This window comes from Artemia sp. Qi Xiang Cuo, chromosome 16 (genome assembly GCF_049724085.1).
Source record: "Artemia sp. Qi Xiang Cuo chromosome 16, ASM4972408v1, whole genome shotgun sequence".
In the NCBI taxonomy this organism is placed as follows: domain Eukaryota; kingdom Metazoa; phylum Arthropoda; class Branchiopoda; order Anostraca; family Artemiidae; genus Artemia; species Artemia sp. Qi Xiang Cuo.
The window spans coordinates 12,216,228-12,288,025 of NC_142809.1; the positions used below are offsets into that span (position 1 = coordinate 12,216,228).

The window sequence follows — 71,798 nt, forward strand, 5'->3', positions numbered from 1 at the left end:
AAAAATTTAATCAAATAGCTCACACACATTATATAATAGTTTAAGAAATCTAGCCATGTATAGAGGTATTGCAGATGAGTATGCCAATATTCAAAAGAAGTTCCCTGTACCAGCAAAGTCTATTGCACCTACTTTCCCCCAATCCCCTTCATGGAATTGGTCATTTCCCATAATAAATACTGAATTTTCAAAATGGAATAAAGATTTAACCCCCATTGCTTTTGTCCAGAAAAAATTTGCAGAACTTAATACAATTACCTATAAAAATCACTTCCAAATATTTGTTGATAGGTCAAAAATGAATTAGAAGGTTGCAAGTGCTGTTTTCCTTCCTCACCTGAAAATGGCAATGGGCGAGAGATTATTTAATAATTTATCTATAATGTCTGCTGAGTTAAATGCCATAATCATGGCATTAGAACACCTTAAGCAAAACCAACCTTTGATTGAAAATTCGAATAATATTATCATCTATTCCGACTCTTTATCAAGCCTTGAGTTACTGGCCTCAGCTCCTCAATATAAGTTGGACATTGACACTTATCATTGTCACAGTATTATTGATAATCTTGCTTCAAGTGGCATAAAAACTTACTTTCAGTACATTCCTAGCCACTCTGGCATAAGTGGTAATCATCAGGTTGATGAAATAGCAAAAAATGCTATAAATATTGACCAGCCAAGTGAGAGACCAATCCCAATTAGAGATATTTACCGATGGAGGCTATCATATATTAATTTTAATAAGATTAATCCTATCCTTTCCCCCTTTCCCAATAAGTATCTTTCTAAAATTTATCATAGAATTCGTTCTGGAACAAATGAACTAAATTTTCTTGCATTCTCATATAAGCTTTCTAATTCATGTGGTTCAATTCCCCTGTCCCCTCTTTGCAGGCATTGTAATATGAATAATGAAACAATTGACCATTGCCTATTTGAATGTAATATGCTGATGTCTGCACAACATACCTTGCTTTGTAAACTGTTAAAATGCTTTAAACACCACAAAATCCCACTATCAGCCAAGAGCCTAGCCAACTATATCTGCACACAGAGCATAGAAATCGACATCTATCATCTTATATTTGAACTCCTAGAGTCGAAAGATCTGCTGAATGATATCTGAATATATCTAATAAATATGAGGCAATCAAGCCAGTAGCTCTGTAGCCCACAGAGTGGAGCAAAACGAAAAGGGCTAAATAGTTTTACTGAAAAGCCCGCCTGCTGTTAAATAGAAGAAGAAGAAGGCAGGGCAATAGCGCTGTCTAAGTAAAGATACAGGATATGTCAAAGTTGTACCACAGATTGTATATTATATTGTGACATATTCCCCACATTTAAATAGCGACCATGTTTCAAATTTGAAAGTATTCGAAAAATAAAGTTAGAATTATTAACTTATCCGTTGGCTATTGTTTGACAAAGAATTTCCTGAAAATATTACAATTCTTGGCTTTATCGCGGGAGAAACTTCAAATAGAATAAAATGGCCAGGGATGCCGATTGAAAGTGAAAGTTGACTCCCAGAGTGTAGAGTTTGAAAATTATCTTCCCTCTTGCATCTCTGTTAAATAAAAACGAATTCTATAGAAATTACACGAAAGTTTTTCTTGCGTAAATATGGTAAGAATACATTTTCGGAGGGGGGTCACACCGAATATAGTTTTTATGTCTATAATTCCCTTCACAAGCAAGACTTGGTTGCCTAGAGCTGCATGATAAAACTGATAATAATAGAAAAAGAAAATGGGTTGGTACAGCTTGTATGTGCACAAAAAATTTATAAATTGTAAGAAAAATATTCACATTTTGTTTAAATTCACTTAATTCTATTCTCAGTAGAGATTTCGTACATCATGCTGATGCAGAGATAAATGTCCCACAAGTAGCACTGACGTTCTGTGAAATGCGAATAATTTCAGTCATAATTCCTAGCACATTTATGTCGATTCTTTTTGGAGCTGGTAAAAAGAAATATTTAGAAAAGTGAAAATAGCAAGAAGTCAGCATGGTACTATACATAGAGACAGTTCTACATTCATGGGTTAGTATATAAATCTGGAACGTGAGAAATAGGACGTTGTTAGCGCTTATTAGGCATTTTAATGACAAATAAGAGAATCGGAATTTCAATTAAATACTGGAATTAAAAATTAAAATAATTAAATCATTTTCTTAAATATGGTGGCTCTACGGTTAGAAATAAGTTACTGAAGATTATGAATATGATTTTTGAAAAAGGGGAAGTATCTATCGATTTTTGGAAAACCTTAATTAAATCACTGTATAAGAAAGGTGATAAGAGAGAGTGTGGTAATTATTTAGGCATTAGTCTGGTCTCTGTAGATAGCAAATTACTTAGTAATATGATACGTTTTGAACTTAGAGATGCTTTAGACGACGTTTTAAGAGAAAAACAGTGTAGTTTTAGAAAAGATAGAGGATATGTCGATTAAATTTTCACTCGTAGGTTAATAATTGAGAAGTGCCTGAGTTGTCAAACACCTTTGGTCCTCACTTTTATAGATTATGAGCAAGCGTTCGATTCTGTTTATAGAAAAGCCTTAGCAAAGGTCTGATCCTTGTATGGTAGACCAGACAAATACATTAAAGTGATTAGTGCTATGTACGAGAATAACATTGCTGCGGTTAAGGTAGGAAATGAGATTAGCAGCTGGCTTTATATTAAATGAGGATTCAAGCAGGGTTGTGTTCTATCCCCCTTTATATGGATCATTTTGATGGACTTTGTCTTAAGGAGCACAGGATAGGCAATGGAAATTTTGTATTTATTTTTGCCAGACAAAGATTACAGATGCTTGTTTATTTGTTTGGTTTTTCCAAGGAGTAGTCGTATCGAACCAATGGTCCTAGAAAATTTTGAGAGGGCTCATTCGAACGGATATAAAAAGTTATAGTGCCCTTTTCAGCAATCAAAAAGAAATGACAGCAACTAGCCTCCCTCACACGCCCTTTTTCCCAAAGCTATCCGATCAAAGTTTTGAGATAGCCACTTTACAGCATTGTTGAAACACCAAATAACTATGCCTCTGGAGGTGACATGATTCTTCCCCTTACATATAGTATGTAGTTATTGGGAGTTATTGGGTGTAAATATAGTATTTGTTATTGGGATGCACACAGACGATTTTTGGGAGGGTGGGGTATTTTCTGCATGGGGGATTTTCCACGAGGAAAATTTTCTGTGGGCAGGGTAGTTTACGGGGCTGAACTATCAAGGGGAAATTTTAAACGGAGGGAATTTGCCAGAATTTTCATAGGAAATTCTTTTTATTATTTTTTAATTTCTCTTTGGTGACACAATTTTACATGTGAAAATATTACGGGGGAATTATCTGAGGGAAATTTTCTATGTGATTGGAATTGTGTGTTTTTTCCGTGGGAGGAGGGAACTTCCACGGGAGAACATTTCCATCGGTGAAGGAGAGGCAGAGGGTGATTTCTAGGGGAAATATCTACGGGGGAGGGGGTTCAAGTACAATTTCAAAAACGATCAAAAATTAAAAACAACACTTTTTTTTAGATGAAAGTAGGCCAGGGGGAATTTTCCAGGTAGAATTGTCCGAGAAAATTTTCTGGGTGTAATTTTCAGAGAGGAAGGAATTGTCCGAAGGAATGCCCTAGAGGTATTTTACACGCGATAGAACTATCCATGGAGAAATTATTCGAATGAGAATTTTCCACGGATGGGAGAGGCGGATTAACCGGCAATACTTGAAAAACGATCAGAATTAAAAAACAAATTCAACTGAAAGTAAGAAGCAACATTAAAACTTGCAACGAAAAGAAATTATTCCATATACAGGGGGTTTGAGGGTGGCTGCCTTCTTCTCCTCCTCAATACCTTGTTCTTTACGCTAAGTTTTGACTTTTTGTCCCAATTCTTTAAGAATGACTTCTGAAACGCAACGGCCATTTAATTAGAATAAGAAGCTTTTTTGAAGTACTAAACAATTTTAGCGTCAAGATCGATGGATTGAGGAGGGGGCAGCGCCCTCTCGTACCGTACGATTTCTGTCCGTTTTAAGCTATAATATAGTTACCTGCTTTTAGTTGAAAAAAATTAGTTTTCTCATTGATTCGATTTTAAGATCTGTCTCGAGTCACTAGTCGTAACTTGTCATTCCCTTGGCTATTCCATCCCTGTGATGTAGTTTCTAGTGTATTTAATAACACAATTTTCTTTTTCTTGAAATTTTATTCTTGGATTAAGGACTCTCAGCTTCAATTTTTCAAGTGACTCAGTATGCCACAGAGCGGCAAAAATTTTGTTCGGATGGAAATCAGTTACGGAGATCTGGAAGGTCAGGTGGCATTGTCGGTGAATTCTGTTTTTCACGTCACCCCTGGAAACCGAAATCCAACGGGGACAAGAAAGTGAATTCCTAGGCTCACTTTGTTCTATACAGGGTTCTTGAAATACTTTACCTGAGCTATTAACAAATCCAATACTTAAGAAGAAAGTACGATGGTATTTTTACTCCAAACAGCCGTGCTTCACACAGCTTATGATTAAAAATTTTCTGTCCTTAGTTGTTTGGCATAAGAAAAAAAATTGTTCTTTCAAATAATTCAAAAAACCTACTAACCCGTGCCTTCTAAGATCTCTTAATCTGAAAGTGTTTCGAAGTGCATTTTAATCTTCGTTTAATTTGTATATTTTTCTATTTTGACGACTCCCTCCTTGCCCTCCGGAATAAATTATTACACATGCCAAAGCAGGGGACCATTAATCCTAATTTAAAAATATTTCAATACACCAGAAGAAATTATTGAATGATGCCATTGAGCCGTGTTATGTCTTCTTATGGAGATTTTGCCTTTAAAGCAAGGTTTTGATGGCCAGTCTGTCCTCCGGGTCTTCCTCGTCACAAAATACAAATACATAACACAAGGATTAGTTTTTCTAATCCAACGAATTCAAACGAATTTTTTACACCTATGGATTTTTGATTTAAGACCCATTCTCACATTCACTTTGACACTGGAGTCTAATTAAAAGAAATGCTTCGTAATTATAAGAATAGATCTATTATTGGAAAAATTCGAAAGAGCAGACAACATGGATATATATATATATATATAAATATATAAATATATATATATATATATATATATATATATATATATATATATATATATATATATATATATATATATATATATATATATATATATATATATATATATATATATATATATATATATATATATATATATATATATATATATATATATATATATATATATATATATATATATATATATATATCATACAAAAGTGACCTTTGTCCGCGTCTCCGGAGACGATTCCATACCGATGCGAACCTGGCGACTAAATAACAAGTTCCGTAGGTGATTATACTTGTTCCGTAGGTGATTATACTTTGATCACGCTCTAGTATAATTTATTGGCCGGAGCAAAGTACTTTGACTCGGAGCGACTAAGTAGTACAACATATTGCGTCTAGAGGTGCTGAGGTACGCGGGGTCACTTTTGGAGAGTTTTTCAGTACTTGTTCCGTAGGTGATTATAATTTGATATATATATATATATATATATATATATATATATATATATATATATATATATATATATATATATATATATATATATATATATATATATATATATATATATATATATATATATATATATATATATATATATATATATATATATATATATATATATCAAATTATAATCACCTACGGAACAAGTACTGAAAAACTCTCCAAAAGTGACCCCGCGTACCTCAGCACCTCTAGACGCAATATGTTGTACTACTTAGTCGCTCCGAGTCAAAGTACTTTGCTCCGGCCAATAAATTATACTAGAGCGTGATCAAAGTATAATCACCTACGGAACAAGTATAATCACCTACGGAACTTGTTATTTAGTCGCCAGGTTCGCATCGGTATGGAATCGTCTCCGGAGACGCGGACAAAAGGTCACTTTTTTGTGTGGATATATATATATATATATATATATATATATATATATATATATATATATATATATATATATATATATATATATATATATATATATATATATATATATATATATATATATATATATATATATATATATATATATATATATATATATATATATATATATTTATATATTTATATATATATATATATATCCATGTTGTCTGCTCTTTCGAATTTTTCCAATAATAGATCTATTCTTATAATTACGAAGCATTTCTTTTAATTAGACTCCAGTGTCAAAGTGAATGTGAGAATGGGTCTTAAATCAAAAATCCATAGGTGTAAAAAATTCGTTTGAATTCGTTGGATTAGAAAAACTAATCCTTGTGTTATGTATTTGTATTTTGTGACGAGGAAGACCCGGAGGACAGACTGGCCATCAAAACCTTGCTTTAAAGGCAAAATCTCCATAAGAAGACATAAAACGGCTCAATGGCATCATTCAATAATTTCTTCTGGTGTATTGAAATATTTTTAAATTAGGATTAATGGTCCCCTGCTTTGGCATGTGTAATAATTTATTCCGGAGGGCAAGGAGGGAGTCGTCAAAACAGAAAAATATACAAATTAAACGAAGATTAAAATGCACTTCGAAACACTTTCAGATTAAGAGATCTTAGAAGGCACGGGTTAGTAGGTTTTTTGAATTATTTGAAAGAACAATTTTTTTTTCTTATGCCAAACAACTAAGGACAGAAAATTTTTAATCATAAGCTGTGTGAAGCACGGCTGTTTGGAGTAAAAATACCATCGTACTTTCTTCTTAAGTATTGGATTTGTTAATAGCTCAGGTAAAGTATTTCAAGAACCCTGTATAGAACAAAGTGAGCCTAGGAATTCACTTTCTCGTCCCCGTTGGATTTCGGTTTCCAGGGGTGACGTGAAAAACAGAATTCACCGACAATGCCACCTGACCTTCCAGATCTCCGTAACTGATTTCCATCCGAACAAAATTTTTGCCGCTCTGTGGCATACTGAGTCACTTGAAAAATTGAAGCTGAGAGTCCTTAATCCAAGAATAAAATTTCAAGAAAAAGAAAATTGTGTTATTAAATACACTAGAAACTACATCACAGGGATGGAATAGCCAAGGGAATGACAAGTTACGACTAGTGACTCGAGACAGATCTTAAAATCGAATCAATGAGAAAACTAATTTTTTTCAACTAAAAGCAGGTAACTATATTATAGCTTAAAACGGACAGAAATCGTACGGTACGGGAGGGCGCTGCCCCCTCCTCAATCCATCGATCTTGACGCTAAAATTGTTTAGTACTTCAAAAAAGCTTCTTATTCTAATTAAATGGCCCTTGTGTTTCAGGAGTCATTCTTAATGAATTGGGACAAAAAGTCAAAACTTAGCGTAAAGAACAAGGCATTGAGGAGGAGAAGAAGGCAGCCACCCTCAAACCCCCTATATATGGAATAATTTCTTTTCGTTGCAAGTTTTAATGTTGCTTCTTACTTTCAGTTGAATTTGTTTTTTAATTCTGATCGTTTTTCAAGTATTGCCGGTTAATCCGCCTCTCCCATCCGTGGAAAATTCACATTCGAAAAATTTCTCAATGGATTGTTTCTCCCGTGTAAAATTCCCCTAGGGCATTCCTTTGGACAATTCCTTCGTCGCTGGAAATTACACCCAGGAAATTTTCTCGGACAATTCCACCAGGAATATTCTCCCTAGCCTACTTTCATCTAAAAAAAAGTGTTGTTTTTAATTTTTGATCGTTTTTGAAATTGTACTTGAACCCCTCCCCCGTAGATATTTCCCCTAGAAATCACCCTCTGCCTCTCCTTCACCGATGGAAATGTTCTCCCGTGGAAGTTCCCTCCTCCCACGGAAAAAACACACAATTCCAATCACATAGAAAATTTCCCTCAGATAATTCCCCCGTAATATTTTCACATGTAAAATTGTGTCACCAAAGAGAAATTAAAAAATAATAAAAAGAATTTCCTATGAAAATTCTGGCAAATTCCCTCCGTTTAAAATTTCCCCTTGATAGTTCAGCCCCGTAAACTACCCTGCCCACAGAAAATTCTCCCCGTGGAAAATCACCTACGCAAAAAATACCCCACCCTCCCGAAAATCATCTGTATACATCTCAATATCAAATACTATATTTACACCCAATAACTCCCAATAACTACATACTATATGTAAGGGGAAGAATCATGTCACCTCCAGAGGCATAGTTATTTGGTGTTTCAACAATGCTGTAAAGTGGCTATCTCAAAACTTTGATCGGATAGCTTTGGGAAAAAGGGCGTGTGAGGGAGGCTAGTTGCTGTCATTTCTTTTTGATTGCTGAAAAGGGCACTATAACTTTTTATATCCGTTCGAATGAGCCCTCTCAAAATTTTCTAGGACCATTGGTTCGATACGACTACTCCTTGGAAAAACCAAACAAATAAACAAGCATCTGTAATCTTTGTCTGGCAAAAATAAATACAAAATTTCCATTGCCTATCCTGTGCTCCTTAAGACAAAGTCCATCAAAATGATCCATATAAAGGGGGATAGAACACAACCCTGCTTGAATCCTCATTTAATATAAAGCCAGCTGCTAATCTCATTTCCTACCTTAACCGCAGCAATGTTATTCTCGTACATAGCACTAATCACTTTAATGTATTTGTCTGGTCTACCATACAAGGATCAGACCTTTGCTAAGGCTTTTCTATAAACAGAATCGAACGCTTGCTCATAATCTATAAAAGTGAGGACCAAAGGTGTTTGACAACTCAGGCACTTCTCAATTATTAACCTACGAGTGAAAATTTAATCGACATATCCTCTATCTTTTCTAAAACTACACTGTTTTTCTCTTAAAACGTCGTCTAAAGCATCTCTAAGTTCAAAACGTATCATATTACTAAGTAATTTGCTATCTACAGAGACCAGACTAATGCCTAAATAATTACCACACTCTCTCTTATCACCTTTCTTATACAGTGATTTAATTAAGGTTTTCCAAAAATCGATAGATACTTCCCCTTTTTCAAAAATCATATTCATAATCTTCAGTAACTTATTTCTAACCGTAGAGCCACCATATTTAAGAAAATGATTTAATTATTTTAATTTTTATTTCCAGTATTTAATTGAAATTCCGATTCTCTTATTTGTCATTAAAATGCCTAATAAGCGCTAACAACGTCCTATTTCTCACGTTCCAGATTTATATACTAACGCCAATGATGCAGTAGGTTTTAGACTTTTACAGTGAGAGAAGGAGGTGATACCATAACTCTTGTTTGTAGTAATTTTTGTTTGTTTCAAGCTTAATTTGCATATTCAATTTAAGTTTCATTCGTTTTAAGATTTATTTATTAATTTACATTAATATCTATTGTATGTTGTTTCCATTGATTGTTTATTTAGTTTCTGTTCGTTTTAAGTTTCATTTATGCTTCCATAGGAAAATATAAATATTTTTTTTAAGCTTGATTTTCATATTCAATCTAAGCATTACTTGCTTTAAGATCTATTTATTCATTTATATTATTACTTGTTGTATATTTTTTCTATGATTCTTTATTTAATTTCTGTCCGATTTGGGTTTCATTTATTCTTTAATAGTAATTTCTGGTCGTTTTGAGTTTGAATTTTAAGAGGTATATGTATCTGCTGAGCTTGAGTTTAAAATGGCCTTTACTTTTCTTTGAAAAACTTATTTTTCAAAAAGTTTTTTAAAATGAATTTTTGTTCGTTTTTGATTGTAAAAAGTCCCAAGTTCTAAAAACTTCCTTATTTAAAAATCAAACTTTTTTTTAAATTCAAATGTTCATCAAAGCATCAGAATTGGTATCAAAGTTACAATATCAAAGTGAAAAAATGAGCTTGTGTCTACATCAGAGTTTCTATAATCTAATATTCGGACTATTTTTCACGAAATGACTATATCAAAATTTTTATCGCATGGGTTTGGGGGAAAATGGCGTGGGGGTGAATAATTAACCTTCGATCTCTTTTGTCTTTTTTAAAAGTGAACTAAAACTTTCTATTTTCAATCAAATGAGCCCTCTCTGAAGTATATACGAGCATTCCTTCTGTAAGAAACATTTATATCCCCAGAGTATAGCTTACAAGGCCTATCCCTGGGCCCTGGGGGGTTGTGTCGACCCCGGAGTTTTAATATCTGATGGTTGAACTATTTTTAACAAAATAGTCACCTCAAATTTTTATCGGATGGGTTTATCCATCCTATAAACCAAAGGGTGGGGAGGGCGGGAGGGGCTAGTTGCCCTCCGATCTTTTTCCCTCTGAGAAAATGAACTACATCACATAATTTCCATCCGATTAAACCCTCTCTGAAGTTTATACGAGCATCCTGTCCATAAGAACCACAGACGGCCCCAGGACACAGCTTACAATGCCTGCCCCCGGGCCCTGGAGGGTTGTGTCGACACCGGAGTTTTTGTTATCTGACCTTTGAACTATTTTGAAAAAATGGCTCTCTCGAAGTTATTATCGGATGGGTTTGAGGAAATTAGGGCGTGTAGGGGGGGGGGGCTAGTTGTCCTCCGATCTTTTTTGAGTCTTAAAAAGTGAACGAGAACTTTCAATTTCCAATCATATGAGCCCTCTCCGATGTTTATACGAGCATACCTTCCATAAGAACCATATATGCCCCTAGATCAATACTTACAACAACTGTCCTTAACTGACCTTTGAACTATTTTTTAACAAAATTGTCATACGTAAAGGAATATTTGTTATATGATCTTTGAAATATTTTTAACAAAATAGCTACCTCAAATTTTTTATCAGATATATTTGAGGAAAAAAGGGCTTGGGGGGGCTATTTGCCCTCAGATCACTTTTGACTCTTAAAAAGGGCACTAGAAATCTCGATTTTCAATTGAATGAGCCCCTTTTGAAGTTTATACGACGACCCCTTCTATACGAAGTGCCTTTGGGGAAAAAATAAATGGAGTGTGGGGGAGGCTAGCTGCCCTCCAATCACTTTTGACTCTTAAACAGTGAAATACAACTTTCAGTTTCCAATTATATGAACCCGCTATAAAGTTTATACGAGCATCCCTTCCATAACAACCATATATGCCCCCAGGGCATAACTTACAGCGCCTACCCCCGGGCCCTGGGGGGGGCTGTGTCGACACCGGAGTTTTTTGTTATCTGAACTTTGAACTATTTTAACAAAATTTCTATCCCAAAATTTTTATCTAATGCATTTAGAATGTTAGGACGTAGAGGGGGGGGGCAGTTGCCCTCCGATCTCTTTTGACTCTTAAAAGTGAACAAGAACTTAAAATTTCCAATCAAATGAGCCCTCTCCAAAGTTTACACGAACATTATTTCCATAAGAACTATACATGCCCCTAGAGCTTTACTCATAACGCCTGCCTCTGGGCCCTGGGGGGTTGCGTCGACCCAGAAATTTTTCTTATATGACCTTTGAACTATTTTTAATGAAATGCTTAATTTATTATAAAAATATCATTGGATTGGCTTGGGGAAAAAAGGGAGTGTGGAGGAGGGCTAGTTGCCCTCGGACATCTTTTGACTCTTAAAAATTGCAGTAGAACTTTGATATTCAAATCGAATGAGCCCTCTCTTAAGTTTATATGAGCATTCCTTTCATAAGATCCATATACGCCCCCAGAAAAACACTGACAACGCTTATCCCCCGGGCCCTGGGGGGAGTTTTTGTTATCTAATTTTTGAAAAATTTCCAAAAAACTAGCTATCTAAAAACTTGTAGCAGATGGGTTTGGGGGAAAAAGGGCGTGGGGGTGGGGGCTAGTTGCCCTTAACTCTCTTGACTCTTAAAAAGTGAACTAGAACTTTCAATTTCCAAACAAATGAGCCATCTATGAAGTTTATACGAGCATCTCTTTCATAATAACCATACATGCCATTAGGGCATAACTTAGAACGCCTTTCCCTGTGCCCTGGGGGTTGTATTGACACCGGAGTTTTTCTTATCCGACCTTTGAACTATTTGTGACCGAATTTCAAAATTTTCATCAGATGGGTTTGGAAAAAGAAAGCGTGGGGGGGGGGGGGGTTGCTAGCGACAGTCGGATCTCTTTTGACGATTAAAAAGTGAATTAGAAATTTCAATTTCCAATCAAAAGAACCCTCTCTCAATCTTATACGAGTATCCCTTTTATAAGAACCATATATGCCCCAGGGCATAACTTACAACGCCTGCCCCGGGCCCTGGGGGGCTGTGAGGACACCTGAGTTTTTGTTATCAGACTTTTGAGCAATTATTAACTTATTGGCTATCTCAAAATTTGTATTGGACGCATTTGACGAAAAAGGGACGTGGGGGGGGGGACTTGTTACCCTCCAATCTCTTTTGCCTCTTAAAAAGTGAACCGGAACTTTCAATTTCCAAACAAATGGGTCCTCTTTGAAGTTAATATGAGCTTCCCTTCCATAAGAACCATTTATGCCCCCAGGGCATAATTTAGAACGCCTGCCCCCGGGCCCTGGGGTTTTTTTCGACACCAGAATTTTTGTTATACGATCTTTGAACTATTTTAACAAAATAGCAATCTCAAAATTTTAATCAGATGTATTTGGGAAAAAAGGGTTTGGGGGGACGCTGGTTGCCCTCCGATATCTTTTGACGCTTAAAAAGTGGAATAGAACTTTCAATTTCCAATCAAATGTGCCCTCTCTAACGTTCATACGAGCATTCCTTCCATAAGAACCATATATGCCCCCAGGGCGTAACGTATAACCCTTGCCCTAAAGACTGTGGGGGGAGTGACCTGCTCAAACATATAATTTCCAGAACTTTCAACTATGTTGAACAAAATGGCTATATCAAAATTTGGATTGGATGTGTTTCGGGAAATGGTGGGCGTGGAATGGGTGTTATTTGCCTTCCAATCACTTTTGACTATTAAAAAGGGAACCAGCCATATAAATTTCCAGTCGAATGAGCCCTTTTTGAAGTTTTTACGACAACGCTTTCTATAAAAACCTTATGTGCCCCCAGGGCATAACTTACAACCCTGGCCCTGAGGGCTGCGGGGGGTTGTTGTTGTTATTCTCAAAGACTTATTTTCCTGAATTTTCAACTTCGTTGAACAAAATGGCTATCTCAAAATTTTGATTTGATGTGTTTGGGGAAAGGGTCGGCGTGAGAGGGGGGTTAGTTGCCCTCCAATCACTTTCTACTATTAAAAAGGGCACTAGCCCTTTGAATTTCCAATCGAATGAGTCCTTTTTGAAGTTTCTACGACAAAGCTTTTAATACAAACCTTGTATGCCCCCAGGGCATAACTTACAACCCTTGCCCTGAGGGCTGTGGGGGAGTATCCTCCTCAAAAACATAAGTTTTATCTGGAAATCAATTACGCTGAGCAAAATGGCTTTCTTAAAATTTTGATTGGATGTGTTTGGGGAACTGGTGGGCGTGGAAGGGGTGTTAGTTGCCTTCCAATCACTTTTGACCCTTAAAAGCGGCACTAGAACTCTCAATTTCCAATCGAATGAGTCCCCTATGAAGTTTCTACGACGACCCCTTCCATATGAAGTGCCTCTGGGAAAAAAAATAATAAATCAGAGGTAACGCTGTAGCGTTCCCTATAATAAATGCCATGCGGCTCTCATGTTTTATTATTATTATTTTTTTTCCTCAGAGGCACTTCATATGGAAGAGGTTGTCGTAGAAACTTCCAATGGGGCTCATTCGATTGGAAATCAAGAGTTCTAGTGCCCTTTTTAATAGTCGAAAATGATTGGGGGACAACTACCCCCCCCTCCACGCCCATCATTCCCCCAAACACATCCAATCAAAATTTTGAGATAGCCATTTTATTCAGCGTTGTTGATTTCCAGATAGAAAGTATGTTTTTGAGGAGGACACTCCCCCACAACCCTCATGGCAAGGGTTTTAAGTTATGCCCTGGGGGCATATAAGGTTTTTATAGAAGGCGTTGTCATAGGAACTTCACAACAGGCTCAATCGATTGGAAATTAAAGGGCTAGTGCCCTTTTTAATAGTAAAAAGTGATTGGGGTGTAACTAGCCCCTCTCCCCCCCCCCCTCCACGCCCATCATTTCCTTAAACACATCCAATCAAAATTTTGAGATAGCCATTATGTTCAGCCTAGTTTATTTCCAGATAAAAAATATATTTTTGAGGAGGACACTCCCCCACAACCCTCGGGGCAAGGGTTTTAAGTTACACCCTGGGGGCATATAAGGTTTTTATAGAAGGCGTTGTCGTAGAAAGTTCAAAAAAGGCTCATTCGATTGGAAATTCAAAAAGCTAGTGCCCTTTTTAAAGTGATGGGAGGGCAACTATCCCCCCCCACGCCCATTATACCCCAAACACATCCAATCAAAATTTTGAGATAGCCATTTTGTTCAGCGTAGTTGATTTCCAGATAGAAAATATTTTTTTGAGGAGGAAACTCCCCCACAACCCTCAGGGCAAGGGTTTTAAGTTATGCCCTGGGGGCATATAAGGTTTTTTATAGAAGGCGTTGTTGTAAAAACTTCAAAATAGGCTCATTCGATTGGAAATTAAAGGGCTAGTGCCCTTTAAATAGTCGAAAGTGATTGGAGTGCAACTAGCCCCCCCCCTCCCCCACGCCCATCATTTCCCCAAACACATCCAATCAAAATTTTGAGATAGCCATTTTGTTCAGCGTAGTTGATTTCCAGATAAAAAATATATTTTTGAGGAGGACACTCCCCCACAACCCTCAGGGCAAGGGTGTTAAGTTATACCCTGGGGGCATATAAAGTTTTTATAGAAGGCGTTGTCGTAGAAACTTCAAAAAAGGCTCATTCTATTGGAAATTCGAAAACCTAGTGCCCTTTTTAATAGTCAAAAGTGATTGGAGGGCAACTCCCCCCCCCCCCCACGCCCATTATTCCCCCAAACACATCCAATCAAAATTTTGAGATAGCCATTTTGTTCAGCGTAGTTGATTTCCAGATAGAAAATATGTTTTTGAGGAGGATACTCCCCCACAACCCTCAGGGCAAGGGTTTTAAGTTATGCCCTGGGGGCATATACGGTTTTGAAAGAAGGCGTTGTTGTAGACACTTCAAAAAAGGGTCATTTGATTGAAAATTAGAGGGCTAGTTCCCTTTTTAATAGTCAAAAGTGATTGGATCTTACAAACATAAAGATAACCGGTACAAACATAAATAAATGAATAAATCTTATATAGCTTCAATATTTTGTATTACTTTCCCCCCAGAGCAGCTTTATATGCAAGGGTTAAAAATACCATTTTGTTAAAAATAGTTGAAAGGTTAAGTAACAAAACTCCGGCGTCGACAAAGCCCTCCAGGGCCCGGGGGCAGGAAGGGACTCTCGTATAAACTTCAGAGAGGGCTCATTTGATTGGAAATTGGAAGTTCTAGTCCAGCTCTTAAGAGTCAAAATTGATCGAAGGGCAAACAACAACCCCCCCCACGCCCTTTTTCCCCACCTCTTCCTTTGGACTAATTCTGTTTATACCTGAAAATGCAATGAGAGTTAAAATGTTTTGGTATTAACACACACCTATTAGGCATCTGCTCTCCTCCCTAACAAGGAAAGCAACAGAGAGTGTAAGGCAGTGGCGGATCCAGGGAAGGGGACACTCCCCCACAACCCTCAAGGCAAGGGTTTTAAGTTATACCCTGGGGGCATATAAGGTTTTTATAGGAGGCGGTGTCGCAGAAGCTTCAAAAAAGGCTCATTCCATTGGAAATTCAAAGGGCTAGTGCCCTTTTTAGTAGTCGAAAGTGATTTGAGGGAAATTAACCCCGCTCTCTCGCCCAACTTTTTCCCCAAACACATCCAATCAAAATTTTGAGACAGCAATTTAATTAAACGTAGTTTTAAGTTCTGGAAATTAGATCTTTGACGATGACAACTCCCCCACAGCCCTGAGGGCAAGGGTTGTAACTTAAGGATTCTCAGAATCCTTCCCTTTATTTCTTATGGAAGGGATGCTCGTATAAACTTTAGAGAGGGCTCATTTGACTGAAAATTGAAAGTTCTTGTTCACTTTTTAAGAGTCAAAAGAGATCGGAGGGTAACTAGCCCCCTCCTCCAAGCTCTAAATGCATCAGATAAAAATTTTGAGATAGACATTTTGTTAAGATAGATCAAAGTTCTGATAACAAAAAACTCCGGTGTAGACACATCCCATCAGTATCTATGGGTAGGCGTTTCAAGTTATGCCCTTGGAAATAGCTTATTCAGAGGGAGTTATAACTTATGGGAAGGTGTTTTATACGGGAAGAACACATAGGAAATCTATTATAATTATCCAATTATAAGGTTAAAATACATACTCTGTGATAGATGCAAAATTACTTTGGCACACAAATCCTATTAAGGTCAATTACAAACAGTCATGATCCCTTTGTGTCAGCAAGTGAAATGGTCTAAACTCCATTATTGGAGCTATTTTTTCAATCCATTCATTGTTGTCAATCGCTGTCCACAAGTTTTGCAAGCTTTCTATTGTTCAAATATAAGGTTTTTATCAAAGAGGTAATCGTATAGACTTTGAAAAAAGCCTCATTTGATTTAAATTGAAAGTTATAGATCTGTTTTTTAAAGTCAAGAATAATCGGACAGTAAGTACCCCCCCCCCCATGCCATAAAAACTTGGAAAAACGAACAAAACTAATTAAAAAAAAACTTTCCGAAAAATAAGTTTTTCAAAGAAAAGTAAAGGCCATCTTAAACTTAAGCTCAGGAGATACACATACCTGTAAAAATCGAAACTCAAAACGACCAGAAATTACTATTAAAGAATAAATAAAACCTAAAACGAACAGAAATTAAAAAAAAACAATCATAGCAAATAACACACATCAAGTAATAGCACAAATGAATAAATAGATCTTAAAGCGAGTAATGCTTAGCTTGAATATGAAAATCAAGCTTAAAACGAAAAAAAATATTTTGCTATTAAAGTATAAATGAAACTTAAAACGAACAGAAATTAAATAAACAATCATTGCGAACAAAAATACAATGTATATTAATGTAAATGAATAAATAAATCTTAAAACGATTGAAACTTAAAAAGAATATGCAAATCAAGTTTGAATCGAATAAAAATAACTACAAACAAGAGTTTGGGTATCGCCTCACTGCAGAAGCCTAAAACCTACTGCGTCATTGGCTCTTTACTGAAAACGAATTATATTACAAATGTTTTCTTTTGTACTTGATATTGAAAATAAATATTAAAATTACAGTAAAATTTTGAAATGATGAGCTTTTAGCAATTAATATCATTATGCATCAAATATTCAGTTTAATTTATTAGTTCTTTTCAAGATTGGTCAAGACAAATATAGTTTCACTACAAGCAAAATTTGGATACTACCCCCTTCTTTAACTGTAAAAACCTAAAGCCTTCTGCGTCATTGGTGCTTCACTGAAAACGAATTACTCGTATATTACAAATTTATTATTTTCCAGTTCTTACAGCATTGAAAAAGAAAATAAAATTACAGTGAAAAAAAATCTTGAACTGATGGATCTGTCAACAATTAATATCATTATATATGTAATATTCAATTTGATTTTATTTATACTTTCCAAGACTGTTCAAGACTCATATGGTTTTGCCATTTTTTCTAACTCTGCCATTTTTTCTAACTAATCGTGTTAGTTTGTTATGAATACATTCTATGGCCTGTAGGCATTTCTATTTGAGCGGAAAACTGCACCCCAAACTTTGTGGAACATGCATTATCTTGCATGAAACTCCAAAATATAATAAAATGTCAAGTTTAGGAGCGTTCCACCACTCGTAAGCTAGGGTCATTTGTATTTTTGCATCTGCCGGGTCAATCTAGGGGGTGGAAGGTAGGCTAATTCTCGTAGCAGCCCCATTCCGTCGTGGTATGATTCACATTTTCAACACCTGGCGTCCGGACTATTATATAATCTACCAAGCATACAACTACCCAAAATCAGTATCAATAAATACATGAAACCCAAAACGAACAAAAATTAAATAAATATTAGAGTCAAACTCAAAACGAGCATAAATTAATATGAGTAGGGTTCAAAACCCCTATGCTTTCTAAAAGCCAGAATATAATTTGTACTTTACTGAAAAAAAATTCAAATGAGTTTACTGAAAAAAAATGTGCATTGTCAATTTAATATACAAATGCTGATATTTATTCCCTGAAATCTTAATTAATTTTTGATTTCTTAAAGTTACAAAAGTGAAAACATTTCAAAGAATTGTTTTCAGTAAAGCGCCAATGACGCAGTAGGTTTTACGAAAACAATAAAAATTCCAAATAGGGATAGGTCCTTTTATTAGACAGTGAAACGAAAATATAAAACAAAGACTCTAAATATTTCGATGACACAGTCGGTCATCATCATCAGTAAAGTTACTAACTTATCAATATTAAAACAAACTGCTTTTATACTAAACAAAATAATCACTTCCGGGTCAAAGCAAGTGACCGGTTCATTGACTTAAAAAGTTCACTAACTGTTCTTGAATTTTTGAATACTGTGTTGAGACTCTAAAACAAAGACTCTAAATATTTTGTTTTATATTTTCGTTTCACTGTCTAATAAAAGGACCTATCCCTATTTGGAATTCTTATTGTTTTCGTCATAGAAAAGGCAGTGTGGTCATAGAGAATAATAGTAACGTCGTATATATGGGGATGACAGACCAACTTCAGAATCAGCAACATTTCATTTGATATTAGAAGAATAAAATGATAAATTTAGCACCTGTAAATTCAGCATTATTTCATTTTTAATTAGAAGAATATTCAACGCAGTATACAGTTAGTGAACTTTCTAAGTCAATCGCCCGGTAACCTGCTTTGAGCTGCAATTTCGAAGAAACTTGTACCACCTTTACTCAACAGGAGAGGCGGATTAACCGGCAATACTTGAAAAACGATCAGAATTAAAAAACAAATTCAACTGAAAGTAAGAAGCAACATTAAAACTTGCAACGAAAAGAAATTATTCCATATACAGGGGGTTTGAGGGTGGCTGCCTTCTTCTCCTCCTCAATACCTTGTTCTTTACGCTAAGTTTCGACTTTTTGTCCCAGTTCTTTAAAAAATGACTCCTGAAACACAAGGGCCGTTTAATTAGAATAAGAAGCTTTTTTGAAGTACTAAACAATTTTAGCGTCAAGATCGATGGATTGAGGAGGGGGCAGCGCCCTCCCGTACCGTACGATTTCTGTCCGTTTTAAGCTATAATATAGTTACCTGCTTTTAGTTGAAAAAAAATTAGTTTTCTCATTGATTCGATTTTAAGATCTGTCTCGAGTCACTAGTCGTAACTTGTCATTCCCTTGGCTATTCCATCCCTGTGATGTAGTTTCTAGTGTATTTAATAACACAATTTTCTTTTCTTGAAATTTTATTCTTGGATTAAGGACTCGCAGCTTCAATTTTTCAAGTGATCTCAGTATGCCACAGAGCGGCAAAAATTTTGTTCGGATGGAAATCAGTTACGGAGATCTGGAAGGTCAGGTGGCATTGTCGGTGAATTCTGTTTTTCACGTCACCCCTGGAAACCGAAATCCAACGGGGACGAGAAAGTGAATTCCTAGGCTCACTTTGTTCTATACAGGGTTCTTGAAATACTTTACCTGAGCTATTAACAAATCCAATACTTAAGAAGAAAGTACGATGGTATTTTTACTCCAAACAGCCGTGCTTCACACAGCTTATGATTAAAAATTTTCTGTCCTTAGTTGTTTGGCATAAGAAAAAAAAATTGTTCTTTCAAATAATTCAAAAAACCTACTAACCCGTGCCTTCTAAGATCTCTTAATCTGAAAGTGTTTCGAAGTGCATTTTAATCTTCGTTTAATTTGTATATTTTTCTGTTTTGACGACTCCCTCCTTGCCCTCCGGAATAAATTATTACACATGCCAAAGCAGGGGACCATTAATCCTAATTTAAAAATATTTCAATACACCAGAAGAAATTATTGAATGATGCCATTGAGCCGTTTTATGTCTTCTTATGGAGATTTTGCCTTTAAAGCAAGGTTTTGATGGCCAGTCTGTCCTCCGGGTCTTCCTCGTCACAAAATACAAATACATAACACAAGGATTAGTTTTTCTAATCCAACGAATTCAAACGAATTTTTTACACCTATGGATTTTTGATTTAAGACCCATTCTCGCATTCACTTTGACACTGGAGTCTAATTAAAAGAAATGCTTCGTAATTATAAGAATAGATCTATTATTGGAAAAATTGAAAGAGCAGACAACATGGATATATATATATATATATATATAAATATATATATATATATATATATATATATATATATATATATATATATATATATATATATATATATATATATATATATATATATATATATATATATATATATATATATATATATATATATATATATATATATATATATATATATATATATATATATATATATATATATATATATATATATATATTATACCACACAAAAAAGTGACCTTTTGTCCGCGTCTCCGGAGACGATTCCATACCGATGCGAACCTGGCGACTAAATAACAAGTTCCGTAGGTGATTATACTTGTTCCGTAGGTGATTATACTTTGATCACGCTCTAGTATAATTTATTGGCCGGAGCAAAGTACTTTGACTCGGAGCGACTAAGTAGTACAACATATTGCGTCTAGAGGTGCTGAGGTACGCGGGGTCACTTTTGGAGAGTTTTTTCAGTACTTGTTCCGTAGGTGATTATAATTTGATATATATATATATATATATATATATATATATATATATATATATATATATATATATATATATATATATATATATATATATATATATATATATATATATATATATATTGTTTGTGTGTGTGTGTGTGTGTATATATATATATATATATATATATATATATATATATATATATATATATATATATTTGTTTTTGCAGTTAAGTGTTTTTTTGTTTTTTTTTTTCTTCTTCTTTATACTCCATTCGTGCCATTTGTGGTTTTGTATCGAGTGGGTGAATAAAATTATCTATCTATCTATATATATATATATATATATATATATATATATATATATATATATATATATATATATATATATATATATATATATATATATATTTGAATTTGAGTCTAAGATATAAAATTTGATTGGAGCAAGGTGGCATTTTTTTAACATCCACTAAATAAAGTTTGCTGGCGTGATGTCGGGGTCTAGCGAGAATGGACAACCATCATAGAAGCAGTTGAAAACTTAAAGGCCGACAATTATGCCATTTAAGCGCTAATATTTGAATAAGGAAAATATGCCTGGAATTGGTACCAGAGGTCTTCCGAATATTCTTGTCACAGGTAAAACTTCTCTGCAGATAAGTTTGAGTAGCTTGAAAATTATTTTTATTTTGAATTAGAATCCCCTCTTGAACCATAATCCCCAAATCATTCAATACAGGCTAGTTCTATCTAATGGTTTTCTTCTTTGGACTAAGAAAAAGTTGGTCTACAAAAGTTGTAAGAGCTGAAGACAACATTCTAATCTGTGGTATTATGTAAGGCAGCAATATAATAGCAAAAAATTTGTATAGTACCATTTGGCTGCTCAATCAACACTTTCTATAATGACTGGTACTGTAAAAGTGTGTAGGCTATATCCCCATAACTGGGCAAGATAGGGTAAGACACCCAGTAGTCGGCCACCTGCCTATTCTCGGACAGAATCTTTGATAGGCATGAATCATCATCCTATTCACAGACAAAAGTCTCTAATTTGGGTCACCTGTGATGCATTAATCATTTTAAAAACTTTTTGACATTTAAACTACTCTAATTACTGTATTATACCACCTAGAAACTTAATTTTTTTACAGTTAAAATCCTGTTTCTTTTGTGAACAAGTAGGTTACTAATTCAAATAGTTTCGATTGTACAGCGCTTCCTATTTTTAAATTTACTAAGAAGTGTCAAATCTTCCTATAGATGGACATATAGGAATCGCTCATGTATATAGTTATTACGCAATATTGCTTTGTTCTGTTCATTGATTTCCTGTTATCAGCTTTTGTCAACCTTCATGAGACAGGTTTTCGTCCCCTTGTTGCTAGGCCTATATGCAGAACCTGCTAATTCATGTTTTGACAAATTCATGATTCATGATGTCAAACAAAATATTAAATTATAAAAGGTTTATCAATATAAGAAATTTTTTATGTAAATTTGATTTTCAGATAATATAATAATTAAGATTGTAGTTATTGAGAAAAGTGTTTATCCTTATTATCCAATGACGGCAGGTGTAGATCAAGAATTTTTTTTGGGGGGGGGGGGCAAAAAAGGTGGAGTATGTAAAAAAAAATTACAGGGTGCAACGTAGGTTGATCTGATAATTTGCATCAGGAGTAAAGCTTGATTAACGCAAACTTGAGTTAATTAAGTAAATTATGCTCTTTTTATGCTCTTTAAGAATATAGTAATCATTTTTGTTGGAAATGAATTTTAGCCCCCACCCCTATATATACCAATTCAGGGTATATATTTGCACATTAGGGGGGTGGGGGGAAGTTGAAACTTACCTCTCATTTACATCAGAAGTAAAATTACCCCCACCCCCCTAATGTGCAAATATATACCCTGAATTGGTATATCTAGGGGTGGGGGCTAAAATTCATTTCCAACAAAAATGATTGCTATATTCTTAAAGAGCATAAAAAAGAGCGTAATTTACTTAATTAACTCAAGTTTGCATGAATTAAACTTACTCCTAATGCAAATTTATCAGATCAACCTATTTTGCGCCCCTTAATTTTTTTTTTATTGGATCCACCTATTTCGCCCCCCCCACTCTCCCCCCCCCAAAAAAAAAATCCTTGATCGGTACATGCTCACATTGAATAACAAGGATAATCACTTTTCTCAATAATTCCAATCTGAATTATTATCCTCTCTGAAAATCAAATTTGTTATACAAATTTGTAATAAACCTTTAAAAATTAATTTTTCATTTGCGAAATGGTGATTTACAATCTGCAGCTATTTTGAAATTATCCTGGCCGAGATTACAGCGTATAGAAAACAAGACTGGGAAAACCAGTTTCGTTACTGGTGGCCATGAATAGGGAGATTGCTGGTTGGAAATAGGCAATATTGCATCATAACTATTTACAATGAGCCATTTGTATGTCCGACTTTAGGCAGAATTGTCACTTGTTAGTAATTCAATAATAGGAGGCGCTGTACTAGGCAAAACTATTTGAATTAGTAACCTACTTGTTCACAAAAGAAAGAGGATTTTAACTGTAAAAAAATTAAGTTTCTAGGTGGTATAATACAGTAATTAGAGTAGTTTAAATGTCAAAAAGTTTTCAGAGTGATTAAAGTGTCCAACTACTGGGTGTCTTACCCTATAGCCTTAGGATGGACAAAACATTATTATAATAAAATTTTACTATAATATGAGAAGCAGATTTTTACAAAAGTCTTACAAAAGAAAAGGGTCAAGTATCATTCAGTTCTAAAATGTTGTCTCCAAGACTGACCATCAGAAAAGAGCAAAGTTATATGAGGAGTTGCAGGTCAGGTGTGCACAGGGCAAAGATGATTTGGTTATGTGTGGGAACTCTATAGTTCCAAAAAATGGTCAGATTTGTGCAGACCTTCCAGCTGCAATGGAACATTAGCCTAAATGTTATACCCTGCAATGTAACCAATATAAATAGACAGTTAGAAGATAATGTTTTTCAAAGTAATATTAGGGACAAGCAGCCCCCTCCAGGCATGAAATGGAAGAATAATCTTTCTATGTTGTATACAAATGCTGATGTACTTTCAAATTAAGTTGATGAACTGTATTCTTTACAGTTCAGGTAAATTTACAGTAGCCTGATATAGTTATTACCTTAAATCGCACTTGCTAGCAATAGGACAAATCCTGTGTCTGCCAGCTTCAGTGATGATAGTTAATCATCATCTGTGGCGTCCCAAATGGTGCACCACGGTTTGTTGAGCCACTCCCTATCCACTGATGACTTGAACGCATACATGCTGGTAGAGGTTACTGTTTTTTCACTAAGGGAGTTCCACAAGCTGACAACTCTATTTGAGAAGAACTTGTTCCTTAGTCTGGTGTTGGCTTGTTTCCAGAAAAGCTTTTGAGAATGACCACAAGTTCTGTTTGAATTGTCCAGTTGGAAAAGGCCAGGAATGGTATCCTCAGCATTTAGGAGCTTGTATGCTGTTATCACATCGCCTCGTTTGCGATGATATGTTAGAGATGGTATTCTAAGCTTACGGAGACGGGATGGATAAGGGACATCATAGACGTCTCTAATACATTTCATTGCCCTCCTCTGGACTGATTCTAGAGCTGCTTGGTTTGTCTTATTGATTGGGCATGTGATCCACATTCCAAACTCTAGCCTTGGTTGAACTAGACTCTTGTATAGTTTTGTCATAACAATTGAAGATCTGCTAGTGAACATTCTTTTGATTAGGCCAATATCTGATTAGCCTTTGCAATAGTCGCTTGTGCATGAATATGAAAATTCACTTCGTCGTCTACCAGGACACCAAGATCTCTCTCGGCATGGCTGCTGGAAATGGCATTTTGGGACCCATCCCTACAATCCATATGGTACTGAGTGTGTGGGTTTTTCTTCCCAAGGTGGAGAGTCTTGCATTTTGATGTGTTGAATTCAAGCCTCCAAATATTAGTCCAGTGAGTGAATGTATTGTGGTCCAGTTGGATCAACTTAATATTCTCCACTGTGTCTGCACGACTGATAAGTTTTGAGTCATCAGTGTAGAGGCTTACTTTGTTGTTTAGGATTTTTGGTATGTCATTTATATATATATTAAATAAAGTTGGACCCAAAACTGTGCCCTGGGGGACACCACTTCCAACAGTGGCCACCTTGGAGAAAAACGTCCTTCCATCCTTGCCAAATACTTTAACCATCTGTTTCCTATCTGTTAAGAACTGCATCACCCACTCAACCACACCACCACTCACCCCAATAGCTTAGACCTTGATTTGAAGCCTTTTATGGCAGACTTTGTCAAACGCCTTTGCCAAATCAAGTAGTATGATGTCGACTAGGAACCCCTGGTCTAGAAGATTGGTGATATAATTATAAGAATCAATCAAATTTGTTTCAACCGACCGACCGAACAAAAAGCCATGTTGACCTGATGAAAAGACTTACTTGGGTTTCAAGTGTTAGAGCATTGCAGTGCTAACAGTTACATTTAGCAGAGTCCCGACTGAAGTAGTGACACTGATTGTTTAATACTTGTTTGCATCAACTTTCTTGGTACTCACCTGCGTGGGGGTTACCTTGGTTAGGCGCAAATCCTGCAAAATACACTTTTCATCAAGGGATTTCTGAAAAAGGTGAGTGAGCAGGCCTGATAGTTCAACATGCAATGCTTTAAGAAGCCTTGGGTGCACACCATCAGATCCCACCGACTTATTTGGATTCAACTTTTTTAGGCGTGCCACTACATCTACCCTATTGACTGTAATTGGGGGCATAGGGGTTATGATGGTATAGGGGGGGGGGGTCTGGAAGAGGGGCATTATCAGGTGGAGTTAATACAGATGTAAACTGCCTATTTACAGCATTGGCAATTTCTATTGGGTCATCTATTATACGGTCATTATCTTTAAGTCGCGTAACAGAGTGTCTACCAGGTTTACGGGCTGAAGCATAATTCCAAAAGCGTTTTGGATTTAACTTGCTTGCTGCTGCTACAGCCTCCTCATGCTGTTCAAATAACTTTCTGGATAGATTTCTGACTTGATTTTGTGTCTTGGTATATCTTGTGTAGTGGTTCTTATTGTGGATATTCTGCTTATAGAATAACCAAGACCTTTTCTTTTTATTTCTTGATTTCCTTTTTTTTTTGGTTACAAATGGTCTAATTTTGTGTTTACAAGCCAAACCTACTACAGTCATTTTACATGAGTACACTTGAAATATTTTATCAATAGTATTCAACAATTTATAAAAATCATTCTCAGTGATAAAGGACCAATCCTGCCCCGCCAACTCTTGCTTCATCAGTTATGGTGACATAGATGCTTCCAAAGCACTGCCTCAATCCCAAAACACATTTCTGTCAACTGAGTAGTTGTAATATTGCATACAACAAGCATTTGAAAAGAAAAGTTTGTATTTATGTTTTGTCATCATCAAAACTAAAATATTCAGAAGCTGATATTTCTTTTACTTGGGAATTAAGTGAAGTAATTAGTATGGAAGTTAAGTTGCCAGGGGTATCCCAAAATGTGAGGACTGTAGGCATATATCAAAGCCCACCCAGAAATGAATTTAGTATGTTAAATGATGATTGCCTGCTGAGTTATCTGTCATACCTTTTGTCTGTTTCCTCAAAATTCTTGTTCTTGGTGACTTCAATGTGCCTGATATTGACTGGTTATCCCAAGCTATGTCAGGGATGGACCAGAGTTTTGCTTTTAAACTTGTGCAAACCTTACAGGATATTTTTCTGTACGAGCATGTTATTGAACCCACAAGACTCAGAAGTAATTCCACTCCACATGTACTAGATTTGGTAAACATGAAATTTCCAGATGACATACTAGACCTTAAGATGCTGCCACCTCTGGGTAAAAGCAACCATGTAGTTATGTCTCTATCAATGAATGTAAGTGCAGCAGTGAACTCTAGTTCTAAATTTTAACATGATTACAGCATGGGTCATTACAATGAAATTTAAGACTTTATCCATTTCATTTCTATTGTTGAGGAGCTTCAGTCTAAAAATGCAGATGTGGATGTTGCTTTTGAGTTCATCCAAGAGGTTATAAAAGAAGCATGTGAAAGGTTTCTTCCACATTATTACATAAAAGAAGGTTCAAGGAAAAGAAGACAACTGCCAAAATTTGTACTTGATGTTATAAGTGATAAAAATAAACAATGGAGACAGTATATATTGGAAAAAATGAAGACTTGTGGTGTGCATATAAAAGAGCTTGGAATTGCAAATGTAGAAAAAGTAGTTGTAAAGCCACTCCATAAAGGAGGATCTATGTCCCAATTTCGAAATTATTGTCCAATTTCAAACACCTCAGTTTTTTCAAGAGTTTTTGAAAAGATTATTGTATATTAGATACAGGATTACTTAAAGCAAAATAAATTATAGCATCTGTCACAGCATGGTTTCCGATAAAACAGGCCATGCAATATGCAGTTGCTAGAAGTTGTAAAAGATTTCAAAAATATGGCTGATTTTGGTTTGAAGTTTGATTGCTTGTACATTGACTTCAGTAAAGCGTTTGACAAAGTTTCAGTTAGTTTGTTGCTTGAAAAATGTGAAAAGTAAAAGCTAGGCAGTAGAACTTTAGTGTGGATTACAGATTACTAATCAGACCATTCCCAGGCAGCTATAGTCAGCAGTCAACTTTCAAGTAAGAGTTGGTTTTCAGTGGTGTGCCACAAGGCAGTTGTTTGGGCCCAGTGTTATTTTGTGTGTTTGTCAATGATTTGCCTGAAGTATTTCATCACTCCACTGTCAAACTGTTTGCAGACAATATAAAAGTGTTACCTCCCTGGTAGGCCTTGCCCTTATTCAAGAGGATCTGAATGCCCTAAATGATTGGTGTAAATAGAAATCCATGTTTGTAAACCATCAAAAATGTTTTGTACTTCATTACTTAGAATAAGTTCCTCTGTGTGGTATCCAACATGGAAATGTGACTTGCATAAAACTGAAAAGGTTCAACATTGGGTGTCAAAGTTTGTGCCATATTTGAGTCATTTACCATATCAGTGTTGACTGCAATGTTTGGGACTTCCTTCTCTGGAGTTTTAATGATATAGGATTGACCTGATCAATACACTCCATTTATGAAGGGTGTTGATAATGTGGACTGGGCTGATTTCTTCAAACTTAGTCATTACTCAGCCACTTGACAAAACTCATATAAACTGTTTCAGCTGAGTTGAGGCCTACCTGATACTGTAGTTTCAGTGCAAACATTTAAGAGTGCTCTCATTGAAGCTGAGTTCTATGGAAAACAGTTTGTGTAATATAGTTGTTTTTTACTGATGAATATTTTTTTTGTTTTTGTTTTATTTTTGTTTTGTGTTTTGCAGTGTTGCTGTTTTAGCTGCCATTTCTTGTGTTTGTATTGTGACAAGTAATTGGCTTTTTCCTTTATTGAATAAAATAAACAAATAAAGCAAGGGTAAAATTCTAGTTTAACTGCTTTTTGTTCTCCTGGAAAGGGGTTAGGTTAGGAAAAATGAAACTTAGGGATGGGTCAACATACTAAAGTATGTCCTGGGAAGGTATTTTGAAGTAAGTACCTCAACTCCTTCTTGCTCTAGAGGGCAGTGACCTTTGGTGACCTTTAAAAATATTTATGTTATGAAAGTGAAACCTTATAAAACAGATCTTCTGCTTAAATGAAGTAAAAAAAAATTTTTTCAGCTTCACAACTTTACTCAATCCCAATTTATGAGGTTTCAAAGATCTTTCCTAAATTTAGAAAAAACAATTGATATGGCTATAAATTCTACTCAAATGACAGGAATTACATTTTAAGAACTAAAACCAGAGAAAAGAAACTGATAACTGGAAATTAAGGTAAAATGTTGTTTTGTCAAAATTTCAATAAATAGACCTGTCAATTAGACAAATTTCTAAGACAGAAATATCAGAAGAGGGTTAACATGGGAGCTTGGCACTACCTCCCCAGAGTATGTTTTTGTCCCTGGATTCATTACTGAAAGTTTCATTTTCCTAAACTACCTGCTTTCCAAGATAACAAAAAGTAGCTAGAATTTTACCAAAACAGATCTATAGAAAGTCTTAATTAAACAGGTCTTCATGTTTTGTTCATATTTTTCCATGTATTTAATTTTCTGAATCCTCAATGCTTATTTTGCAGCCTTTAGATGGCTTTCAGTTATTTTTTCCTTATCTTCCTCTTTGAGTATCAATTTAAAGGAAGTCATAACAATGTATGAACATGTAGAAAAAATAGGCATGAGAAGAAAGATTTTTGGGTAACACTATAGGAGAGGAGCTCTTCTAAAGGAACAGAAAGGTAAAGGTAAAGAATACAGCATTGCACTTTACAGTCCCTACCAGCAGTGCTGATCTCTCTTTCTTGGCCCTTCAGCCAGGAAGTGCAATGGGGGGGGGGGGAAACCATCATGTGCTTTTGCACACCCTTTCTGTTCAGGAAGGGTGTGCCCTTCCTGACACCACATCCTTCCTGTTCAGGGAATTTCTCCAGGTACCCATTTAAAGCTGTGTCAACTCTGGCTAAGCTTACAGAGTCACACCAATGACCCCCATCCCAAACCAAATAATTGGGTACACTAGGATTCAAACCCTTGTACTCTCAGACAAAGTATCCTAAATCCACTTTTAATAAAAGGCACTGTTCTGTTTTTCTGAACAAATTAAAAAAAAGAAAAAAAGATGGGGCTTGAATGAAACAGAAGACCCTTTTCTATTCTGTTTTTGGCAAAAACCAAAAACAGCTGTTTTTGTTCACTTTTCAAACTCAAAATGAGGCAAATTATGTTCTGGCCTTGGGAAGGCATGGGGGTTTTGAGCCCTACTCATGTTAATTTCTCTCATTTTGAGTTTGTCTCAATTATTTATTGTAATTTCTGTTTTTGTTGATTATTCTGTTGGTAGATTATTTGATTCTATTTTTGTTCGTTTTTTGTTTAATAGAGTTCTTAACTTTTCTTTGAAAAATTTATTTTATGGGAAATTTTTTTTCAATTGATATTAATAAGGCCTGCATTGCTACTACAAATGCAAATGTTTTGACAATTGCCTGGTATTATATCCCCCAGTACCTGATCTATGGTAATGAAAAATTGCTAATACCATTCTCTGTTTGAGAACTGGACATACAATGACTATATCATCTTTCAGAAAAGGGTACATGCTAATTTCATACGTGCTTAAATATTGAAGAAACAATTGGTCTTATTCTATTAGAATGGTCTCATTTCTCAATTGAGGGAAATTCTGGAATTAGGAAACTAGAATTGTCATATTTGAAGGTTTTACACTGCTACTTTTTGGTTTCATTTTTCTTTGTAATGACTTAATAATTTTAGATGTATTTGGGTAATTTTTGTCTTCAAGAAATTGCTCAATTGGTTGTAATTTTTCTCTTGATTAAATAGGGTTTTCCACCAGTCAAAAAAAAAAAACTTCAGTTCTAATCTTAGCATATTTTTTTTCCATAGCATGGCAATGTTTTTGTTAAGTTTAAATGAAATTGGGTTTGCATGGTGAGGCAGAGGGTGAAAGCCCAGAATATATATTATGAACTTATTTTTATTGGATGCAATTAAAGAGGAAAATTGAAACTTAAAGCAAATAAAAATTAATGCTTCCAGTTTTTTAAATTGGGGGGGTGGGGGATTTGACACCCACTAGGTTATAAAATACCATTTTTTTGTATTTCTTTTGCAAAATACTCTTTTTATATTTTTGAATATTTTTGTTGCAAGGATTAAAAAAGAAATTGCCCGCTCCCCCTGAGAGTTTGCAAGGTGTATTTTGACCCCCTCTTACATCTCTGTCAATTTACATCACTGATCACTTCGAAGTCTATGCCATATTTATCTATAGTATTCTTGCAAATAACTGACTTTTGATATGTCCATATATAGCTGAATTATACAAAACAAGCACTATTTTGGAAACACAAAACTGTATTCGATTAATGTGCAGTAGAATCAAAAAATGATTTGGTATATTTTAAAAGTAGATAAATAAAGTATTTTAGGATGTTTGTATGGTTTGTATTTGCTTAATTTAATGCCACTTTTCCAAAATGATTATCTTTGAAAATGAACATAATTTTCATTCAGTAATTTTTTGTGTTGACAAATCTAACTGAAGCTGTCTTGGTAATGCCAAGACTATAGAATAGCTTCAGAAATTTTGCCAATAAAGGAAGTTATAATCAAAAGGGTCTCTGCAATTTTACCACAGTTTTAGTTCTCCAGTCACTCTTTTCTTTCCAATACTCCTGATTTGTATGGAGAAATCATATCTAAAACCCTAAATGTGACACATACCAGGTACTGGTACTGTAATTTTTGCTTTGTTTACCAATTGGTACACAAACAGTAGGCTAATTATTATTATTATTATTATTATTCATTTATTGCCCGTCAAAAAAAGGTACAGTAGACGGAGTAATTTTGTGGTTAAATCTTACCTTATTGATATCTCTAAAATAAATGGCCTTAATAAAACTCTCTACAAAACTTTGAATTTTATTCTAATTTTTATTCCCTATTTCATATTCCTGTCTCTCATATTTATATTCTCTCTTTCATATGCAGTTATTTTTGTCGTTATTCCTCTTTATTTCATCATCATTTGTTCTCCATCGTGTTGGTTTTTAATTAATTTGACAAATAAATAAACTTTCATTTTGCTTGCTTTTTTAAGAATATGTAAATTCTGTACTAAAAGCCATCAATATTGTGGCTGGTTAAAGAGTTGCGAGCCTTATAAAATAATGCGGTATTTTTGCAGGCTACTTAATGACTTTTCAGATCCTGAAACAACATTCTGAATTTTTTGTGCAGGTTTTGTGTTTTCAGTAAAGCACTACTTTTGCATAGTCCTATAAATATAGGGAAATATTAGTTGTTATTTGCACCAATTTTGTAGATATGTGCTCCATAGGGTTAGATATGATAGTTTATGTTCATTTTAATTTTCAGTTAACTTTCATTAGAGTTTCTTTTATATATATATTATTGACCAATCAGTAATATTTATTAATGGAATCAAGAGGCCTTTCAGTGAAAGATATATTCAAATAAAACTGAACATTTGAATACATGAAATAAACCATAAAAAAGTTTCACCATATTAAGAATATGTAAATTCTGTACTAAAAACCATCAATATTGTGGCTGGTGAAAGACTATTTTGAACCTTATAAAATAATCTGGTATTTTTTCCAGGCTATTTAATGAGTTTTCAGATCCTGAAACAACATTCTGAATTTTTTGTGCAGGTTTTGTGTTTTCAGTAAAGCACTACTTTTGCATAGTCCTATAAATATAGGGAAATATTAGTTGTTATTTGCACTAATTTTGTAGATATGTGCTCCATAGGGTTAGATATGATAGTTTATGTTCATTTTAATTTTCAGTTAACTTTCATTAGAGTTTCTTTTATATATATATTATTGACCAATCAGCAATATTTATTTATGAAATCAAGAGGCCTTTCAGTGCAAGATATATTCAAATAAAACTAAAAATTTGAATACATGAAATAAACCATAAAAAAGTTTCACCATATTAAGAATATATAAATTCTGTACTAAAAGCCATCAATATTGTGGTTGGTTAAAGAGTTGTGAGCCTTATAAAATAATCCGGTATTTTTTGCAGGCTACTTAATGACTTTTCAGATTCTGAAACAACATTCTGAATTTTTTGTGCAGGTTTTGTGTTTTCAGTAAAGCACTACTTTTGCATAGTCCTATAAATATAGGGAAATATTAGTTGTTATTTGCACTAATTTTGTAGATATGTGCTCCATAGGGTTAGATATGATAGTTTATGTTCATTTTAATTTTCAGTTAACTTTCATTAGAGTTTCTTTTATATATATATATATTATTGACAAATCAGCAATATTTATTTAGGAAATCAAGAGGTCTTTCAGTGCAAGACATATTCAAATAAAACTAAAAATTTGAATACATGAAATAAACCATAAAAAAGTTTCACCATATTAAGAATATATAAATTCTGTACTAAAAGCCATCAATATTGTGGTTGGTTAAAGACTTGTGAGCCTTATAAGATAATCTGGTATTTTTTGCAGGCTACTTAATGACTTTTCAGATCCTGAAACAACATTCTGAATTTTTTGTGCAGGTTTTGTGTTTTCAGTAAAGCACTACTTTTGCATAGTCCTATAAATATAGGGAAATATTAGTTGTTATTTGTACTAATTTCTTAGATATGTGCTCCATAGGCTTAGATATGATAGTTTATGTTCATTTTAATTTTCAGTTAACTTTCATTAGAGTTTATTTTATATATATATTTTATTGACCAATCAGTAATATTTATTTATGAAATCAAGAGGCCTTTAAGTGCAAGACATATTCAAATAAAACTAAAAATTTGAATACATGAAATAAACTAAGTTTCGCCATATTTAAAAACCATAGCTTAAGAATAATTATAAAACAATAACTAATAATTATAAAACAAAATTGGATAGAAATTTGTCTCTTCCTATATGAGAGGAGTTACAGCAATGTAATGCTACCGCTGATGTGTCCTTTGATTTGGTTAAGCAGGCCTTTAAAAAAGGTAAATATTGATATGTACCAATTTCTACTAGCAGACAGTTTTACAAAAATAGACAGATCCTTCATTGGTATATTGTAAAAATGCTAAAAGAGAAAAGTGATAGGTGGCATGAGTATGTAAACTGTAAAATCTTTGATTCATGGTCAAATTGTAAAAGAACTAGAAATAGAGCAACTAAGTTCCTTTGTCTTAATTGTCAAGAGATTGAGTCAAATGTTATTGCAGTAGTCTAAAGTTGCCCAAAAAGATTTTGGAAGTATGTAAGAAGGAATCAAGTTTCACAATCCCAATCATCCACTTCCTTTATTGATCCTGAAACTCGTCCACATATAGATGACAATTATGTAAAATCACAAATTTTCAATAAGGTATTTGGTTCACTTTTCACACAAACACACGCAGAAACAATGCTCAATTTACTCCTCCATATTTAACAAAAGAATTTGATGATTCAGATTTTATGGTCCAGTAGGTTTATCAAACACTCCAAAATCATGATCCTGGAAAGGTGCTGGATATTGATGGATTTTCAAATATGATGCTATGCAAACTTGCATCAGTGCTTGCTGGATCACTCACATACCTCTTTAATCTTTGTCTCTCACCTGGTGAATGTCCTTCAGCTTGGAAAAGAGCAATCATTAGGCTGTTGTACAAGAATGGTTCAAAGTCCCATTTTAAATATTACAGACCAATTTTAAATACATCTGTCTTTTCCCATATAATGGATAAAGTTCTGGTGAACAGAATCCAGGCACATTTTGAGAAAAATGCATGGGTTCCATAAACAGCTTTCTTGTAACATGCAACTTCTGGAGGTGATTGAGGATTTTCAATATATGATGGATAATAGTCTTTTGTTTGATTGTATTTATATTGACTTCTTCAAAGCATTTGACCAAATTTTCATCCCACTTCTGATAAAGAAATGTCAACTATATGGTATTAGCCCATAAACTGAAGCATGGATAGCGGATTATCTTACAGATAGAACCCAAGAGGTTGTGGTAGGTGATGCTTTGTCATCACCTATATCTGTCGTAAGTGGAGTTCTACAAGGCAGTTGTCTTGGGCCAGTACTCTTCTGCCCTTTATCAATGATATGCCACGTGTCGTTAGGAATTTGACCTTAAAAATGTTCGCGGTTGATTTGAAAGTTTACAGGTCAGTCATATATGAACGTGAGATTTCTTTACTTCAAGAAGATTTGGTTGCTCTGCACTGGTGGTGTTCAGCAAACTCTATGTTCATTAACAAAACCAAGTGCAATGCTGTGCACTATTTGCATAGACTCCCTCAACATTACCATTACTTTGTTAATGGTAAATCAATTTCAAGTGTGGAGTATGTTTGAGACTTTGGGGTTTGCTTTGGTTTGAGTTTCAAATTTGATAAACATGTATTGGATATCACCCATAAGGCAAATTACCAATTATTACGTCTAAAGCGTACATTTTCTTAGTTTAATTGCTGTTCATTGATTTCACTTTATGTATCCACTGTGCATCCAATACTTGAATATTGCTCATCAGTATGGTATCCCCTTAATAAGAGAGATAGAGAAAGAGTTGAGAAAATGCAACATAGGGCTACCCAACTCATACTTTACCTTAGACATCAACCATACCACCAGAGAATGTAGAGACTGCCGTTGCCTAGTCTTCAGTTCTGATGTGATAGAGCTGACCTAATAAATACATTCCGCATTGTTAGGAACATTGATAATACCACTCCAACTCACTTCTCCAATTTGACAGAACATAGTAGTACCCGTCAACACCAAAACAAAATATACCCACCATGTTCACAGGAAAGATTAGGCCAAAACTCTTTATCTAGCCAAGTGTGGAAGACTTGGAACGCACTTGCATCCAAAACAGTTGCAACTATCACGGTCCAGTCTTTCAAAAGTAGTTTAACTTCTACAGATTTCCATACTCAATCCGTTTTGAGTATATATATATTTTTTTTGTATTAGTTGTTTGGTGTTAACTTTTATGCTTTCATAGTGTGTTATTTTTCATAGATTTGTATGTGTGCATTATGTTGTCAGCATTTTCATTAGCATTTTTATAATGTTTAGTGCAACAAGCTTGTTCAAGCTTACAGTATTTTGGTATTAATAAATAAATAAATAAAACCTTTGCATCACCCAAAGGCTACTTTGCAAGGTAGCCATGGGCAAAGCCGTACCCAGAGGGGGGGGGGGGCTAGGGGTTCGGCCCCCTCTCGAAATGTTTTTTGACTCGTAAAAACGTAGCAAAAATGGATATAAATAAATTTAGTATGTGTTTTTTTAGTTTTTTTTGTGTAACCCCCTCCCCCCCCCCCGAAAAGAAATCTTTGAGTAAAACCCCCTCCGAAAAAAAATCCTGGGTACGGCCTTGGCCATGGGCTTGTAGAGTCTACATCCATGATTCCCAACATGGGGCACAGGCCCCACCAGTGGTGCATGGCAATATTTTGGTAGGTCATGGGCAGCACATGCACCCTGTGGCTGGCTATGCTTTTGAGCCTTAACTTGGAAAAAAATAATATAAATGGCGTCATATTTGAATACATTTAAAGAGCAAAAAGGATACAATATAGTAATACAATGATGTTATACATTGTGTAAAAGGTGTTGCATTCAGACAATATTTTTCATTATTAAAAAATATACCCATAGGACAACCCCCCAAAAATACCAAATTTATCGCCTTTTAAGCTTCCAGGTGAATATTTGTAAAAGGTTTGAGTAACAAAATTTAAATATCACAAGAAAGGGGGAGTACCAGGATTTTAGTAATACCTAGGCGAGGCATGGGCCAAAATTGGTTGGGAATCACTAGTCTACATGAAGGAATTAAATATTTTTACTCCAATTAAAATAATATAAATTAATCCATATTCTGAATCACAGTCTCGCTTAACACACTTTAAACAATGATGTAATCAAACCATATGAAAACAAAAGGAATGTAAGGAAAGTAAAGAAAGCATTAAAATATGAACTAAGGAGGTTTGAAGTGGAGGCCATGGATAAAACTACCAAGGATCTGGATGATGCAGCTAGACGGCATAATAGTAAAATATTGTACTGGCATGTTAATAAATTGAGAGGGAGTAGTCAGTCCAGATTTGTCCCAGTTAAAATAAGAACGGGGCCACAATTAGTGATAAGAAAAGAGTCAAAGAGAGATGGGCAGTACATTTTGAGAATTTGCTAAACCAAGATAGAGTTGCAGGGAAAGCTCTAGAGGAAAATGAAAAAGTTTGTGCTACCTTGGATGTGAAGGAAGATTTGTTTTGCGAGGAAGAATTAGCAACAGTACTACAAGAAATAAAAATAATAAGGCTCCAGGTGAAGATAGTGTGGTAAATGAGTTTCTTAAATATGGTGGCTCTGAGGTTAGAAATAAGTTACTGAAGATTATGAATATGATTTTTGAAAAAGGGGAAATGCCTAATGATTTTAGGAAAACCTTAATTAAACCACTTTGTAAGAAAGGTGATAACAGTAGGCTAAGTGTGGTAATTATCGAGGCATTAGTCTGGTCTCTATAGGTAGTAAATTACTTAGCAATATGATACTTTTTAGACTGCGAGATGCTGTAGACAAAGTTTTAAGAGAAGAACAGTGTGGTTTTATAAAAGGTAGAGAATGTGTTGACCAAATTTTCACTCTTAGGTTAATAATTGAGAAGTTCCTGAGTTGTCAAAACCTTTGGTCCTCAGTTTTTTAGATTATGAGCAAGTGTTTGATTCTGTTGATAGAAGATCTTTAGCAAAGATCTTATCCACGTATGGTATACCAGACAAATACATTAAAGTGATTAGTGCTATGTACAAGAATAACACTGAAACGGTTAAGGTAAGAAATGAGGTTAGTAGCTGGCTTTGTATTAAATCAGGAGTTAGGCAAGGTTGTGTTCTATCCCCCTTTATGGATCATTTTGATGGACTTTGTTTTAGGGAGCACAGGAAAGGCTATGGAGGCCACGGAATCAAATGGGGAGGAATAACTCTCCTGGACTTAGATTATGCTGATGATTTAAGCATCCTAGATGAAAGTTTGAGCAAAATGAATGAATTTTTAGAGGTTTTTCGAGTTCAGGGTGCTAGAATAGGTTTGAAAATTAATGTTAAGAAGACTATCACTAAGGCTAGGGATAAGTGAAGATGAAAAGGTGACGTTGAGTAATGAAAAGATTGATCAGGAGGGTAGCTTCACTTGCCTTGGTAATATTATTAGTAAAGACAGTGGGAGCAGTGAAGATGTTAAAATTAGAATAGCCAAGGCTCAGGGTGCTTTTTCACAGTTAAAAAAGTTTGGAAGAATAAGAAAATAAGTCTGCAAATCAAGATTAGAATATTAGAAGCTACAGTGTTGACAGTGGTCAAATATGGATCAAAAAGAGGATGAAGATTTGCTAGATGTTTTCCAGAGAAATCCTACGGATTGTTCTGGGTACCCAACTGACTGATCGTATTTCAAACAGTAGGCTGTACAAAAAATGTGGTTCAATCCTGCTTTCTTGGGCTATAATCAAAGAAAGTTTTAGATGGCTAGGGCACGTTGTGTGGAAGAAGGATGATAGATTGCCGAAGATTGTCCTTTTCGGCCAAACCGTCTAGGGCTAAACAGAAAGCAGGTCGCACTTGTTTGGGATGGGAGGATGTCATAAAGAAAGATTTAAAGGAAATGGAAACTTCCTGGGAGGGTGTAAAAAGGGAGGTTTTGAATAGATTGAGATGGAGGAGGAGCATTCTAGCTGTGTTGGCCTTAGGGGGCTTGGTGCTTTGGTGAGTTGTTAGTAGTAGTAATAGTAGTAGTAGTAATCAAACCATTTAACTCTCTGTGAGTGCGGTGAACTAATGCTCTGCTTGCAAATACCTGGTCGAGAGCACAATTCACGTTGTCGTATGGCTGGGCAACATCATTGCTACATGTTTGTTCCTATAAACAAAAACGCGGAAACGTCAAATAAATGCCTTATGCGTTATCAATGACTCTGGAGGCTCTTTATCCTTCTATGTAATCAAGTCATTTACAAAGGCAAACTTCAATGCACTGCTTTGTTTTGCAGTAGTCTTCGATTTGTTATGCATTGGATTGTGAAAATAATATGTCAATTTGTTGTTCTAGATATTGATCATATCAATTCGAAATTTATTTTTTCCTTGTTTCCAAAACTTGTTTCCTATGAATTTGCAACTTTAATAACATATTTTTTAGTTCCATTATTTTAGGAACAACTTTTCTGTATTAAGTCCTGTATCTTCTGCTTTTTTAATTTAGGAACTCCTGGTACTGGCAAATCAACACTTTGCCAACAGCTAGCTGAAGCCCATGGCTTACAGTGGATCGAAGTTGGAAGATTAGCCAAAGAAAGTGGTTGTTTAGAAGAATACGATGAAGAATATCAATGCCCTGTGCTAAATGAGGACAAAGTAAGTATTAAGAGTACTTCTTACAGGATGGATGGGAAAGAACCCTTGGTATTTTCGTGTTGAAGTGTTGTCATTTGAGGAAAACTGGGAAATTGTAACCTGAAAATGCTCTAACTCCCCAATACAACTACTACTTTCCAAGGAAGATTTACTGATATTCCCCTCCGCTCTGTAGGGACAAACAAATGCACACTAATAAACATCATCAGGTGTTTACCATAGCCATTCACTCTCCCATGACGTGCCGCTATGCAGTCATTTATCTCAAAATCCATGTATTGCACAAATAAGCTTCTGTTTTGTGAGAGGGGGCGGATGCAAACCAAAAAATAGGTCTGACAATTATTTTGGGTTGTCTTTAGGCACTTATTGTAAATATAAACTGGCACATCAAAGTTATTTGACGATTTTTTTTAATTCATTAACTAAAAATTTAATACCTAAATGTTTTTTTGATTTTTTTCTCAATTTATTCACAATAAATTAAATCTAGAAATACATGTAAGCCATATAGAAGTACTTGCCTCCAATTGTCAAAGAGGCACTTGGCTTTCCCACAAGACCTTTTACAGGCATACTCCAACTCACCTGATGCTGCCAAAATTTTAATAGACTTTTTATAGACTGAACCAAAATTTTAATGGAATGTTTGCTAAATGATTACTAAATAGACTATGTTGTTCCCGTCTTTGTACAATGTTATAAATCTAAAGTGTGAGCATAAACATGTCCTGTAGTATTTTAACCTCTATGAATTTGATATATATTGACTGAATTTATTAGCTGCTTTTTTGCCGATTTTTGGCTGAAAATAAAGAAGAAATAAAGGAGGGAATAAAGAAAAACAAGGAAGGTTTTACATAATATTTATTGTAAAATATGGGAGATGTTGCGCGGATGACATTAAAACGTATTGCAAAAGTAACTGCTCATTGAATTACTGTCTTTTAATTGCTGAGTGTAAACTGGAACCTAAAGCTTTGACCAAAATGTGTGACATCACTTAGATTTTTAATATTTAACACCCTCAAATCAAGAGTTAGTAACAGAGATGTGATCTTAAACTAGACAATAGGTTTGCTACACTAGAAATTATAGTTGGTGATATACAGAGCATTGATTAACCATGGAGTCTTTGGCTCCATGAATTAATTGAAAATCATGCTGTTGTGGTAGTTGGGTAGAAAAGTAGAGTATAAACCTTCATTTAGCGATAATATATAGAAGCATATCCGACGAAGGAACAATGTGAAAGACCTTGGCAATAAATAACTTGAGAGTGGTGTTATCTAAGAAAAGTTTTCGAGAGCAGATAAAGAGTAAGGAAATTTGTAAGGAAAGAACTGAAGCTGAGCGACTTACTAGACCTTGTGGTGGTCAGGCCAGGATTTACGCATAGGCCCAGGGTCTAGGGGTGCACAATGCCGAGGGGCCCAAAAAAAACACTGAGCGATTTTTCTTAATAAAAACTGGACTGATGTGATTTATCAATCAAAATGCCAGGAGTAATTGGCCGCCGCGCTGCCTAGCCACAGAAGAGTGAATTTAAAGCAGTATATGGATTCCTTGGTCATTTATATACTTCCAGATGTCTCCCAAGAATGGCAGCTGAGAGCTCGGTATCACCTTTCTCTTGCATTAATTTTGGCTCGTCACTCATCAGTTGCCTTCTATTCAAGGCTACCACTATCCGCGAATTTTTGGGTATTTCCCTGTAAATCTGTGTCTCCCCCCCAAAAAACATTGCTTGGGCCTAGGAGCGCCAAAACGCTTGGGCCCAGTAGCTCCAAAGATTTGAATGCGGTCCTGATGGTGGTAAGACAATGTATATATACTGTTCAAAAGATTGGAGGCATCTTGCCTGGCTTTGCCCCATGTTCCCAAGAAGTTAATAGTTTCTTGTTGGATAATCAGGCTGACATGGTGTCCTGATGAAATATGGCTGCCATTGAAAATTTATCATTGTACCAAAATTTATATCATCGTTCCAGAAATAAGAATGAAAAATATGCTGATAAAATTCTACTAGACAGCATAAAAAGTCAAACCTTATAACATAAATAGAAAGGTCCTTTCTTCAGTCATCGTGAAAAGGCAAAAGAACTTTTATGTATATATTTTTTTATCCTAATTTTGCTCTGAAAACGGTTAACTGGAGGTCTCGACTGAAATGTTTCCATTTTTCCACTCTCTTTTCGTTAGCTGTGACTTAGTTCACTTTTCTTTTTGCTCTGACATTTTCTAATTTTGTACGGCAGGGATTTGTTGACAGGAGTTTGGCTGACAATTTTGTTTATGAATATCATATGGCATGCGAAAAAGATATCTTTTATCCCAGTTGCGTTTGCCATAGATATGCATTCGATTTTCAGATCCTGTCAGTTCGATAGAGATTTAAAATAGTATTTCAAGTACAACTTCTAAGTACAAAAGATCTTATACACTATGCCTTCTTAGGGTCCAACTTTCTTCAGTCCTCACATGGACTGAGCATTTCAGCAAAGTGAGAACCTCCTGCTCCTGGAAGCTAGAAGTCATCCTAAAATGCAAAAGTTTCTTCCTTGATGAGTCCGTCTTGTCTCTTTTCTCGTCGTGCATCAGACCAGTCATGGAATATGCATGGCCCTTTTTTTGCCAGTGTCCAAAAAGCTATATTACTTCTCTCCAAGGTGTTCAAAATCAAGCCGCTTACACAGCAACTTCTGGAAGCTCTGTCTTCAAAACCCTCCAATTGATCCAAAATCGTTTTGACGTGGCAACTATGTTGGTCTTTTAAAAAAACCTGCATTCCTCTGCATTAGATGAGTTGTCAGATGCTTTATCCTGAAAGAGCAAATACTTTAAAGACAAAAAAGACTTTAAATGACAAAGTAGTCACAGTCCGGCCATATTACCTTGAGCAGGGTACATCCCGTCAGGAAAAGCTAAATTGATCCTCCATCTGTGGCTAGCTGGACTATTGTCCCAGCAGAGGTAATGCCTTGAAATTCCTCGCTTACAAAAGTCAAGTGAAGGTATAAAAAATTTATCAAAGCCGAAAATAAAATAAAATGAGGAAACTACCTGGACTAGCGGTATATCATTGTTGTTGTTGAGGTGCAAAGATTGAAAAAACCTCCACAATTACAACTCTGCAGTTACTTTTAACAAAGCTCTAATCAAATAATGAGAAAATCACGTTAGCAGTAGGTCTTAAAATGAGATACTGGAGCTGAAGCTTTAGTCGAAAATATCTTTGAAGCACCTAATCCCAAAAGTGGAAGTTTTGATGGGGAGTTCCCGGAGTATGCCACTAGGCTTGTATGTATGTATGCCAATAGGCTTGTATGTATGCCACTGTGTACTTACATGTGGTATGTTGTGACATACGTGTGTAAGTATGCCACTAAACGTGTATGTGCATATTTGTGTTTAAACAAAATGCTCTATCCTAGTATTCTATTTATGTTTTTTTTACTGCATATTATGGTGTAGTCTTTTGTCAACTTTGAAATGTTTAGTGTTGTAAATAGTTCTTCCTTAAGAATTATGCCTAAGCCAAAATAATGTCATGTCTTTATTGCTGTATTGGGTTGAGTTAAATTATTTCTTGAAAATAAACGCTGCTCGTGTTTAAAAACAATTGTCTCTGATGCATAGACCTGTTTTGTGGATAGAGTGTCAACCATCCAAGTCATAGATCTAACTAAGTAACGACTTATATCCAAGAAAATTCGAATAAGACACAAGATATGATATTTATTAATTGATATAAGTTTAAGATGTAATATAATTAATTTAGAACAAACTTTTAAAACATAGTAAATGTGATCACTTGAATTTGACTCTCAGTAGAGCTGGATAGAAAAAACGTTAACATTAAATTATTCGTGATAAATGGCAAGTAAACACCCTTGTCAATGGTAATCCCAACTTTTAAAAACATAATTGCTTCTTTGAAAAATACTTTCAACACAGAAGTTGCGTCTGTGTTGTGTTTGGAGTTGCTCAGTGGTTGTCTACTCTAACTCCTTTGTTTTCACATGAATAATTATTATGCGTGTTGGTTTGATTTTTTCTGTCATATGAGAAAGAAGAAAAAATAATAAATGAGTTATAAAATTAACGAGGGTAATGTCAGCCAGTGGAACGAAAAAAGTGAAAATAAGCAGATATTTCGACAAGGACGTCCGCCAAGCCGTCTTCAGTGCTCAAAAATTTAAAAAAAAACTAACCTTTCTTAAGTAAGCTCAAACAGAGCAGAATGTACACATAGAGTAAGTATATATTCTGCTCTGTTTGGGTTGGCTTCAAACGGTTAGTTTTCTTCGTTTTATCTTTTTGAGCACTGAAGACGGCATGGCGGAGGTCCTTGTCGAAATATCTGCTTATTTTTACGTTTTTTCGTTCTACTTGTTGACATTACCTTCGTTTTCTCGGCTATTTAATTCTATTATTATTTTTTTTCTTTGTCATACGTCATGTATAGCCAGTGTGGTCTTAAGAATGGGTTTTTTCTGTTTATTCACTTTTGATTTTAGTTTTTCTCTCTTTTCTTAATCATTTTTGTTTTAATTCTTTTCCCTTTTCTATGCTGAAGACGTATTGTTGTGATAAGGAAAAATACTAGCTCGATTGTCATTCTTTTGCTTCCTACTTGGCATAGATCCAGAATTTGAAGATTTACTTCTTTGGTTTTTTCATGTTAGGCTATTTTGGCTGTGATTTTAATTCCAATTATTACGCATATTAATAAACTTTGATATATATTTATAATACAAGCGATGCTTATCCACTTTCGTTGGAAAAGCTGAGAAAAATATTACCGTTGTTTTATTTTTCGAAATAAATCTCTTAAATTAGATAGATGGATAGATAGTTTATGTCAGTCCACCGTAAAACTACAACATGGCAAAGCAAAGAGTCAGCAACATGACAATTTATTGCCAACAACATGGCAATAAATGATTAAGTTTTGTTCATTATGTATATTCATAGATTGCAATATTACGTGCAGCGGCAGGAAGTCATAAATGAGGTTAGAACAGTGGTGGTTCTGGCCTCTCTTGCGCCCCAGGTAAAATCTTGATTAGCACCTCCTGCCCCCCAAAAATTTTGAAGCCAAATCTAAATAAAATTTCATTTATTAACTAACTTTTCACTTTTTAACAAGATTTTCATTTATTTAGATCTGACTTCTTGCTTTAACCTCGAAGGGTTTAACCCTCTTGAAGGGTAATGAACATATGGAAAAAATGAAAATTTCAGATTCAATTTGCTGATACTTACTACCAACTGTGCCCTCTACTTTATTTTAATGAAAATAAAATTTCAAAAATAAAAAAATACTTTTAACTATTAAATTATTAATTTGAAATTATAACCCCCTGAAATTTCTGCGCCCGGAACAAGTGCCCTCTGTGTTCCCCCTAAAATTGCCTCTGGCTTTAGGGAAACTTTTCTGGTATTAATTTCATGCTTTTCTACAACTTCACAGCGATCAGGAATTGGTACTTTTCGAAAAGGTAGAAATTTTTGCCGGAAGAGCGGTATGCGTTTCAAAAACTTCAAATATTTGCGTAACGCGGACCTAACTTTAGTCTCTGACAAGGTATAACGCTGTTGTTCTAAATAGCCTCACCAAAATTATCGATCGTAAGAATACTTCAGCGGGACTAGTTTAGCATAGCTCACTCGCAGGTCTGATACAAGGCTATTAAGGCAAAGAGTTCTCGTAGTTTTTTTTTTTTTTATCTCAGCCCTACAGAAAACTTAAGTATTTCATCGAAGAAGCTTCGGAGACATTCGGTGGTGGTGCATCTTATTTCGTAGAGTTGAAATTCAGAAATTCATTTTTCAATTCATCAATAGCGCTATAGCCAGATTTAAGCTTATATAAATTTATCTTGCAATTGTAGAATTAGGTCCTTTTGTCTCTCAGACAGAGTGTTCGGGTTGAAGACTTGCAGAGTTTCCTTGTAATCCTGCGGATGGTGGCTTTTATTTAAATTAATGAGACTATCCTTGATTGCACTCTTTCAAGCTCTTTAGGTGTACTTAAAATAGGAAGCACTTAAGTAATATTGGTCAGTTGAAGGCTGTCACTGTTGCATTCAAAACGTCTTATAGAAGCCGTGTTTGTACTGATTTGATGAAATATTAAATATTAGAAAGAGCAGTCATATTTGAGGGCGACATCAAGAATTTTAGCTGGATGAACTACGAGAAATTTCGATTCAGGCATTTCTAAGCCAATTTCTAAGGAACTTCATCTAATTATTTGTTTTTAGTGACGTTCGTTTCAAAATTTTTTGTGCTGCATTCTTCGGTAAATGAGATAACCAAACTTTCACTAAAGAGAGTTGTCACTACTCAATTCTCTATTAAGGTGAGAGGATGACGGACAGATCACTCACCATCCTTAGATATTGTGGAGGATATAGTTGATACCGAAAGGTAATATCATTGCTGCAATCTTTGTCCCCCGAGGAGCACTGCAGCTCAAATACTTGCATTCAGAGGCGAGTTCATCCGGGTACAGCAGACAAAAGCGCTATGTTCATCCTTTTAAGAAATCCGTGACGAGGTACACCTTTATTACCGTCATTTTCATTAATTCCGGCTTTAAGGGGGTCAATTAGGTCAAATACTTTCCAAAAGCCATCAGTTGTTAGATTCACAAATGAACAGTCTTTATCCAGCAACGTCAATACTAATATCAACCTCAATCCAGCAACCTCAACCTCAATAATAGAGGTGCACCTATGTACAAAAGGGTTGCATCCTTTGATTCTACCATATTAGTGAACATGGTGTTTTGGAAATGTGGCTATGCTATGCTTATTGGATACAAGATTTTTTGATTTTCGCAAATGTCGTGATAAATAAAATGGGTCTTAATTGGTAACAAGCAGTGGGAATTTTCACTTTCGGACCCATTCGAAAGTAAGCTACTTTCAAAGTTGTGCAAGCGAACCACAAACACAGTGCCAACCCAACACAAAACGGTGGCCGGCGTTTACCCCCTGGAAAATAATCCCCCCCCCGGAAAATACCCGAGGTCTTGAAGAGGAGGCAATCCCTTTCTTTTATGTAATAATTTCAGTTTGTTTTAAGGTGTGATGTTGCTCCTCACTTTCAGTTGAAAGACTTGTTTTTTTTTTATTTTGGTTCTTACAGATAGTATTTGTTAATAGGAAACATAAGTTCTTAAAGAAAAGTAAAGAGCCTCATTAAACAAAACATGAGCAGAAGTAAAGTCAAATAGTCTTAAAAATAAAAACTATGGAGTATAATAGAAAACAAAATTAAAAAGATATAAAATATTTTTATATGAAAAAGACTATGTCAATAAAAAATGAACGGAAATTAATATAAAAACACTTTTTCCACAAAACAAGTTTGTCAAAGAATAGTAAACAATAGTAAACAGCCTCGTTAAGCCAAAAATTAGTAGAAATAAATTCAAATAATTTTCCAAGTGCAAAACTACCGCAAATCACCATAAATAAATAAATTGAACCCAAGAAGAACAGGAATTACAATAAATAACCTATTCAAACTCAAAATAGCAACAATTAGCATGAGTATGGCTGACAACCCCCACAGCACCTTAAGACCAGAACATAATTTGCACTTTACTGAAAACAAAATACATTTTAAATGTTTTCACTTTTTTGACTTAAACAAATAAAGAAGTATTAAGACCATAAGGAATAGATACCAGAATATGTAAATCAAACTGACAATATATGATTATTTTTTTAAGTAAAATGCAAGATATTTTCTGGTCTGAAGAAGACATGGGTGTTGTCAGCGATACTCCTTTTAATTTTTGCTCGTTTTGAGTTAGATTAGGCTATCTATTGTAATTTCTGCTAGTTTTGGGTTTCATTTATTTGGTAATGGTGATTTGTGGTAGCTTTACACTTGGAAGATAAGAAAAACAAACTCGTAGAATTTGACAACGCTTTCGTCCGTAAAAACTTAAATTTAGAATTTGTTGGTTCCCAAAGCCAACTATAAAACGCCTAGAACCACATAAAACGCCTAGAACCACATAAAACAGTGCGAACCCAACACAAAACACTGGTTGATAATGATCGAGGAATTTCATAATCTCATGGGGCAGTTCAATATCTGTTGAATTCGAAGGGAATCGAACCTTGCAGTTCTTGGCTTTGGTCATTTGTGGTTGCAGAATAATTCAACAAATACCCACTAACAATTTATTAACGTCATTGAATTCATGTATTGACCCATGGTCAGGAGAAGTTTGAGTACTTTGTACTTGTTACAAACCATGTTCTAAGTAATATAGAGAAACGCAGTCTGCAAATTATGATAACCTTGTTTATGTTGTGGCAAAAGAAACACTGACGGTTGAAATTTCTTTGTATAAACAATACAATGTCCTGTTTTCGCAAATTTTGTTGAGACAATTTTTGGGGTTCTTTTTACAAATCGGTATAAAAACAAGGGAAAACTGCACTGGAATGATTGGGCAGCTCCCATGCACCCCCAGTATAATTTTGAATGCGCCACCACCTAAATATGCTCAATATGCACTCAAAATTTGCATCTTTTCCAATATGCCCTTACATCCTATTTTTTTAGGTTCTTGACATAATGGAAGACATGTTATCCGAAGGAGGCAAAATAGTGGACTATCATGGTTGTGACTTCTTTCCCGAACGCTGGTTTGATATCGTCTTTGTTTTAAGGACAGACAACACCCTCCTTCACGACAGACTCACAAAAAGGTTTCTTTTTTTGTTGTATAGTCTTCTAATTTTGATGTCATTGAAAAACAAAGCTTTATAAATAGCTTTATTTAATCTTTAAAAAATAGTAATTGGTTGGCCAATTATGTTAAATACTATTTACTTTGCTATTAAAATGTTTTCAAGGAGGTTGGTGAAGCTACAAATAATTTAAATTTTTAGACACAATTTTCTAATTTTTGGGGGTAGTGGGGGGGGGGGTATTAGAGACCAAATTCAGGCCAATGATCAAGTAAATAGACTTCCAAATTTCTCCTAAAGATAGTGATTTTTGCTTAGTTGGTAGTGTCTGCTAACAATTATTATTCGTTTGCCACAGTTACTGCGTTTGCCACAATTACTGCGTTTGCCACAATTGTCCTGTGAGATTTCTTACGGCGTATAAATCAAAACAGTTCCATATTCGGAAAGGCTTATGAAGTGCCTGTAGCCTAATATGAATTTTATATGTGATTGTGGTTCACTGATAGGTTATGCTAATATTTTTAATAATATTTTGAAATAATATTAGAGCTGTTCAAAGAATAAAGGGTTGCTTTAATGCATTAAAGGTTGGATCGACTCATGTTGGCCGTACATCGAACGCATCGAAAAGCGAACCTTTGTTTTTCAGTTATACATTGGCGACTGCAGATATATTTATTATGCTAGAAGATATAGAGATCAGACCAGCTGAAGAGTTGACTTACCTCGGGGTCCTAATTGGTACGTCACGCAATGTCCCTAGTTTACTTATTAGTGAAGCTTTTTTCTACGAATGGAAAGCTTGCCCCAAGCAGGTGGAAATTCAATCATGGTATTCTAGCTAGATTGTATAATTCGTTTGTCTTATCGGATTTTGTTTATGTTTCTCCAATGTGGGATTACTCCGTAAATTCCGAGAAGATAAAGCATGCACTATTTATTTCAAATATGCGAAGTGTTAGCTTTGACTATCACCGTGATTCATGAACTGTTACTTGTTAAATAAATTCGGATTGATAGACCATGCTTTAACAGTTTCTATTGGAGCAGCGAATTTTCAGGAAAATCCCCTGAATCTATGTTATACATGAGTAATTCTCCAGGAACAAAACTTCAGTTAAAATTGCTGTTTGAATGTTGATGCTGAGTTAACCCATTTCGTCCTATAAATTCATTTTAAACCTTTTTTTCATTTTAAACATTTAAACTTTTTTAAACATTTTTGAAGTCATATTAAGTTGTTTTGTACGCCTTTTTCTTACCTATTCATTCTTTGCCGCCGATTGGTTTTGCACAGTTTTGGAAGGTAATAAATCTGTAGGTGGAAGGTAATAAATCTATTGTATCACTAATAAGTGTACCCAAGGTAAAATCTATTACCTTCAGGCCCACTCCCTCCCCCAAACCTAGAGGTCTTAAATGATTTCTTTTTTTGACACTGTTTGCTGGTTTTTTTTTCGTATTTATATCCCTTCTTCCCAAATAATATCAAAAGTAAGTGCTTACTCCAAATTTGGCAACTCTCTTCAAACCTCTTTTCAGTGACGTTTTTTAATCCAGTTTCCAGGTTTCCAGAAACCTGGAAACCTTGTTTCCAGATTTTTCTACTCCTACTTTAAAGGAAATTGATAGATGTATGTATAGAACTATTGATATAAACAACAGACAGTGTGAATTTTAGCGACTTCCAGTAGCTTCATCTCTGGTCCCAACAGACAAAGGCAATCAAATCTAAAAAGTCTTTTCTGGTAAAATATGGACTTTCTTTATTTAAAAATGAAAGAGAGAAACCGCCCAGGCATCAGGGCAGCCAATTTTCTCATTTAAATTTTCAAACAAAACTGTTTTTGCAAAAGAATTTAGAAACTTTATATTCGCTCATCTGTAAAATAATGAAAAAGCGACAGGACGCTCTTTTACTCACAAAAACCCTATTTTTCTTGACTTTACACCTATTTAACATTTATAACATCGGTAACAACTGACTTTCTGCACACTACTTGTTATTACTTGTCTTAAGCTTTGTAACTTAGAGACTGCACCCAAACTGGAGGATGGTAAATTTTTTTTTTAATTTAAAATTTTTTTTTAATTTAAAAAAAAAAATTTCATTTAAACCTTCAAACCAAACTATTCCCCCCCCCCCAAAAAAAAAAAATTGAAAAAATAACTCGTCTGTTGAAAAAAATTCACTCATCCCAATATCACATTCACTCATCTGTACAGTGGCGTTTCTGAAATCTCTTGCGCCCAGGGCAAAACCTTGATTACCAGAAAGTTTTTTCGGTAAAATATGAATCCTCAATTGGAATTAATCTGTGAAATAATAAAATTGGTAAATGTATTGGAGAACTTCTTGAAAAAAAAAAACCTTATCGCTCAGACACTTCGTTGAAAGTGTTCAGACACTTATCGCTCAGACCCTTCGTTGAACGCCTTTTTCTCATTAAGGAACTTATTTTTGTGAACTAAAATTCTGGTCATGAATAAGAGATGACTTGTGCCTTTTTTTTAACCGTTGTCAGAAACAGCTAGTTTTTGTAATATAGACATATTAAATATAATACACAACAGACAGCGTTAATTTTAGTGACCTCCAGTAGCTTCATCTTCTGTGTCCAAGGCCGAACCCAGGATTTTGTTTTTCGGGGGGGGGGGGGGGTTACTCAAAGATTTTTTTCAGGGGGGGGGTCACAAAAACTGGAAAAAACGCATAAAATTTGTTTATATCCATTTTTGTTACATTTTTACGAGTCAGACAAACATTTCGGGAGGGGGGGGGTAACCCCCCCCTCTCTCCTTCCCTGGTATGGCCTTGTCTGTGCCAACCAGCTAAGGCAATAAAATTGAAAAGTTGTTTCTGGTAAAATATTGACTCTAAATCCTCAATTGTAATTAATTCTGTGAAATAATAAAATTGGTAAATGCGTTGCAGAACTTCATGAAAAAAAAAATCGTCATTGCTTAGGCACCTTGTTAAATAAGCTTTTTACCACTAGTCCCTCCCCTCCTTTTTTTCACTAAAAAACTTATTTTTATGAACCGAGATTCTTGCCATGAATAAAAGATGACTGATACATTTTTAAACCCTTTTAAGAAACAGCTAGTTTTTTTTTAATGTTATGTAACTGTGTTGAGTTGTAATGCATTTAGTCGGCATGTATCAGATTACTTGTATTGAGCTGAATTTGCTGGGTTTTCAGTATTAACCTTCTTGTGTTGAGCGCTCCTGATTGAATTATTCATGTTTATTTGTCTGTGTTGAGTTATTTGTCATGAATCACTTGAGCTGTATGCTGGGGTTTCTTGCGTTGAGTTGTTTGTTATATTGAGTTGGCTCAATTAAGTTGTCTGTGTTGGGTCTATTATTTTGAGTTTATTGGGTTAAGTGTCCTGTGTTTATTCACCTAGGCCTGACTTCTATAATAGAATATGATTATTCACTGCATTAGCTGTAAGCTAATATGAGTATCAAAAAGTTTTGGTAACTTATAAGAGCGGGAACTGGCGCTAGTGTCGACAAGAAAACTATCAATGCCATCTAGCATTTGGTGTTAGTTGGAATTTTTTTTTGGTGTAATAATAAGAATAATTAATTTAATTAGTGTAATTGGTATAATTTGGGTAGTAATAAGTGTCTGATCTCAGTTCCCGACAGAAAAAAATTCCAAAGCTTGAAAAAATGCCAGGTCTCACCAGATGCTAGATGGCGTTAATAGTATTATTTTTTTTGGTGGCACTGGTGCCAGTTTTCACTTTTATAAGTTACCTATACTCTTTCATAAGTATATTAACATTGAAAAACAATAACTAGTAATGCAAAGAGCTCTGTCAAGTTTATCTGTTAATTTGATTGGTTCAGTCTGTGATACTTTGAGTTGCGTGTGCCGAGCTTTTCTTTTTTGCTATGTTGAGCACCCAGTATTGAGCTGTCTGCCTTGGATTTTTCGTTTGAATTTATTGTGTTTGAATCAGTTATATTTATAGTTATAATTAGTTATATACGTAGATTCTTCGGTTTTTAAGTGGAATGGACGGATTTTATATTGTAATGCTTGAATGTTAAGTGCTTTGTTGGGTTGAGTTTAGTGGACTGTTTTGAGTTTTCTTGGTTGATTTACCTGGGTTAGGTTTCCTGTATGAAGTTGTCAACTTTGAGTTATTGACGCTTTGAATTATTCCAAATACTTAGCTATTTATGTTCGATGTTTTCAGGATACATGTGTTCTAGGTAAAAGTTTTAACAACATGACTAAATTGTTGGTGGTTTTAGGTGTTCAGGCTGCAAGAGAAGGTGTAAAATATTTCAAAATGCCAAATAATTTGCAGTTTGAATTTGATTAAATTAGGATTAAATGAGGACCAAGTCCTGTGGTGGCGCAGTGGGTTGGATCTCAGCTTGGTAATATGGGACACAAAGTTAGAACTGAGATGTAGCAACACACTGCAGGCCGACGCCAGGATCTTAGTAGTGAAGAAGTGTCGTTAATCCAGTACGTAAATGAGGATGAAGAAGTGATGTCAGATACCAAAAAATTTCTCAAGTCTCTTCATTTCCTTCATCTTCTACATGAGTAAGGAAAATAGTTATTGTGAAAATGTAAAATGTAGAATAGCCAAGACATATCTTTTTTAGCAGTTGAAAAAGTTTGGAAGAATAGGAAGTCAAGTCTTAGAACTATCATTAGGAAAATTGTGGCCGGGGTAGTAAGGGCTGTCGAGTATGGTTCTGAAACATTAGCTTGTCGAGAAGCACAGGAAGACACACAAGATATTTTCTAGAGAAACTTGTTTTAGTGACTATGTATCAAACTCTAAATTATTTGAACAATTTGGCGTGATCTTAGTCTAAGGCCTTTATGAAATTAATGTTTCATTGTATCCCTTGTTGAAATAAGTTATTAAAAAACGAAGATCACAGATTATCTTGATGTATATCTATACCTTATGAGAAAATAGTTTCCGAAGTCAGGTATAATTATGGCCAGGTATAAAGTAGCCAAAGGTGGAAAAATTATACTACTGACAGTAAATGAATTATCTTGCTTGATTATTTAATCGACACTGTTGCATCTTTATGCATGAAAATAAGCGCAAGTTTTATTGGGATTAGCACCCTGTGCATTAATTTTTATAGTCATCAAAAATAGGTACACCGTACGTGTGTTGATTGCGGGATTCGTGCATGTATTTGAACAACCTTTTGAAAACCATTGAAATGAGCCATTCATAGAGTTAGTGCCCTTGTCCCAAGAGCGCCAAAAATAATATTGCTCTTGGAGGTAGTTCTAGGAATAGGAAATGAATAGATTTATTTAATAAAAAGAGCTTTCATAGTTTTGGCCTAGGCCGCAACTAAATAACGCTATTTTTTACAACATTGGTCACTAAAGTGAATGAACGATCGATTAAATGCACTAACAAAAAAAAGGGACGAAAGAGTTCACGAAACGATTTGTACGGCACCTTGGGGGTTCAAGCTTGATTTGGCTTCGGGTATTCACACGTTTTGTATTTCCTTTTTCACTAGATTTGCAACATGCGGGCTAAAGGAGCAGTCTGAGCTAAAAGTGAGACCGAGTATATATGCGGTTGAGCTGGTTGGGTACCATGGTTCAGGACAGGAGAGATCTTGTTTTACTCTCCTTGATTTGCAGCCCATACGTGTCATACTGGCTGACGAAAGTTGACTTGAGGTCACTACTGAATGTGGAACGACTTGGAGCTTGGCAACCAGGTACTTCAGCAGGTTAGATTAGTCTTCAACGTATTTAAACCGATCACCAACTCCCGAAAGCACGAAATTTATCACTGCTAGAAATAGAAGGGCTGCAAGTTTGGTGCCCTGAGGTGCACCACAGGTAATTTTGCCCCATTCTGAATCAGATCTCCCGGGAAGAGCGCGTATACACACTGATAACGGCCGCAAAAAAAATCCATAAAAAGTAGCAGAATATACTTCTTAGCACCCATTGCCGTCAAGTTCTCAGCAGTGGTAATATGGCGGATTAGGTCAAACGCTTTTCCATAATCAGCTAAGATCAAGTCCGAAATAGTATTCCTTTGATCTAGACATTCAGTTATGAGGTGGAATAGTTTCACCAAATAGCGAATAGTGCTGCTTCTCTTCAGACAACCGTACTGAAATGGATCCTAGGAAAGGGCTATTTTGAGAAAGAAGTTCGTGGTAAATGAAAGATTCAGTCACTTTAGCTAGGTTGGGAGTAATTGAATTCTGCCTTAATTGGTCACACGATTTGGGACCTTTTACTTTGGGTATAACTCGTACGTATGCCTTCTTCCACGCCCGAGGAAATCTTTGTTCCTTAAAACACTGGTTGATCACTGAAGTGATTAGACTTTTCAGAATTGTAATTCAAATGGCTTTCTTGAAATTTCGGTTTGAAGCGGTATAAAATTCGGGCTCAATGGCCAAAGAAGGGATCTAGTATTTGCGATTTAATATATATATATATATATATATATATATATATATATATATATATATATATATATATATATATATATATATATATATATATATATATATATATATATATATAGCCAACATGTGGCGATTATCTTTTCTATTTGATGGAACTTTTAAAAAATGTGTAAATCTTTGACTCATTTCAATCACTGATTAAATTGCTTATTGGTCTCTAAGGGCAACGAAAAATGGGTTTAGCACAGGGATCTTGTCAAATAAGAATCATTGGGTCAGTGCCGTTCTTGTGTTCTATGACGTCTTTTATCTGAATATAAAAATTCCTTCGATTTTTTTTTCAGAGGCTATACTGGCAAGAAGTTGGAGGACAATATCCAGTGTGAAATATTTCAGACAATTTTAGAAGAGGCAAGAGAATCTTACAAGGAAGAAATAGTGCATGAACTGGCTAGTAATTCACCTGAAGAGATGGAATCAAATGTTGATAGAATTGGGCTTTGGTTAATAAGCTGGAAGCAAGATAATGGAGTTGCATAAAATAAAAGTTACTATTTACCACCGTATTTTTTCCTTTTCCTGCAGCTATAGGGAGCAATTTACCCACTTCAATTTAAATGTCCTAATATAGGGCTTTTTACCACCTTATATGTCCTTATATAGGGCTATTTACCACCGCATTTTTCCTTTTAGGGAGCAGTTTACCCACTTCAATTTAAATGTCCTAATATAGGGCTTTTCACAACCTTATATATCCTTATATAGGGCTATTTACCACCGCATTTTTTCATTTCATGCATATATAGGGCTATTTACCACCGCATTTTTCCTTTTCATGCACCTATAGGGAGCAGTTTACCCACTTCAATTTAAATGTCCTTATATAGGGCTTTTTACCACCTTATATATCCTTATATAGGTCTTTTTACCACCTTATATGTCCCTATATAGGGCTATTTACCACCGCATTTTTCCTTTTCATGCACCTATAGGGAACAGTTTACCCACTTCAATTTAAATGTCCTTATATTGGGCTTCTTACCACCTTATATATCCTTATAGAGGGCTATTTACCACCGCATTTTTCCTTTTCATGCACCTATAGGGAGCAATTTACCCACTTCAATTTAAATGTCCTTATATACGGCTTTTTACTACCTTATATAGGGCTTTTTACCACCTTATATGTCCCTACATAGGGCTATTTACCACCGCATGTTTCCTTTTCATGCACCTATAGGGAGCAATTTACCCACTTCAATTTAAATGTCGTTATATAGGGCTTTTTACCACCTTATATGTCCTTATATAATTCTATTTTACCACCGCATTTTTCCTTTTCATGCACCTATAGGGAGCAATTTACCCACTTCAATTTAAATGTCCTTATATAGGGCTTTTTACCACCTTATATATCCTTATATAGGGCTATTTACCACCGCATTTTTCCTTTCCATGCACCTATAGGGAGCTATTTACCCACTTCAATTTAAATGTCCTTTATAGGGCTTTTTACCACCTTATATGTCCTTATATAAGGCTATTTACCACCGCATTTTTCCTTTTCATGCACCTATAGGGAGCAACTTACCCACTTCTATTTAAATGTCCTTATATAGGGCTTTTTACCACCTTATATGTCCTTATATAAGGCTATTTACCACCGCATTTTTCCTTTTCACGCACCTATAGGGAGCAATTTACCCACTTCAATTTAAATGTCCTTTATAGGGCTTTTTACCACCTTATATGTCCCTAAATTGGGCTATTTACCACCGCATGTTTCCTTTTCATGCACCTATAAGGAGCAACTTACCCACTTCAATTTAAATGTCCTTATATAGGGCTTTTTACCACCTTATATATCCTTATATAGGGCTGTTTACCACCGCATTTTTCCTTTTCATGCACCTATAGGGAGCTATTTACCCACTTCAATTTAAATGTCCTTTATAGGGCTTTTTACCACCTTATATGTCCTTATATAAGGCTATTTACCATCGCATTTTTCCTTTTCATGCACCTATAGGGAGCAATTTACCCACTTCAATTTAAATGTCCTTATATACGACTTTTTACTACCTTTAATAGGGCTTTTTACCACCTTATATGTCCCTACATAGGGCTATTTACCACCGCATGTTTCCTTTTCATGCACCTATAGGGAGCAACTTACCCACTTCTATTTAAATGTCCTTATATAGGGCTTTTTACCACCTTATATGTCCTTATATAAGGCTATTTACCACCGCATTTTTCCTTTTCACGCACCTATAGGGAGCAATTTACCCACTTCAATTTAAATGTCCTTTATAGGGCTTTTTACCACCTTATATGTCCTTATATAAGGCTATTTACCACCGCATGTTTCCTTTTCATGCACCTATAGGGAGCAACTTACCCACTTCAATTTAAATATCCTTATATAGGGCTTTTTACCACCTTATATGTCCCTACATAGGGCTATTTACCACCGCATGTTTCCTTTTCATGCACCTATAGGGAGCAACTTACCCACTTCAATTTAAATGTCCTTATATAGGGCTTTTTACCACCTTATATATCCTTATATAGGGCTATTTACCACCGCATTTTTCCTTTTCATGCACCTATAGGGAGCTATTTACCCACTTCAGTTTAAATGTCCTTTATAGGGCTTTTTACCACCTTATATGTCCTTATATAAGGCTATTTACCACCGCATTTTTCCTTTTCATGCACCTATAGGGAGCAACTTAAGTTCTTGTTTAGCCCTCGTAGATTGTGACCATCTAAAAGTCTATCTATTTTGGCATTTTTCTGTAAATCTGCAAAGGCATTTTTAATTCAACGATACAACAATGATTAGTATCGCTTATACCCTACGAAATGACCGTATCACAAACTGTAAGGTGTACGAAAAATGTGGCTCTAACCCAATTTCTAGGGCTATAATGAGAGAAGTCCCATTTCAATAACTACAGACCAATTTCAAATACATCAATCTTTTCCTGTATAATGAAGAAAATTGTGGTGAGCAGAATCCAGGCACATTTTGAGGAAAATAATTTATAGCATTCTAATCAGCATGGTTTCCGTAAATGACGATCTTTTAACACGTAACTTCTGGAGGTGATTCATGATTTTCAATTGATGGCAGATAATGGTATTTTGTTTCATTGTATTTATATTGACTTTTCCAAAGCATTTGACAAAATTTCCATCCCACTTCTGATAAATAAATGTCAACTATATGGTATTGGCCCACGAACTAAAGCATGGATAACGGATTATCTTACAAATACAACCCAAGAGGTTGTGGTAGGTGATGCTCTGTCATCACCTATGCAGCAATCTTGAGAAATGAGTTTATTAAACCCAGGCTCCTACAACAAAAACCAATATAAGTGGAAGCACAAGCAATAATAATACTAAAGCACAAGCAAGTAATCATAATATAATATCAAACATTACATCTCCCTTCTTTTAACCTTGAACAACCTGATTCATGGGTACACCTTTTTTTTTTTTTTTTTTTTTTTTTTTTTTTTTTTTTTTACCGTGCCGGAGCGAAATATCACTAAGAATTGATATACCTCACGAGAAGGTGCTAGACTCGCTTCTCTAATGTGTACTCTGTGTACACATAACAGTTATACACTAATTAATTCTACTCTAAGACTTACACTCATACTCTTCTTATCAAAATTCAAGAAGGCACTAGGCTCACTTCCCTGGCGTGTTAATCTGGGTATACATAGTGCCTACTTCTAGAACACAACTATTTACAGGTTCAATCTTTTTGGTGGGATGATCACTCTTCCAGACCGTGTTCTGGCACCAGCTTGGGAACCAGGTGCTGCTTCACATGGCTAAACTGGGGATTCCGATGGGGTGATCTCTGTCCTCAACCGTTCTAGTGGCAAAGAGCAGAGCGGTGATCTTTAGAGCTGATTTACCGGCGGTGGAGGTGATTTCTGAAGCGAAACAGCCTTGTTTGGGGTGGCGAAGGGGGGTGAAACCCTACCAATTTGATCACCCATGTCTTTTGTCTTAGAGTCGTTTCCGAGGCTGTTTGAGAGATGTATTCTGTTCCGTCTGATAACAGATCCATCCTCTGTCTCGACTATATAAGATCGCGGAGACTCAGATTGTGCCATTACTCTTGCTGTGCTCCATTTCCCACCTGGAGGTTTTGCACAAAAAATGATTTCCCCACCTTGACTGATGGTAATGGCCTAGACGCAGTGTCGTAATGACGCTTCTGTTGTCTTTGAAGAACTGTACGTTTCTCTATGAACTTACGACTGCTGACCACTTTTTTTTAAGTGGCCAGTGGTACATGGGAGAAGAGATGTCGGTTGACGACTCATTAGAAGTTGGGACGGTGAGGCTAGTCCGTCCACAGGTGTGTCCCTGTATTCAAGCAGTCCTAAGCATAACTTGACTTACTTGACTTAAGGCTCCTGCCGAGAGTTCGGCGTATAGAACGATTAGACTAGGCGCCTCCAGGTTGACCTATCGCTTGCCATGCTCGCAGCTTCTTCCACCGGGTATGTGGGCTTGGTTGAGGAATTCATCGGCTTTGTCTTTCCGCCTAGTGGGTGGGCGTCCTCTGGGTTGCTTCCATCTGTGTAGGGTGGGGTCGAAGTCGAATGCGGCCCGTGCTGGGGCGTCGCATGGCATGCGAATGAGGTGGCCGTACCACCGAACAGTGCGCTGGGCGAGCTGCGTCGAGAAGGGAGTTTGAGCGGTAAGTGACAGGAGAGTCTGGCTGCTAACGAAGTCAGTCCAGTGAAGTCTTCTGATTTTTCGGAGATGTTTCATCTGTGCGACATTAACGGCGCTGAGGATAGATTTTGCAGCTGGTCACGTCTCCACTCCATACAGCAGCACGGTGCTGACTGACGCATTGTAAATGCACATTTTGGTAAAGCGGCTTATGTTTGGCTTTCGCCAGATGCTGCTAAGTCTCCCAACAAGTGCCGACGTTTTGGCTATTTGAGATGTAAGCTCTTTTGTGATCAAGCCTTCATTCGACAGAATAGATCCCAGGTAAGTGAAGTCTTCATCCACATCTACTCGGTTGCTTCCGATGTTGACTTCCTTTACAGTAGAACTGGACGTGGGGGGCTCAAGGAGCATAACTTTGGTTTTCTGCCAGTTGATCTTCATTCCAACTTTCGAGGCTTCTTCTGAGAGCACGTGGAGAGCTTTGGTGACCTTTTTGACGGTGCTCGCAACTAGTGCTATGTCGTCAGCATCAGAGAGTAGCCGGTCTCTGAAATGAAGACCGAACTGAAGGCGATTCTTCGTGCTGGTCATAACAGGGTCTATTGCGCAGTTGAAAAGCTCGGGAGTGGTGGCACAGCCTTGCCGGACGCCAGTCTTCACCGAGAATGTGAGACTGCGTCTTCCATTGACTTGCACGCAGCTTTCCGTATCCTCATACAGCTTTTCAAAAAGTGAGCAATATTTCTTGGCTAGACCCGTAGTTCTTAGTATCAGCCAAAGTGAACGGCGATCAACAGAATCGAAGGCAGCCTTAAAGTCCACGAATGCGATGTACGCTTTTTGGTGAAACTCTCGCGTCTTCTCGATCAACTGGGGCATAGTAAATATTTGCTCCGTCGTCGACCTGCCGGGCATGAATCCGGCTTGCTGGACTCTTCTCTTTCTACGCAAAAAGGTGGAACACCTGTCCAGGAGTGACATGGCGAAGAGTTTACCAGGAACGGAGAGAAGCGTGTTCCCACGATAGTTGGAGCAGATTTGACGGCTGCCCATACGTTTCCAGAGCGGCAATATGATGCCAGCACGCCAGTCATTCGGTATGCTTTCCGTCGTCCATACAGCTGAGAAGATTATCTGGAGCCACAGAATAATTGCTGCACCCCCGTACAGAAATACCACAGACGCCGGGGGCTCGATTATTATTTAACCGTTTTACAGCATTTTGGATGTAAGAGGTGGTAAACGGTTGCGATACGAAGGCGGAAGTAGCCTCGGGTGTGGTCATGGCTGCTTTAATCAGATCAGAGCTGGGATGAGCAACTGCCTCGGCTTTCAGAAGCGTTGAGAAGTGACTGCTCCAGGCAGAGAGTTGGCCTGCATCGTCATCCGGCACGCTTCCTTCAGCAGACAAAACACGGCTCACGGTGGAAGTCTTCCCTTCCGTCAGCTCGCGGAGGTGTTTGTACAGGGAGCAGGTGTCTCCTTTTCTTGAAGCATCTTCAAGATCGCTGGCTTTCTTGTCAACAAAGGTCTTCTTATCACTGTGCAGTTGGCTATTGCGCAGGCCATTGATTCGTCTGTACTCTGGCATATTCTTTTATAAGCGGGCCTTCCGGCGCAGCTCGATTACAGACAGAGTCTCCTGGTATATCCAGGGTTCATTCTTGTGTCTGCTGCGGCCAATGGTACTGCCAGCAGAATCGAATATATTATCTTTGAAAGACTTCCACGCTACTTCAGGGTCGTCCAGAACTTGGAGGCAGCTAAACCAGTTAGAGATATCGAGAGCATACTTCTCTTGCATCTCAGATGCAGCCAAACTACTCAGATCGAGCTTGGGAGGCCGTCTTTCTTATCGTTGTGCTCTCAGGCGTAGCCTCAGTGTGGCGACTACCATCCTATGATCTGTGTTTCCAAGCTTGGCCGACCTATAAGTCCGGCAGTTTGTTATTGACGAGCGCCAGCAACCCGAGATCATAACATAATCGATCATCATCTTTGTTTGGCCGTCGTTACTATACCAAGTGTATTTGTGTATATCTCGTCTCTGAAAGAGCGTGTTTGATATGACCAGATTATGCATATTGCAGAGCTGGAGGAGTCTTTTTCCATTGTCATTCAGTGGATCTGGAGTCACAGGGCCGAGAACACTTCTCCATACGCCCTCCCTGTTATTTACTGTCGCGTTAAGGTCTCCCAGAAGAGTGACGATGTCGTGGGGTGGGATTCTAGACAGGGTTGCTGAGAGCTCCGCATAGAACTGATCCTTCACTTCCGCAGGACTCGGATTGGTGGGAGCATAGCATACAATAATTGTCCACTTTCCTTGCTTGTGCTGGAGCTGAGCCATCAGTATTCTATCTGAAATTTGTTTATAGGAGAGAAGGCATCTCTTGGCTCTGGCGTTCAGCGTGAGGCCTACACCATCTGTCTTGCTTTTTGGGTCACCAGACCAGATCAGGTGATATCCTTCACCAATATCCTCGTACTCTTTTCCGACAAGGCGGGTTTCCGTAAGACCAACCACAGCTATATTGAATCGTTTTAGCTCATCGGCAAGCATTGATTTAGCTCTAGGATAGTTGAATGTAAGTACGTTCCAGGTGGCGAGTCGTATTCCACCTTCGTCAATAAGGTTCATTCGATGGTCTGAAATTGGTCCAGGGACATGCTGGGGTCGTGGAAGGTAAAGGGGGAGAGGGGGCTGGGGGTAGGTCATCCGAGGCAGTATCATCGTTTTTCGTTGCGGTAAAATTTTCGGGGGGAGGGTTGTAGGCCCAACCAACCCTAGGCTTGGAATCTAATTAGAGCTAGGACTAGCTTAGATACTGAGAGTCCCTGGGGTGGGCTCCACCCACCTCATTAGGTTGAGGCTGATCATGAACATGGAGCGCTTAGTTAGGGGAAACCCCATATCCAGAGGCACGTGGTCAGCAGACATAGTCTGCCTCATTCCGGACGAACTCCATCCGCCTCCGTATGGGTCTTGATAATTTTCTGAGGCCTTTGTCAGGAGATTCTTTGCTGTCTGGACAGTTTTTTCCACAAGACCATTAGACTGGGGGTATGTTGGGTTTGATGTTCTGTGAGTGAATCCCCAATTTTCGGAAAACTCTTGAAATTCAATTGAGGAGTACTGAGGGCCATTATCAGACATTAGTATAGATAGAATGCCTTATCTGGCAGTGGGATTTGAGTTGGAGATGATGGTCTTTGATGTAGTGGAGCTGAGTTTCTCCACTTGAAAAAACAGCTATGATAGTCCACTGTCAAGAGATAATCAGTATTGTTCAACGTGAACAGATCAGATGCAACTTTTTGGCATGGCAAAATTGGTATCTCATGATTGATCATAGGCTCTTTCTGGTTTGATGACATGTTTTTGGCACAATTTTGGTAACTCTGGACATAATGCTCTATGTCTGTATTCAGGCCTGGCCAGTAAACCAGCACTCGAGCCATTTGCTTGGTCTTTTCCATACCAAGATGTGCAGTGTGGAGTTGTTTCAAGATGTCTGGTTGTAATACTTTGGGTATGACCAATCTCTCACCTTTGAAAATAATGAATCTAATTGTTGACAGTTCGTGCTGGATATTCCAGAACAGACTTGCCTCTGCCTGGCAAATTTTTCTGCATTTCGGCCAGCCTTCGTGGATCGTTTTTGACAAAATCCTCAGTTGACTGTCTTTGACAGTTTCTTCCTGGATTCATAGAATTTTATCATCGCTTATAGGTAGGTGTCTAGATATCAGATGTACATACACGTCTATTTCCGTCTCTAGCTTCATATCGATATCAGGAAGGGGTAGGCGAGAAAGGGCATCGGGAACTGGTATTTCCGAGCCTGGTCAGAACTGCAGATATAGATTGTAAGGCTGGAGTTGTAGCATTAACCTCTGCACCCTCAGGAGGGGGGGCTTAATGATAGGGCTTCTGACTACGGTCTCGAGAGGGCGGTGATCGGTTATTACGTTGACGTGTCTTCCATAGAGGTAGTGGTGGAAATACTTGCATCCGTATACTATAGCGTATAACTCCTTTTCAAGTTGAGAGTATTTTTGTTCAGTTTTGCTAAGTGCACGGGATGCATAGGCTACCACCTCTCCATCAGAGCAGAGGTGTGTTCCCAAGCCATGTCTGGATACATCAACTTTCAATTCCACATTCAAGCTGCTGTAGTTGAAGAAGGAAATGCTTGACACAATAGACTGCTTGAGTTCCAACAGTGTTTGGTCATTTTCTGGACTCCAAGAAAACAGCTACAATTTGATCATGTCTCGCAGGATTTTGTTTCTAGTAGATAGATCTGGTATGTATTTTGAAAGATAGTTCAACATTCAAAGGAGAGTAAGTAGTTCTTCGTGGCATTGAGGTCTGGGCATCTCTTTGATGGCTGGCTCTCAGTTTTTCTGGGTCTGGTTTCATTTCATCTGCTCCAATCATGTACCCAAAATAGCATACACTAATTGCACTAAAACTGCATTTATCTCTGTTGAACTTCACACCTTTTTCAGGAACCGATATTGACCATATATTGGCATTCTCAGGAACCGACGATATTGGCATTCTCAGGAACCACCATTGCACCATATATAGTGCTTAAGGTCGTCATATCTGATTCAGGTTTGGCGAGCACTAATGACCAATACACTGATCGAGCATCCATTTTGCTGAACACAGTTGCACAAAGCAGCTTGGCTGTAACATTTTATAAGGTAGGTATGGGGTAGTAAGGGCGCTTAATGCATTTGTTGAGATCTACTGGATCTATGCACAGTCTCACAGTTCCATTCTTCTTTCCGATCACAACCAATGAGTTGACCCACTCTGTGGGCTCAGTGACCTTTTCAATAACTCCATCTCTTTCCATTCTGATAAGTTCTTTCTTGAGTTTGTCGTTTAATGCCTCTGGTACCCTTCTAGCGGTAAACGGTAGGTATGGACCCATCTTTTAGATGGATGTTGCATTCGCCCTCTAGTCGGTCAATACCTTCAAAGACGCTTTTGTACTCATCAACTACACTAGTTTCTTCAGAGTTGACATTTAGTACCAGTTTGATGAGGTTCAAATCTATGCTTGATCGATACCCCACGATCGGAGTTGAAAATGAATCTACTACGTATAATTTGTGAGCTGCCCTAGGATACTGTTTGTGGCTGCAGGTAAGATCACAAGTACTAATGACAGGGATCCTAGCTCCACAGTAGCTGGTTAACTGTTGGTTTGTTAGTTGTAGATTTGGTCTGAACCGCGCATGCTGTTCAAACCGCTTCCATTCGTCTGCCAAATCCCAAATCCCACTTCTGACACCATGCAACAATCTTGAGTAATGAGTTTATTAAACCCTGGCTCCTACAACAAAAAGCAATATAAGTGGAAGCACAGCACAAGCAATAACAATACTAGAGCACAAGCAAGCAATCATAATATATTATCAAAGACTACAACCTATGTCTGTCATAAGTGGAGTTCCACAAGGCAGTGTCTTGGACCAGTACTCTTCTGCCTTTTTATCAATGATTGGCTAGGTGCTGTTAGGAATTCGACCTTAAAAATGTTTGCAGATGATACGAAAGTCTACAGGTCAGTCATGAGTGAACATGAGACTTCTTTACTTCAAGAGGATTTGGTTGCTCTGGGCCGGTGGTGTATTGCAAACTCTATGTTCATTAATGAAACCAAGTGCAATGCAATGCACTATTTGCGTAGACTCCCTCAACATTACCATTACTTTGTTGATGGTAAATGAATTTCAAGTATGGAATATAATCGAAACCTTGGGGTTTGCTTCGATTCAAGTCTCAAACTTGATACACATGTATCGGATATCACCCATAAGGCAAATTTCCAATTACTACGTCTAAAGCGTAAATTTTCTAAGTTTAATCTTCCTTCATTGATTTCACTTTATGTATCCAATGTACGTCCAATACTTGAGTATTGCTCATCAGTGTGGTATCCCCTTAATAAGACAGATAGAGAGAGGGTTGAGAGAGTGCAATGTAGGACCACCAAATTCATACCTCACCTGAGACATCTACCTTACCACCAGAGAATGCAGAGACTACAGTTGCCTGGTCTTCAGTTCCGACGTGATAGAGCCGACCTAATAAATACATTGCGCATTATTAGGAACATTGATAATACCACTCCAACTCACTTTTTCGCTTTTACAGAATACAGTAGTACCCGTCATCACCAACACAAAATTTACCCACCATGTTCACAGAAAAGATTAGGCCGAAACTCTTTATCCAGCCGAGTGCGGAAGACTTGGAACGTACTTCCATCGGAAACAGTTGCGTCTATTACGGTCAAGTCTTTCAAAAGCAGTTTAGCCTCTACAGATTTCTATACTAGGTCTTATCACTATCCGTTTTGAGAATATTTTTACTTTAGTATTAGCTGATTTATGACCAGTATGTTTTCAGTTATTTTGTAGTCTTATTTTTTGGTATGTTTCAATTATTATCAGATATGTTTCAGTTAGTTTGGTATGCTACTGTATGTTCAAAATATTATGTTTTCAGAGTGTATGTTTATTGTATGTTTCAGTTACTGTATGTTTATGTTATGTCGTCAACATTGTCATAGACTTTTTTATAATTGTTTAGTGCGACAAGCTTGTTAAAGCTTACTGTATTTTGGCACTAATAAATAAATAAATATCCAAATTGCTCAGCCTGAACCAAGCTGATCACTTTTGGTGATGTTCTAGCTTTGCAAATACATTCCAATGGTTCGATTGCAACTGAACCCTCCTGTAACTGTACCCTAGTGTACCTCAACCCCTTTTCTCAGTTTTTAAGTATTCTAAAAATGTGATACAATATCATTTGGCAAAACCCAAGTTAGAATCTTTACATGTTCTACCTTGTTGTAATTTTTTTTTTTTTTTTTTTAACTAATGACATTAATGCCTGTCAAGATCATTTGTAAAAATGCTATGTTTTGTTGTCACACAAAAAAAGAACATCGGACGTCACAAACCATTAAAGCCAGATTTGTTTCTTAGTTTGTTTTTATGTCTATTAATGGAGGTTCCTTTGCTCCTGTCCCTGTCTACATACTGTGATGGTGTTTTATCATTTTTCTCATTTTGTTGTTTTCGCTTAGCGATATTTCTCGGCTCGTAGTTCATTAGCGTTTGGTTTGAAAAAGGTTAATTACCGGTTCTGGCGGAGAACCGAGACATGAGCTATTTTCGCGTTTTACGAATTTTTTGATGTTAACTTTTTTTCAGATGAATCAGACCTCTCTTTAACTTCGAGCAATAAACATCTGTATTGAAAAACTTTGAACTTTGTGAATTTTGATTACCAAAAGGGCTCAGGTTTTCAGACTAGTTTTAGGACTTGTGTTCCGATTTCTGGCTGCTGTGGCAAAAGGTTGCCACACTCATTCTAAAATTTTCAAGCGGATGAATAAAAAAATGAGTTTTTGCACCCAAATTAGATAGACATAAAAAAAATCTAAATTTAATGGTTTGTGACGTCCGATTTTCTTTTTCTGTGACAACAAAACAGAGTTTTTTTATGAATGATCTGGACAGGCATTTATTTCATGACTTTAAAGAACAACAAGGTAGAAGATGAAAAGATTCTAACTTGTGTTTTATCTCATGATATTGCCTCATATTTGTAAAATACTGAGAACGGGGGTAGAGTTGCACGAAGGTTCAGTTGTACGAAGGTTCGATTAAATAGGGTTAAGTTAAATGGGGTTGAGTTGCACGAGGGTTCAGTTGCACGAGAGTTCAGTCCCTGTTCGGAATGGCAAAGATAAAAAGAAATATAGTATATTTTCCTGTGTTGCATTTGTTCAAATACTTAATTATTAGATTATTATTGTTATCATATTTCATTGTAATATCATAATTGTTGTAATAAAATGAAACATCAATAACGCGACATAACTTAAACAATGGTAATCAAAAATTAGTCATAATTTTAATGGGAGAAATGTACCTGAAGGATCGACAGAAAATTATCAATATTTGTCTTCAGTTTTATTAGAAATATCGCCAAATCTCCCCATGCTGTGATATTCAATCTTCTTCTTTTTTTGGTAAAAGAGTTGTAACAAAACTAAAACTTTTTTTCGATAAGATATGACAAGGGAAATCCTATAAAAAGCTCATGCCATCGTTTACCAAAAAGACAACTAGATAAGGCAGGGTTGCTAGCAGAGGTTGGCACAGGCTTGAAAATTATGAAAATTTGAAGGTTCTATTTTTTTCATATTAAATTTTACAATGAACCAACCGAGATAATTTCTTCTGCAAAATCACTTTGATAAAAGTTAAATTTAGAACGGATTATATAGAAAACCGATAGAAGAGCATTAGTAAAGTTCCTATCCGCACTTAGTATATCATGTAAGTGAATTAAACTGATTGGTGCAATGCTTGAGATTTATTGTCTAGACCTGTGTCAAGCCGCCCTTATTATCATAGGCAGCGCAATAGCGCTGCCTAAGTAAAGAACGATGTTGGCACAATGTATATATATATATATATATATATATATATATTTCTTTTTTGGTTTTAGACCAGGGCACTTGGTATCGAAAGAATTGTCGTAGAAACTTCGAAAAGGATTCATTTGATTGGAAATTAGAGTGGCCTGTGTCCTTTTTAATACCCGAAAGTGATTGGAAGGCAACAAAAACCCCTTCCACGCCCACCATTTCCCCAAACACATCCAATCAAAATTTTGAGATAGCCATTTTGTTCAGCGTAGTTGATTTTCATCAATAGATTTCATAGTTGATTTTCATACCAGAAATTATGTTTTTGAGGAGGACACAGCCCTCAGGGCAAGGGTTGTAAATTATGCCCTGGGACATATAAGATTTTTATAGACAGCGCTGTCGTAGAAACTTCAAAAAAGGGCTCAGTCGATTGGAAATTCAAAAGGCTAGTGCCCTTTTTAAAAGTCGAAGGTGATTGAATGGCAACTAACTCCCCTCTCAAACCTACCTTTTCCCCAAACAGATTCAATCAAAATTTTGAGATAGCCATTTTGTTTACGTAGTCGAAAGTTTTGGAAACAAGGTGTTTGAGGATGACAACCCCCCCCCCCACAGCCCTCAGAGTAAGGGTTATAAGTTATGCCCTGGGGCATATAAGGTTGTTATAGAAAGTGTTATCGTAGAAACTTCAAAAGGGGCTCATTCAATTGGAAATTTAAAGGGCTAGTACCCTTTTTAATCGTCGAAAGTGTATGAAAGGCAACTAAAACCTCTTCCACTCCCATCATTTCCCCAAACGCATCCAGTCAAAATTTGGAGATAGCCATTTTGTTCAACGCAGTTGAAAGTTTCGGAAATTAAATCTTTGAGCAGGATACTCCCCCCACAGTGTTTAGGACAAGGGTTGTAACCTATGCCCTTGGGGTATATAAGGTTTTTATAGAAAGTATTGTCGTAAAAACTTGAAAAAGGGTGCATTCGATTTGAAATTCAAAAGGCTAGCACCCTTTTTGATAGATGAAAGTAATTGGAAGGCAACTATCCCCCCTCTCACGCCAACCATTCCCCCAAACACATACAATCAAAGTTTTTAGATAGCCATTTTGTTCAACATAGTTGAAAGTTTTGGAAATTAGTTCTTTAAGGATGACAACCCCCCCTCCCCACAGCCCTTAGGGCAAGGGTTGTAAGTGATGCCCTGGGGGCATATAAGTTATTTCTAGAAAGTGTTTTCGTAGAAATTTCAAAAAGGGCTCATTCGATTGGAAATTGAAATGGCTAAAGGATTTTTTAATAGTCGAAAGTAATTGGAGGGCAATTAACCCCTTACGCCCGCCATTTCCCAAAACACATACAATCAAAATTTTTAGATAGTCATTGTTTTCAATGCAGTTGAAAGTTCTGGAGAATATGTCTTTGAGGTAGACAACCCCCCACAGGCCTTTGGGCAAGGGTTGTAAGTAATGCCCCGGGGACATAACTTACAGGTTTTGAATGAGGATTTTCTAGAAAGCGTTGTCGTAAAACTTCAAAAAGTGCTCATTCAATTGAAAATTAAAAGGGCTAGTGCCCTTTTTAATAGTTGAAAGTGATTGAAGGGCAACTAACCCCGTTCTCATGCCCATAATTTTCCCAAACACATCCAATCAAAATTTTGAGATATTCATATTGTTCAACGTAGTTAAAGGTTCTGGAAATTAGGTCTTTTAGGATGACACCCCTTCTCAGAGCCCTCAGGGCAAGGGTTGTAAGCTATACCCTGGGGGCATATAAGGTTTTTGTAGAAAGTTTTGTCGTAGAAACTTCAAAAAGAGTTCATTTGATTGGAAATTGAAATGGCTAAAGGCTTTTTCAATAGTCGAAAGTAATTGGAGGGCAACTAACCCCCCTCTCACGCCCACCATTTCCCCGAAGACATAAAATCAAAATTTTCAGATAGTCATTGTTTTCAATGTAGTTGAAAGTTCTGGAGATTATGTCTTTGAGGTTGACAACCCCCCACAGCCCTCAGGACGAGGGTTGTAAGTTATGCCCCGGGGTTATATGAGGTTTTTATAGAAAGCGTTGTCGTAAAACTTCAAAAAGGGCTCATTCAATTGGAAATTCAAACGGCTAGTGCCCTTTTTAATTGTTGAAAGTAATTGGAGGGCAACTAGCCCCCTCTCTCGCCCACCATTTCCCCAAACGCATCCAATCAAAATTTTGAGATATTCATTTTGTTCAGTGTAGTTATCATTTCAGGAGATTGGGCCTTTTAGAATGATAACCCCCTCAGAGTCCTGAGGGATAGGTTTATAAGACCTACTCTGGGGGAATATAAGGTTTTTACAGAAAGTTTTGTAGTATAAACTTCAAAATGAGCTCATTTAATTGGAAACTGAAAGGGCTAGTGCCCTTTTTAATAGTAGAAAGTGAATGGAGAGCAACTAACCCCCCTCTCACGACCATCATTTCCCCTAACACATTCAATTAAAATTGTGAGAAATTCATTTTGTTCAACGTAATTGAAATGTCTGGAAATTATGATTTTGAGGTTGGCGAACCCCCAAACCCCTCGGGGCAAGGGTTGTAAGTTATGCCCTGGGGGCAAATAAGGTTTTTATCGAAAGTAATTTCGTAGAGACTTCAAAAAGGGCTCATTCGATTAGAAATTGAAATGGCTAGTGCCCTTTTTGATTGTCCAAAGTAATTGGAAGGGAACTAACACCCCTTCCATGCCCACCAAACACATCCAATTAAAATTTGGAGATAGCTATTTTGTTCAACGTAGATGAAAGTTCTGGAAATTAGGTCTTTGAGGATGACACTCCCCCCAGAGCCAACAGGAGTAAGGTTGTAAGTTATGCCCTGGGGGCATATGAGGTTTTTTTATAGAAGTGTTGTCTTGAAAACTTCAAAAAAGGCTCATTCAATTAGAAATTGAAAGGGCTTTTGCCCTTTTTAATAGGCTAGTCGAAATTAAAAGGACGGCAACTAACCCCCTCTCACGCCCACCATTTCCCCAAACACATACAAACAAAATTTTGAGATAGCCATTGTTTTCAACGTAGTTGAAAGTTTATTTAATTTTAGGTTTTATTTTATGAAATAAACGAAAAGTCAAGCCAATGTAATTAAAAAACACTTCGCTAGAGAAAAAATACGTAAGATTAAAATCAATGAAGAAACCAAGATGCCGCAGTGAATTTACTTGGACAACAGGCTTTCCACGCAGCCGCTTTCATCAACAGACTCACCCACTCTACAGAACGTCAGTAAAAACGTCTTCTTTACATTAACACAGAGCAAATTTAAACTCATAAACCCCTCAGGTCTTTTCAGGGCATTATTAGATTTTCTATTAAATCATCAACTGATTTTGCAAATACTGTTAGCGCAGTGTCATCAGCAAAGGAAGTAGTACATACGTCTCGCAGATACAAGCGCATCATATCCACATAAACTAGATAAAGTAAGGGGCCCAGCACAGAGCTCTGTGGCACATCATACTTCACAGGAAAAGAAGATGAGACTACATCATTTAAAACAACTTTGAGAGACTTACTATAAAGATAACTCTCAAACCATCTTAGACAAATTCCTTTGATTGCAAGACTTCTCATTCGGTGAAGCAACACTTTGAAATCAACCCTGTCAAAGGTTTTTCTGAGGTCAATGGAAATAGACATAGGTATTTCACTTAAGTCTAATGAGAAGTTTATGCCTTGAACGAGGCGCTGCAAGGCATGTGTCGTGCAATGACCCTAACGAAACACGAACTGCGACTGACTCAACAGACTATTGGTCGGAAGGAAATAATAGAGTCGTTTTTGCACCCCTTTCTCCAGTATATTTGAAAATATAGGTAGAATTTTAATGTGTCTTCAGTTTTCAATGTCTGCTTTGCGACCGCCTTTGTGTAGTGGAATGACCTTCGCCACCTTAAGCTGCTCCGGGAAATTTACCTTTTCTAGAGAAAGGTTGATGATAAACACTAGACAGGGAAGAATATATCCTAAAATCACTTTAAGAGCTCGAAGGGCTCTGCACCGCTCATCAACACCAGCAGAATTAGACTTAAGTGACTGCAGCGCTTTTTGTACTTTTTCACACGTGCACGGCTGGAATTCCATATTTAATGTTTCACCATGGACATCACTGATAGTATTGCACTGCATTCATTATATTTGTCAATAAAACTAGTTTAAACTTGAGAACGAAAATTCAACAAAAAACTTGCAAACTTGTTTACAATTCCAGCTGTATCATCACGGTTGCAATGATCTAAAGGAACATCTACTGTGGTCTCTTTTCCCTTTCCACCCATGATCTCATTTAAAACATTCCATGTTTCTTTCATATTTCCTTTTGTTTTCCTCTAGCTTATTACCGTAATAATTAGACATTGCGTTTTCCTCATTCTATTCACCACATTCCTTTGCTTTGCAAATAAAATAAATGATTCATCACTTTTTGAATCCAAATACTATTCATAGAGCCGATTTCTTAATCCTTTTTTCACAATTATAGCCTCTGTAATCAGTGATCTACTGGGGACAGGATTTTTCTATGTAGTGACTTTTTCTGGGCATGTTCTCTCGCAGATAAGGGTAATAACTTTTATAATGCGATTCAGGGCTTTGGTAGGGCATTCCTTCTCTTCGAACACTGGGC

At 36.3% G+C, this 71,798-nt stretch overlaps 1 protein-coding gene across 1 annotated transcript; it reads left to right on the plus strand.

Annotated features, from left to right (window-relative positions):
- Positions 1 to 21,243: 21,243 nt before the first annotated feature.
- On the plus strand, positions 21,244 to 54,516 carry Ak6 (adenylate kinase isoenzyme 6). The gene is made up of 4 exons (XM_089102179.1): positions 21,244 to 21,355; positions 38,636 to 38,787; positions 47,383 to 47,528; positions 54,303 to 54,516. The coding sequence occupies exons 1-4, from the start codon at positions 21,310 to 21,312 to the stop codon at positions 54,496 to 54,498; spliced, it is 540 nt and encodes a 179-aa protein (XP_088958305.1). The 5' UTR covers positions 21,244 to 21,309; the 3' UTR covers positions 54,499 to 54,516.
- Positions 54,517 to 71,798: the final 17,282 nt, after the last annotated feature.

Bases quoted from the DNA above. Each gene is read 5' to 3' on its own strand.
- Ak6 (XM_089102179.1), top strand. From the start codon at position 21,310: ATGCCTGGAATTGGTACCAGAGGTCTTCCGAATATTCTTGTCACAG. The intron at 38,788-47,382 runs GTAAGTATTAAG...CTATTTTTTTAG, and splicing joins CTGTGCTAAATGAGGACAAA to GTTCTTGACATAATGGAAGA. The intron at 47,529-54,302 runs GTTTCTTTTTTT...TTTTTTTTTCAG, and splicing joins CACGACAGACTCACAAAAAG to AGGCTATACTGGCAAGAAGT.